The sequence below is a fragment of the Eretmochelys imbricata genome, chromosome 11 (assembly GCF_965152235.1).
Source record: "Eretmochelys imbricata isolate rEreImb1 chromosome 11, rEreImb1.hap1, whole genome shotgun sequence".
NCBI lineage: Eukaryota > Metazoa > Chordata > Testudines > Cheloniidae > Eretmochelys > Eretmochelys imbricata.
This window is the reverse complement of record NC_135582.1, coordinates 72597366-72669454: the sequence shown is the minus strand read 5'-3', so window position 1 is coordinate 72669454 and position 72089 is coordinate 72597366. Positions and strand designations below refer to the sequence as shown.

The following is a 72089-nucleotide window of genomic DNA, read 5'->3' as shown; positions in this document are numbered from 1 at the left end:
GGTTGAAAAGGAATTTAAGGATTACTGGAACAGCGCATTCTGTAATACCCTCCTAGCAAACACTGCATCAGCATGAGTTGGGATATCAATAAAAGGCCCTGTAGTATCAAGCTGTGACCTAGGGACCCCTTGGTGCCAACTGACAAAGGGCACAGCTTAGGGTTTTACATGGAATACCCTGGGTCAAATATATACTTAATAGTTCAGTGGCATGTGAACTCTCTACCAAGAGCCAGTAGCCCTCTGTTTGTCATAATCATTGTGAAATGTATGTAAAAATAATTTTCAGTATAGATACATGATTCCTTAAATGTTATGTTGTCAAGGTGTTGGAGATAAAGCAAGTCACTAGAAGATGGCAGGGCAGCCTGGGCCCTGCCACTCCACCGGGCTCTAGCCCAGAGCCCAGTGAGAAGCAACAGCGTCCGACGCCCCAAGGTGCTTTAAGGTAGCCTTCCTGGGCCACTTCCTACCCTCCAAAGTCTTAAAGTTTGACACAGTAACAAAAGAAAACGGGAATAACAACCTTCAGCCCCTCTGGGTGCAGCAGGCAAACTGTTTCTTCCCAGGAAACGCTTCTGTAGTTTCTTTCCTCAGGCACTCTCAGGGTAGGTTTCTCTCCTTGCATTGTCAGCCCTCTTCAGAGCTCTCTGGCTCCTTTTGAATCTCCATATCTATCTGGAGTATGTTCTGCAGGTGGGGTTGGGTGGCCTGCCTTGTCTCAGAGATGCTCCTTAAGCCCTTCGGTACCACAGTGGGGTTTATACACCCCATCACACCTCAGACACTCCTTTTCACATGGCTTTCCACATTCCCCCAAACTCCTTCCCCAGCCCCTGCCTAGGAAGAATGGGAGTTAGGTATCAGGTCTCATTGGGGTGGTGCTGCACTGGCTTAAAACTCATAAGCAAAAACAAACATGGATTGTCTTACGAGGTCTTCACCCTAAGAGGATAAAGTGCTGCTAAGACTCCTTGTCTGGAGTCCGATGGACAATTCTACTGCCTCTCAGTAGCCTGACCGGAAATTGTTCTTCAGTCTCCCGGGTTGCTGCTCTCTGCTGGACTGACACATGTCAATGGCCTAGTAGCCACCAACAAAGTTCAAATTTCCCTTTTACCTCTCCTAGGATAAAATCTCTGACTCAGCTCTTTGGCTAGTGAGTCTCATGTGTGGATACAAACCAAGAACTGTGCTGGCTAAGGGATACATGGGAACGCTATGCTTTGAATGATTCCTTCTAGCCCTGAAAAATTAGAAACTTGGCCACCTCTCTCACGCAAAATAGGATCCATCCATGAAAATAAGAAAATAGTTCACCTCACGTGAGACACTTTTTCTAAGGACAAAGACCAGGTGTTCCTCTTCCCAAGAATAGAAACTAAAATGGATAAATGAAAGTTTTGTTAATCACCTTGGCATGAATCTCTCATATTTTCCTTCCCATCCTATCTAAAAAGAACTTAAAGTTGCCAAGTCAGGGTCAGACCCTGCTTTCCTATGCAAATTACACACGGAGTGGACAGAGATATGTGGTGAAGGTGAAAGTCAATCAAACTAGAAATATGGAAGTAAGGTTGAAGGTCAACTTGGGCTAAATGCCAGTTTTCCCAGGAAACCCAAACCATGTTTTCACCGCAACGAACAAGAGGCTGCTCGGCACCTCTCCAACGCGAGTTTCTACAAGCCATTACCCTATGATCCCACTGAGAGTTACCAAAAGCAACTACAGCATATGCTCAAGAAACTTCCTGAAAAAGCACAAGATCAAATCCGCACAGACACACCCCTGGAACCCCGACCTGGGATATTCTATCTACTACCCAAGATCCATAAACCTGGAACTCCTGGGCGCCCCATCATTTCAGGCATTGGCACCCTGACAGCAGGATTGTCTGGCTATGTAGACTCCCTCCTCAGGCCCTACGCTACCAGCACTCCCAGCTACCTTCGAGACACCACTGACTTCCTGAGGAAACTTCAATCCATCGGTGATCTTCCTGATAACACCATCCTGGCCACTATGGATGTAGAAGCCCTCTACACCAACATTCCACACAAAGATGGACTACAAGCCGTCAGGAACACTATCCCCGATAATGTCACGGCTAACCTGGTGGCTGAACTTTGTGACTTTGTCCTTACCCATAACTATTTCACATTTGGGGACAATGTATACCTTCAGATCAGCGGCACTGCTATGGGTACCCGCATAGCCCCACAGTATGCCAATATTTTTATGGCTGATTTAGAACAACGCTTCCTCAGCTCTCGTCCCCTAAAGCCCCTACTCTACTTGCGCTATATTGATGACATCTTCATCATCTGGACCCATGGAAAAGAAGCCCTTGAGGAATTCCACCATGATTTCAACAATTTCCATCCCACCATCAACCTCAGCCTGGTCCAGTCCACACAAGAGATCCACTTCCTGGACACTACAGTCCTAATAGACAATGGTCACATAAACACCACCCTATACCGGAAAACTACTGACCGCTATTCCTACATGCATGCCTCCGGCTTTCACCCTGACCACACCACACGATCCATCGTCTACAGCCAAGCTCTGCGATACAACCGCATTTGCTCCAACCCCTCAGACAGAGACAAACACCTACAAGATCTCTGTCAAGTTTCTTACAACTACAATACCCACCTGCGGAAGTAAAGAAACAGATTGATAGAGCCAGAAGAGTTCCCAGAAGTTACCTACTGCAGGACAGGCCTAACAAAGAAAATAACAGAACGCCACTAGCCGTCACCTTCAGCCCCCAACTAAAACCCCTCCAACGCATTATTAAGGATCTACAACCTATCCTAAAGGATGACCCAACACTCTCACAAATCTTGGGAGACAGGCCAGTCCTTGCCTACAGACAGCCCCGCAAACTGAAGCAAATACTCACCAACAACCACATACCACACAACAGAACCACTAACCCAGGAACTTATCCTTGCAACAAAGTCCGTTGCCAATTGTGCCCACATATCTATTCAGGGGACACCATCACAGGGCCTAATAACATCAGCCACACTATCAGAGGCTCGTTCACCTGCACATCCACCAATGTGATTTATGCCATCATGTGCCCCTCTGCCATGTACATTGGTCAAACTGGACAGTCTCTACGTAAAAGAATAAATGGACACAAATCAGATGTCAAGAATTATAACATTCATAAACCAGTCGGAGAACACTTCAATCTCTCTGGTCACACAATCACAGACATGAAGGTCGCTATCTTAAAACAAAAAAACTTCAAATCCAGACTCCAGCGAGAAACTGCTGAATTGGAATTCATTTGCAAATTGGATACTATTAATTTAGGCTTAAATAGAGACTGGGAGTGGCTAAGTCATTATGCAAGGTAGCCTATTTCCTCTTGTTTTTTCCTCCCCCCCCCCCCCAGATGTTCTGGTTTAACTTGGATTTAAACTTGGAGAGTGGTCAGTTTGGACGAGCTATTACCAGCAGGAGAGTGAGTCTGTGTGTGTATGGGGGTGGGTTTTTGGAGGGGGGTGAGGGAGTGAGAGAACCTGGATTTGTGCAGGAAATGGCCTAACTTCATTGTCATGCACATTGTGTAAAGAGTTGTCACTTTGGATGGGCTATCACCAGCAGGAGAGTGAATTTGTGTGGGGGGGTGGAGGGTGAGAAAACCTGGATTTGTGCTGGAAATGGCCTAACCTGAAGATTACTTTAGATAAGCTATTACCAGCAGGACAGTGGGGTGGGAGGAGGTATTGTTTCATATTCTCTGTGTATATATAAAGTCTGCTGCAGTTTCCACGGTATGTATCTGATGAAGTGAGCTGTAGCTCACGAAAGCTCATGCCAAAATAAATTGGTTAGTCACTAAGGTGCCACAAGTACTCCTTTTCTTTTTGCGAATACAGACTAACACGGCTGTTACTCTGAAACTTGTAAATCAAGTATACCACGGATAATCTTTAACCCAAAATTAGAAGCTTCACATTTCTTTGCCTTGAGTCAGACCTACATCTGAATGATGTCTCGTTCTTTGTAAGTCTTAAATAAATGTGAAATGCTTATGTACAATCAAAAAAATGTATGGCGTATGTCCTCCAAATTTAGGCAATAAGGATTTTGTTGCTTTTTATTGGAAGTAATTGTTGCAGTCTAGAAGAGATAGGAATTGTCTGGCCTAAGGAGGAAGAAATATAAAAAAATGAACATGGGGATAGCGTTGGGATATTTAGAGAAATTGCTTAAAAGGGAGGATCCCAATTGCTATGAGGGGCCAATAATTAATTACAGTCCTTGAAATAAGAAAAGGAGTACTTGTGGCATCCGATGAAGTACTCTCTTGCACGATGCTCTAATTCTGCAGGAAGAGACCCCCCTGCTATTAGTAGTAGTGGCTTGTGCTCATGAAAAATATCATTCAATAGTGTCACTCTATTAGAATTCGTTTCAGGGTGGATTCTGCATTAGGTTATCCATCTTTCTCCACACAAGGGAACTCCCAAGGATTGGGTTCCTCCACCACAGGCTAGGGAGAGGAGGGGAGCTTACTGGCTCCTGGTTGCCATGGCAGCGTAGTGCTGTAGTGATCCATTCTAGGGGAGGGGGGGTGTGGCCTGTGTCTGGGAGGTAGGGGAGCTCTACGCTGGACTCTAGCTGGAGCTTCCAAGACCTGGGAAGAATTTAACTAACAGTGCAGTGGGAGGGTGCAGTTCAAACTCCATGCTGGCCAAGAATGTGAAGAGAAGGTTTGTTTTCCATAAAACCTTCTTGACTGGCGTTACTTTTAGTCACATCCTTCCATTCTTTATCCACTGAATAGTTCTCTCAGCTTCTTCTATCAGCTTTTCCATTATTTTGCTCACGACTGATGTCAGGTTAACTGGCCGATAGTTAACTGGGGCCTCCTGCTTGCTCTTTTTGAATATTGCCACATTAGCACTCTTTTGGCATTTAACAGTATTCCAAGGTGTATTAACAGTTAACATGGGAGGAGAGGCAGAAACCGCCACACAGGTCTTTTAGGACTCTGATATGCACGTTATCCAGGCCTGCTGATTTAAATAAATTTATCTTTACTAGATCTTATATGCTATCCTTCTTAGTTACGAATGCACTATAACGGAATTCCTCATCCTAAATACAGAACTGGGGGTCAAACAGAAAAATCCAAAAAAAACCCCAAACCCTGTGATTTTACATTTACCCCAAACTACATTTTTTCAGTTTTTCTTGCTCACAAGTCAAACCAAAAAATTGGTGAGGTTAGAAGGGAGCAGTGAGTATAGTGATCTTACCTGTGTATATGGAGTTTGTGAGATGACACTGGACTACTGCCACACAGTTGTGGGGGGGGTCCACATTTTTAAAAGGGTGTTTGAAATGTCTACAAACATGATCTGAGGGCTCAAGAAAATTCCTTATGGTGAGAGAATTAAAGAGTTCAATCTGTTTATCTTATAAGAAAGAAGATTGAGAAGTGACTTCATTATAATGTGTGAATACCTTCATGGAGAGAAAATAGTAGGTACTAATGGGCTCTCTAATCTAGTGGTGAGAAGCAGAACATGAACAAAGGCCTGGAAAGCAAAGAGAGACAAATTAAATTAGGCCACACAGTCAAAAACTCCCAAGTGGTGCTTGGTGAATTCTCCATGTCTTGATATCTCTAAATCAATTCAGGATGCATGTTGGGAAAGTATGCTTTAGTCAAACACATGCTACTAGGCGTGGTAAAGGGGTGATTTTTAATGGCCTGTGTGATAAAGGAGCTCAGACTAGAGGGGAGGGATAGCTCAATGGGTTGAGCATTGGCCTGCTAAACCCAGGTATGTGAGTTCAATTGTTGAGGAGGTCATTTAGGGATCTGGGGCAAAAATTGGGGATTGGTCCTGCTTTGAGCAGGGGTTTGCACTAGATGACCTCCTAAGGTCCCTTTCAACCCTGATATTCTATGATCTAATCGCCCCTTCTGGCCTTAAAAGCCAGCCATGAATCTGTAAAACTCAGTGTGGCATGGGGAGCAGCATCTGTTTGTTTATTGTGTAGCCTGCTTGATCTCTAGAATCCTGACATCTGCTGTGAAGGACAGGGGGAATCTGGGAGATGCCTGTGGCCTAGCTGCAGCAAATCTCCTTCTCAGGTTTCTTGTTGGAGAATTTGAGGATTCGTATGTGAGCACAAGGAAAGAACCTCTATTGACTATGATAGAAAACAGACTTCTCCTGTTTGGCAGGCACGAGTCTCCTCGAAAACAGTCCTCTCCTGTTTGGTCTGCTCCATCTATCAGTGGAATATTTGCCTTGTAAAAAGATAAACAAAAGAAAAAGCATTTTTTCGTTCACCTAATACAACTACTGTAGTGCAATCTCTTTATTGTGAAAGTGAAACTTACAAATGTTGCGACAGACCCAGACCAGTGGGGAACAGGAGTCTGGTAGAAGGCAAATATACTGGCCACTGGATGAATAGTTTTCTGTTCCCTGAGTGACCAGACCAAAGGTTTCCCTAGAGCAATCAGAAACTGCTAGAAACAATTAAGACAGGCGTGTAAATAGCTGGGAGTGAGAGGACATGTTGCTGGAGAACTGAGGAGTACAACTGTTAACAGATATCAGGAGGAAGGTCCTGTAGTGAGGACAAAGAAGGTGTTGGGAGGAGGCCATGGGGAAGTAGCCCAGGGAATTGTAGCTGTGGTGCAGCTCTTCCAGAAGGCACTCTAGACAGCTGCAGACGACAGGACCCTGGGCTGGAACTAGTAGAAGAGGGCGGGCCCCGGTTCCCCCAAACCTCCCAACTCCTGATCAGACACAGGAGTTGTCCTGGACTGTGCGTTCCACCAGAGGGGAGCTCTCTGGGCTGTTTTCCGATCTACATGGTGGATCAGAACAGACTGCGAGGGTTCTTCTTCGCTTTTTCCCCATGCTGGCAGGTGATGATGTTATATGAGCGAACAGCAGATTTGAGCCATGAAAGTGGCCAAACTGAGGGCTGCTGTAAATCTCTGAGGTGAGCAAATCCGCCAATAAGCGCAGGACCCACCAAGGTAGACCAGGAACTTTGTCACAATGTAGAACAATTTTTTTCACATAAATTCACTCAAAAACAAAACAGGCTTTACAGCCTACAACTCCAGTCAGTCCTACTTCTTGTTCAGCCTATCACTAAGACAAACAAGAGGAAAACAAACTTTCCTGCTTTTTCACCGCCCTGTTAGGTTTTTATTTGAATGACCGAGTTATTGAACTGAACTAGCTGAATAAACCAAAATAAAGAAAATATTCTCTCTGTGCCTGTGGAAGAGATAACTGCTGACAAAAAACTGTTTTAGCACTTCAAAAACTCTAATTCAGGTGCTTAGCCATGATTTCCACCAGTTCAGTGGTTTGACTTCCTTTGAAATTTTGCAACAAAATACCACATTACTGTGTAATTTTTTGTAACTAATTTGAATGTCTATATAGAATTAGACTTCAACATAGATTATCACACTTTAAGCTATAAGTATGACCTTTGACCCCCCCCAGGCTCCTAACCCCAGGCGTAGGCAGTGCTGGCTCCAACAGGCTATGGGATCTGCAGCTGCAGGGGCTGTAGGCTGGGCTGGGCACTGTGGGGATGCAGTCAGACCTGGGAATCAGATACAATAGAGGCAACTCCTCTTCTCCTGGGTAAGCGGTGCCCCCTGGGTCTTTAGAGGACTGTGCTCCACAGCTGCTCCAGCCTGCTTGTGCCTGGCCTTGGGCTCTTCTTGTCATCCTGGAGCAGCTGGGGAAATGAGTCCTCATGCAGAGCCCTGCCCTCTGCTCCAGGTTCCCTTTGAAGGCAGAGGGAATTAGGGCTCTAGCTCCTCTCCTATGTGCCCCTGCACAGGGCATGGGAGGAGAGAGACTCCTGGCCCAGAAGAGACTGGGAGCTGAAGGTGAAAGGCTCATGGATTCCCCTCTCCTCTTCCTTCCACTAGAACGATCCGAGTTCCCCTGGATGTGGCGCCTCACGGCGCAGCTGGGTCTCTACATCATGGACCCAGCAAAGGATATCAGCCAGCAGGCCAGGGATGAGATCTACTGGCTGTAGCAGCTGCTGCTGCCCTGGAACAACAAGCCATCCCAGCGGTGCATTGGGATGTTATAGACATGAGCCCCCCCATCTGAGACTGACCCAAGCTAGATGATGAGTTCATCTCTTCCCTCTGCATTAGGAGCGAATGTGAGGAAAAGTGCTAATGAAAACAAGTCTCTTAACCCGGAGCCCAGCTCTGTCACCCACCCTGGTGATATGACCCCCCCCTTGGGTCTGCCAGCTGGGCAGGGCACAGGAGAGGAGCTGCTGGGAGACATGGAGGGAAAGGAGCCAAAGTGAAGGGAGGGGGCAGTAGCATGGGCCACAGGGTAGGGACATCAGACTGGGGGTGGTGCAAGTGGTACCGAGGGCCAGAGCCTGATCCCGGTGGGAGTGGCAGGGTTCAGCATTTGGCCCCATCTTTATAGGGAACCAATCCCAGAGCCTAAAGACTGTAGGGGTCACATGATTCCTGTGATGGACCCCCTGGATACTCCACCCCTGGAAGGAGCCCTGCTTTTCCATTGGGCCACAGATGCCGCAAAGGACTCGATCACTGCACTGCCACCAATGGGAATGGAAGGAAACAGGCATCAAAACTGGAATGACAAGTTGGACCCATGTCTCTCTGTCCCCGAGGGCTGAGCATCCAAGAGGCCAGAGAGCTGTGGAGCCAGGACAGGCCCCAGGAGTGCTGGCTCCTGACCTATGTGAACACAGCCAAGGTGGGGCAGCTGAGGGCACTTAGCCAGGGAATTGCATGAGCTCAGCACAGGAGCTCCCTGCAGCAGCTGCATCCTAGATCCAGGACGGAGTCTGCTACTTATTCCCAACTTGTGTAGTTCCTCCTTCAGCTCTGGAGGGAGGCTGGTACGGAGGGGCCCAGGTTGCAGTCTCGCTAACGGCTGAGGTTTGTGTGGTGCATGGGTTCACTGCTGCTAGGTAGGCGTAAAAAGAATCCCTGGGAGGGTGAGTTAATGCAGGATCGTATCTCTAGCGTCTTGGGTTTTTGTGCAGTCTCCATGATTGATATGTGAGTGTCTGAGAAGGGTGCCATTACTGCTCCATAGGCTGGGTTGGCCTTAGGGGTGGGCAATGTGGGAACCTGGGTGTGGAGGGGCAGGGGGAGACGCCATGTGCAGCGCAGAGGTGTCTGCTGCCGGCAGGCAGGGGAGAGCCTGGCACTATGAGTGACAGCAGTGAGTACTGCATAGAGGCAGTGCTGGGGGACATGGGGCCATTGCCCCCCCTAAAGTCACAGAGGCAATACATGGGGGACATCCAGATATTCCCTGCTTCCTGCCTGTGGAGGAATAGTCAGTGACGGGGGAGGTGAGGGTTAAAAACACAGAGAACCAAGTGCTCTGCGCATCCCACAGTCACTTTCCCCACCTGGGCTGTGCTGCTCTCCTGCTCTCCCCTTATGCAGCCAACCTGGAGAAACTGACCTGGATGTAGAGGAGTATCCGGAATTCCTGCTTGATCCTCCCCTCCCAGCCCCTTTGAGGGCACGGAGGAATGTTCGACGGCAGCTGAGCAGCAACGCCGGGTGCTCGGCGTGTCAGTTCACTTTCCCCACGTGGGCACAGACTGGGGTGCAGAAGGGATTGGTAGAGAAGGGGCACCAGGAAGGGTTTGGGAGACGGGCCCAGTGATTCAGAGCATTTTTCTGGTGCTCTCTCTATGCTGAAAGCGCTGTTCAGCACTTGGTGCTGTCCAGTATCAGTGTCGCTGATCTGTCACCATGAGCCGATGCAGGGAGAGATCGAGATTTGGGCTTATGTAAATTAGTGAAATTGGAGTGGTGACAGTGAAATAGCATGATAAGGTGCTTATAAATATGTAATATGTTTGGTAATTAGAAAGATGTTAATAGTTTATATAATTTTATGCGGTTATAGAGTTAGGGAAAACAAAATGATGGCTGTAAGGAATCAGAGCTGTGAAAACCAAAATGGAGGCCTTAGAATGGTTTGACCAATGGCAATCGGGTAGACTGGGGTGAAATAAAGATCACTCCAACACCTGAAGGGAGGGGGTCAGTCAGGTGGAACACAGGTCTTCAAATAGATACAGCTCTAAAGGCGCAGTTTTTCAACGGGGTCCAGATTCTAAAAGGCTTGAAGCTGATTAGTGGGTTAGCTATATATATAAGGCAGAGAGCTGACAGGCTTCAGACTGTCCATGTCACACAAGTGGAGGGCTCTGGAGTGAGTGAGAAGAACAGCAGAGGAATCGTTGGAAGAGAAGATTAAGAAGAAGAAGAATATCTAAAAGAGCTAAAACACTTGAAGCAGCAAAGCTGATACCAGCTGCAGGAGGCCGAACAGAAAGACCTAGACAGAGCAAAGGGAAAGAAGCCATCAGAGAAAGTAAGCATGATGATTTTAGTAGAAGACTGCAATTCAAAGAGGTATTTGTATCAGACTTCGTAAAGCTGAATCACACAATAAGAGAGTTGGAAGGGACCTCTGGAGGCCATCTAGTCCAACCCCCTGCCGAAAGCACGACCAATCCCAACTAAATCATCCCAGCCAGGGCTTTGTCAAGCTTGACCTTAAAAACTTCTCAGAAAGGGGATTCCACCACCTCCATAGGTAACGCATTCCAGTGTTTCACCACCCTCCTAGTGAAAAAGTTTTTCCTAATATCCAACCTAAATCTCTCCCACTGCAACTTGAGACCATTACTCCTTGTTCTGTCATCTGCTACCACTGAGAACAGTCTAGATCCATACTCTTTGGATCCACCTCTCAGGTAGTTGAAAGCAGCTATCAAGTCCCCAGTCATTCGTCTCTTCCATACACTAAACAATCCTAGCTTCTCCTCATAAGTCATGTGTGCCCTTCGCTGGACTCTCTCCAATTTCTCCACATCCTTCTTGTAGTGTGGGGCCCAAAACTGGACACAGTACTCCAGATGAGGCCTCACCAGTGTCGAATAGAAGGGAATGATCATGTCCTTCGATCCGCTGGCAATGCCCCTATTTATACATCCCAAAATGCCATTGGCCTTCTTGGCAACAAGGGCACACTGCTGACTCATATCCAGCTTCTCGTCCACTGTCAGCCCTAGGTCCTTTTCTGCAGAACTGCTGCCTAGCCAATCGTTCCCTAACCTGTAGCGGTGCATTGGATTCTTCCGTCCTAAGTGCAGGACTCTGCACTTGTCCTTGTTGAACCTCATCAGATTTCTCTTGGCCCAATACTCCAATTTGTCTAGGTCCCTCTATATCCTATCCCTACCCTCCAGCGTATCTACCTCTCCTCCCAGTTTAGTGTCATCTGCAAACTTGCTGAGGGTGCAATCCACACCATCCTCGAGATCATTTATGAAGATATTGAACAAAACCGGCCCCAGGACCGACACTTGGGGCACTCCGCTAGATACCGGCTGCCAACTAGACATGGAGCCATTGATCACTACCCGTGGAGTCCGACAATGTAGCCAACTTTCTACCCACTTGTAGTGCATCCATCCAGCCCATACTTCTTTAACTTGCTGACAAGGATACTGTGGGAGACCGTGTCAAAAGCTTTGCTAAAGTCGAGGAACAACATGGCCACTGCTTTCCCTTCATCCACAGAACCGGTTGTTTCATCATAGAAGGCATTTAGATTAGTCAGGCAAGACTTTTCCTTGGTTAATCCATGCTGACTGTTCCTGAAAACTTTCTTCTCGTCTAAGTGCTTGAGAATTGATTCCTTGAGGACATGCTCCATGATTTTTCCGGGGACTGAGGTGAGGCTGACCGGCCTGTAGTTCTCAGGATCCTCCTTCTTCCCTTTTTTAACGATTGGCACTACATTAGCCTTTTTCCAGTCTTCTGGGATTTCCCCCTATCGCCATGATTTTTCAAAGATAATGGCCAATGGCTCTGCAATCACATCCGCCAATTCCTTTAGCACTCTCGGATGGAACGCATCCGGCCCCATGGACTTGTGCACGTCCAGCTTCTCTAAATAGTCTCTAACCAGGTATTTCTCCAGCGGGCTGGTCGCCTCCTCCCCATGCTGTGCTGCCCAGTGCAGTAGTCTGGGAGCTGACCTTGTTAGTGAAGACAGAGGCAAAAAAGCATTGAGTACATTAGCTTTTTCCACATCCCCTGTCACTAGGTTGCCTCCCTCATTCAGGAAGCTGCCTACACTTTCCTTGGCTTTCTTCTTATTGTCAACATACCTGAAGAAACCCTTCTTGTTACGCTTAACATCCCTCGCTAGCTGCAACTCCAGGTGTGATTTAGCCTTCCTGATTTCATTCCTACATGCCCAAGCAATATTTATATACTCATCCCTGGTCATTTGTCCAATCTTCCACTTCTTGTAAGCTTCTTTTTTGTGTTTAAGATCAGCAAGGCTTTCACTGTTAAGCCAAAGCTGGTCGCCTGCCATATTTACTATTCTTTCTACACATCGGGATGGTTTGTCCCTGTAACCTCCATAAGGATTCTTTAAAATACAGCCAGCTCTCCTGGACTCCTTCCCCGCTCATGTTATTCTCCCAGGGGATCTTGCCCATCAGTTCCCGGAGGGAGTCAAAGTCTGCTTTTCTGAAGTCCAGGGTCCGTATTCTGCTGCTTTCCTTTCTTCCTTGTGTCAGGATCCTGAACTCGACCATCTCATGGTCACTGCCTCCCAGGTTCCCATCCACTTTTGCTTCCCCTACTAATTCTTCCTGGTTTGTGTGCAGCAGGTTAAGAAGAACTCCGCTCCTAGTTGGTTTCTCCAGCACTTGCACCAGGAAATTGTCCCCTACAGTTTCCAAAAACTTCCTGGATTGTCTGTGCACCGCTATATTGCTCTCCCAGCAGATATCAGGATGATTGAAGTCGCCCATGAGAACCAGGGCGTGTGATCTAGTAGCTTCTGCGAGTTGCCGGAAGAAAGCCTCGTCCAGCTCTATAGCAAACTCCCACCACGACATCACCCTTGTTGCTCAGGCTTCTAAACTTAATCCAGAGACTCTCAGGTTTTCTGCCGTTTCATACTTGAGCTCTGAGCAGTCATACTGCTCCCTTACGTACAGTGCAACTCCCCCACCTTTCCTCGCCTCCCTGTCCTTCCTGAATAGTTTATACCAATCCATGACAGTACTCCTATCATGTGCGTTATCCCACCAAGTCTCTGTTATTCCAATCACATCATAATTCCCTGACTTTGCCAGGACCTCCAGCTCTCCCTGCTTGTTTCCCAGGCTTTGTGCATTTGTGTATAGGCACTTGAGATAACCCGCTGATCGCCCCTCGTTCTCAGTATGAGGCAGGAGCCCTCCCCTCTCACACGCTCCGGCTCGTGCTTCCTCCCGGTATCCCGCTTCCCCACTTACCTCAGGGCTTTGGTCTCCATCCCCCGGTAAACCTAGTTTAAAGCCCTCCTCACTAGGTTAGCCAGCCAGCTCGCAAAGATGCTCTTCCCCCTCTTCGTAAGATGGAGCCCGTCTCTGCCTAGCACTCCTTCTTGGAACACCATCCCATGGTTGAAGAATCCAAAGCCTTCTCTCCGGCACCACCTGCGTAGCCATTCATTGACTTCCACGATTCGACAATCCCAACCCCGGCCTTTTCCTTCCACGGGGGGATGGACGAGAACACCACTTGTGCCTCATACTCCTTTATCCTCCTTCCCAGAGCCACGTAGTCCGCAGTGATCTGCTCAAGGTCATTCTTGGCGGTATCATTGGTGCCCACGTGAAGAAGCAGGAAGGGGTAGCGATCCTAGGGTTTGATGAGTCTCGGCAGACTCTCCGTCACATCGCGAATCTTAGCCCCTGGCAAGCACCAGATTTCTCTGTTTTCCCAGCCAGGGCGACAGATAGATGACTCAGTCCCCCTGAGGAGAGAGCCCCCGACCACCACCACCCGCCTCCTTTTCTTGGGAGCGGTGGTTGTGGAACCCCCAACCTTAGGACAGTCCATCTCATGCCTTTCAACTAGTGGAGTCTCCTTCTGCTCCCTTCCCCCAGACATATCATCTGGGCCACTCCCCGCAATGGTACCTGTGGCGAGAACATGAAAACGGTTACTTACCTATATCTGCGTTGCTGGTACATGGACGTTTCCCCTTCTTCTTCTGGAGGTCACCTGTTGCCAAATTTCTTCACCATCCTCCTGTCCCCACTGCGCAGCCTGCTCTGAATCTTCAGAACCTTGTGCCTGTAGAAGTCTCTGTGTGTTCATTGTTTATTATGTTTTATTATGTTTATGTTTATTATGTTTTATTATGTATTTTGTTTTATTATGTTTTAAAGCACTGCTGTCAGCATTCTGCATCTGACTGGCCATTGCATGCAGAGTGTAATAAATTAAAACTGTGTTTAATTGTATAGTAGCATAATAGTAGGTATTTGGATATGCATATAGGCTATAAGAATTTGTTTGTATTCTAATATATGCTTGTTACGTGAAAAAGGTTTATGGTTTATTCTTTTAGTATATGCATTAGACTTCTTATGTTAATTTATTTAATACAAAATATTCCCTATTTTGTTTTCAAAGAAATTACTGCCTGTGTGCTGTATCCATGTTCTCCCAAGGGTTAACAGAGCTAGTCTGTTATGGGGAGTCCTCTGCAGGTCAGAGACAAACTCCCTGGTAAAAGTCAGGGCTTGATGAGTCTCGGCAGACTCTCCGTCACATCGCGAATCTTAGCCTGTATGGTAGAATATAGAATTATTCTTTATTCCTCATGACAGCAGTAAAACAAAATCGACACAAATATAGTGCTGCTCCAAAACTTTAAATTGCTGAGCTACAGCAGGACCTGGGGACAGATCCTGCAACCCTCATGAGTTCAATAGGATTAAGTGTCTGAGTAAGGACTCCTTGGTGTGTAAAGGTTTCAGGATCAAACCTTTGGCTCCTGCTGATAGGTTTCTGCATGCTCCCAAGAATAAAGTAAAGGAAGGCGAGAACCCAGGCAGATGGAGTGGGAGATAGACCCATATCAAACTAGTGCAGAGAAGCTGAGAGATGGTAGGCGCTGTTGAGCATGATTTCAGGCGTCTAATCTGAGATGTATGTGCAATTATTTGTAAAATACACAACAATAAAAATGAATAACCCCTGCTGCACCTCTTCTCCACAACGCCTCCTGCTGTTACCCCACAATTCAGCCATACGGCACCCCACAAGGGCCTTCCTAGCCTAATAACCTAATTGTACACAGTTTTGTTCGTTTTGTTATGTAACAGGAGGTGGCCTGCCCTAGAGGAATTGCCTGACTTTTACCTGTCCCCCCCACCCTGGGGAAATGACCCCCCCTTGGGTCTGCCAGCTGGGCAGGGCACAGGAGAGGAGCTGCTGGGAGACATGGAGGGAAAGGAGCCAAAGTGAAGGGAGGGGGCAGTAGCTTGGGCCACAGGGTAGGGACATCAGACTGGGGGTGGTGCAAGTGGTACCGAGGGCCAGAGCCTGATCCCGGTGGGAGTGGCAGGGTTCAGCATTTGGCCCCATCTTTATAGGGAACCAATCCCAGAGCCTAAAGACTGTAGGGGTCACATGATTCCTGTGATGGACCCCCTGGATACTCCACCCCTGGAAGGAGCCCTGCTTTTCCATTGGGCCACAGATGCCGCAAAGGACTCGATCACTGCACTGCCACCAATGGGAATGGAAGGAAACAGGCATCAAAACTGGAATGACAAGTTGGACCCATGTCTCTCTGTCCCCGAGGGCTGAGCATCCAAGAGGCCAGAGAGCTGTGGAGCCAGGACAGGCCCCAGGAGTGCTGGCTCCTGACCTATGTGAACACAGCCAAGGTGGGGCAGCTGAGGGCACTTAGCCAGGGAATTGCATGAGCTCAGCACAGGAACTCCCTGCAGCAGCTGCATCCTAGATCCAGGACGGAGTCTGCTACTTATTCCCAACTTGTGTAGTTCCTCCTTCAGCTCTGGAGGGAGGCTGGTACGGAGGGGCCCAGGTTGCAGTCTCGCTAACGGCTGAGGTTTGTGTGGTGCATGGGTTCACTGCTGCTAGGTAGGCGTAAAAAGAATCCCTGGGAGGGTGAGTTAATGCAGGATCGTATCTCTAGGGTCTTGGGTCCTTGTGCAGTCTCCATGACTGATATGTGACTGTCTGAGAAGGGTGCCATTACTGCTCCATAGGCTGGGTTGGCCTTAGGGGTGGGCAGTATGAGCAACTGCCCAGGGAATCTGGCTGTGGCGGGGCAGGGGGAGACGCCATGTGCAGTGTAGAGGTGTCTGCTGCCGGCAGGCAGGGGAGAGGTGTTCTAGCGGCCAGAGTGTCCATTGATTTCCTATTTTTATTCAGATATCAGGCATCATTTCAGGAGCACTGACTATAAATCTGTTAGGCATACCAGGTGGTTTAATTTTCGAAACTTCTTGGTGAATTTCCCAATTTTACATGCATCCTTTCCATGGACCCAGCAGGATTCGGTATGTGGAAGCCCACATCCCTCCAACCGGCCCGTATGCTTGGAAGGAACACTGCGAACGACTGCATTTTCACCCAGGGAATCTTTAAGTATGTCTTCCTGACCACAGATCAGATGGTACTCCCGAGATGGATGTAAGGGCAGAGGGCCACAACTGATGTTCAAGATCCATCTGAATGGCCGTGATCTGGTCATTCAGAAAATCCTGAAGCTTTGAACAAGCCTGATTCCCAGTGCAATGCCTGTCCAGCCCCAGTGATACTAAGCACCATATCTGTTACAAGCTTCTGGGTCAATTGTGCTCCAGTAATAAAGTCTGTGGCTTTTTCTAAGTGTCCCAATTTTTTTTCTCATGTTCTTGACTTTTATGGATATCCCAGATTGCCGCTACGCTATTTGCAACATTTCATAGGTGTTAAGACAAATCCCTTTTCTTTCTAGGGGAAACTTAGGCCCTTTGCTGTGCTAACCTGATGGTAGCCCCTTTAGAGCAATTTGGATATGTAGAGGTATCTTAAAAACTAGATAAGGGTAGTGTAAATTTTACAGTTTTTGGTGTAGCATTAACTCCAGTCCATTGAAACTTTAACCCATCTCTTCTTGATGAAGTATTGTACCACATTTGATGGCTAAACACCTTCACAAAAAGGTGGAGAGGCATCAGCATCAAGGCATAAGAAGGGGCATATTACAATAGGATACAGGTAAAATGATCAGTTCCTGGGATAATTTTAGTACAGGCAAAATTTCTTGTGGCAGAACTAATTTTTTGGGTATATGTTTGGTTATTTACTAGTGAGGCTACTGATTGGTTAAGATCTAGAAATATTACTTTTCCATTCCCACCCTAAGTTTGTTAAGAAGGAAAGGCTGAGGAATATTAAAAGTTTTATTTTTAGGTAGTTTTTGGCTAGCTTTTGCAAGCTATTTTTTAAGATTTTGTAGTCTTAATTCACGTAGGTATCCGGCAATGAGGCAGCAAGGGAGAGGTTACTAGCACAATTACCTTGCTTGGTTGGAGGCTTTATTATGTCCTCAGGTGGAGAGGTTGTTTTCTTCAGGTGGAGAGGTTGTGCCTTTAAAGGCATGGTGGGTCTGTCAGCAGACAAAGGAGAGGTTACCGGCTTTTTACCTTGTCCTTCACTACTGGTGTCCAGAAGGAGCAACACCGCCAGAAGGAAAGATAGACTGATCATCAGTTGGAGAGCCATTACAGTGAGAAACATGGGCAAGTAATCAATTCTTGGCACTTCACAGCGGTGTTGATAATTAACAGGAGTTGATAAGGGTCTTTCAGCATGGGGCCAGGGCGGTTTCTTGCTGATGGACCTTTATGTAGATCCAGTCTTCTGGTTTCAGTGAGTGGCAGGGCTGCTGTATATAAAAAGACCTAACACATTTTGTTAGTGCCTGACAATGATTAAGCATTGTGTCATCCATTAAATGACTGTCCATTTGAGCCAGGGCCAGTGGGGGTGCAGCCAGTAGTCGCATTGGGTGCCCTGTTAGAATTTCATGATGGCCAAGTCCAGTCTTCCAATTGGGAGTGGCCCTTATATTCATTAATGCTAATGGAAGGGCATTTGGCCACTTTAAATTTGTTTTAGCACAGATCTTGGCCAGTTTATTTTTTTAAATTTAATTTTGACATTTTACCAGCCTGGCACGTGGTGGGGGCAGTGGAGATTTTGTTGGATTTGTAAAGCTTCACATAACTTGTTATAATTTGTCCAATAACATTAGGTCCACTATTACTGTTGCTACTCACAGGTATGCCAAATTGTGGTACAAAATCCTTAAACAAAGTTTTACAACAGTTTTGGCATCTGCCTTTTTACAGGGAAAGGCTTTAACCCAGTTGGAAAATACATCAACTAAAACTAACACACTTATAATTACTACATTTAGACATTTAAATAAAATTAAATTTGAATATTTACAAAAGGTCCCCAGGAAGGGGGATGTCATGCCTATCTAACCTTGACAGCTTTACCGACACTATGTTACTGGCAGATTACACACTGTTGGCAGTATTGCTTAAAATATTCCTTTCTTTACAAATACCCTGGCTGATTGCATGCAAAACTGAGGAATTACTCCCCATATTTTCCTGTATTTTATAGGCAGGTCAGGTTTTAATGGCTTCTATCTTTATTATTTAGGTGATTTGCATTAACACAGACATTCTTGGCTTGCTTTTGGATTCAAAGTTATCAGCCGCTTAGAGACTTTGTCTTAAAAGGACACAATTAATTTCTAACTTCTAACTTTTGCTTTTAATCACACATTGATTTGAAAAGGAAAACACAACCTATTTTGGCTTCCCTTTGGCAAAGTGACCGTTGATTACCCAGAGCCATCTTAAGACTTAGTGTGGGGCACTGATTACAGCTTTTATTTGCTATTTGTTATCAAAACAGATTTAAAAAAAAAATTATTTTTTTTATTTTCCTGACTTTGACTGTCCTGCTGCAGCCACAACTTTGGTCTTTATTTAAAAACATTTTAAATCTTGTAAAGCATTAAATCACCTTAAGGATTAAATGCTAACTACCAAAATTAAACAACACTCGTTTCTTTTGTTTGGCAAAAGTATGTTTTTGGTTTTACAATTTTAAAACAACACCAATTTATTTTAAACTTATAAAACAAAGATTGTACACACAAGGAGTGTTGTTTTTAGCAAATTATTATTTACAGAAATTTTTCCAGAGAAATGAGCCCTTTCTTCAGAGGAATGGCTGCAAAGAAACCAAGGTGTTTCTTTTCATAACACCTTCTTTTAACATTTGTACAGAGTTTCACTGCTTAATTTTCTCCAGTAACTACACAGTTAACCTCTCACTTTCTTTTCTTTTAACTTTTTCAAACTGCGGTTGCTGGCTTGTATGGGCCCGATCCTTTTTTTTTTTTGGTTGCATTATTTTTTCATGGGCACAGGTATTGTTTTACTACTAATTTAGCAAGGAGGGTGGGCTTTTTTGACTAACCCTCCTTTTATTTATTTATACACACCTATTTAATACACACACACATTTATTTTTTTATATTTAGATGCATCTTATTTAACAATAACCTTAATCCTTTTATGTTTGGACTTAATACAATCTTTTTCTTATTTGAGGCGGTAACAACCCCTCAGCACCGGTGCTTTGCAGGAAAGGATAGTAGCAGGACTAGGTACAATGGGAAAGGCAGGGAGTACAGCAGCATTAATAGCACAGTAAAATGGGGGAGTTACACTCAGTGATCGTAGGAATAATGACTCCTTGCTGAATGCAGGAGGTAAGAACAGGTTGGATTTTTTCTTGGCCTGTTTTGATAGAGGGTAGTGCTGCACCTCAGGAAGGGGTCTTGCTGAGTTTAGGTGAATCTTAATGGGCTTACAAGGAGGGAGAGACCTTAGCCAGAAGTTCCTATTGCAATGAAGAAGGGCTGGGGTTGGTCTTCTCCTGTAAACTACCAGGACCTTATTGTAAGCGGGATCAGGCACATCCAAATACACACCATTTGGGGTACAGCAGATTATACAATTTAATTTACACAGCAAGTCTTTTTCCAAAAGGACTGAGAAGGAAAACATGATGGTCAAACAAAGGACTGATAGAAACGGACAGAGGTGAAGAGATGTGGTGGGGAATAAGATCCTGGGGGATCGCTTTTGGATCGACCAGGGCGGTAGGGACACTTACTGTACCCAATGGCCCATTTGCTTGCAATAGTAACATGCGCCATCACTGGGTTCCTAGGTGAGGTGGACGGTGGGGCCTAGGTTTGGCCTTCCCCTTCTCCCCCTGCAATGGGTGGCTATTACAGGGTCCTTGTATATTCCATTAAGGTCATTTAACATAGTTTTAATGTGGCGGTGAGAGTATTGGATTTTATTCAAATTCATATTTTTACTTTGTTTACAGGTGCTAATTTTTGCTCCAGTCAGCTTTCTTTGGGTAGGCTGTGAGAATTTTATTTAACAGCTTTTTCTGATTTTAATTTTTTTTTTTTTTGGTTATGGCCTGGATTTTGCTTGGGCCACTGAGCTTTTTTACAAAGGCGACTCAGTGTTTCCCTGGCATGACCCCTCATAGAAACTGGTTTAAATTTGCCCATGTAGGGTTATAACAGTTTGTAACAATTTGCAATTTCTCTTATTTTTGGAAAATTTTTAAGTAAATTATACAATTTTGTAGGAGACCAAGGTGCATGTGCAGACACTAAGGTCTTACAACCAGAAGCACCAATGCCTGGGAATTGGCACAAGGGGAACATTTCTTCAGTACAGGGAGTCACTGTCTGAGGGGTGAATGTAAGGGGCTTCTGTTGCTTAATATTTCTTGCTGGCTTAGTTGGATTTAAATTCTTTGCCAATTTTCTTTTTATCTCTTTTAATTGTGTTTAAGTTTCTCCTGGGAGTCCTTGAGACTCCTTATTTGAGATTCATGGCACCGTTGTTTGTTTGTTTGTTTTCTTTATGGCAGTAGAAATATGCCTCACATTGACATTGGCACTTCTGAGGTGCACAATCCTGTCAAGGTCGAAACTTTCCCCCAACAGAAACCATAACTTTAAATTATCCCTATCCTTGGTATACCAATTCCAATTTTTCCAGAAACTTGCAAGTGAACTAGTGTGTGCCTTTTGGCGGGACAGTGATCCTTCTTGACGCACCGGCCCCTGTCTTTTGCTGGCGAGTGCAGGAATTGCTTTTGGACCCCGTGGCTCCTAGAATCCCTATGGATGTTTTACTTGTCACACTCACACAGGGAAGGTTTTTGTTTAGGGCCTCCACGACTGTCTTACAGCCCCCTTCAGCAAAGAGTGTCGGTTGGCGCTGCTTACTCTGTTGCTTCAGGAGAGGTGATCAGACCAGTCAGTGGCTTGCCAAACCACCTTCAGGCAGAAACCAGAGACAGGGGAGGAAAGAGGATATGGAAACAGACCGTCTGAGGATGGAAAGGATGGGATCACACACTCCTAGACCTAGACAAGCCCCTCGCTGGTCATGCCATGCAGAGGGAAACTGCCGAGGTCAGGGCCTAGGAGGCAGGGATCCCTTTGGACCCTCCGGCCCCCAGTACCCGACTCAATTCACACTGGTCTATCAACCTTCACTTTCACACTGGCACATGGAACCAGATCTATCCACGACCTGCCCAGGCACACTCAGTGGCTCTTCCTGGGGAAACCAAACTTGGATGGGACTCTGACCCACCTCAAGGGCATCAGGCATGTCTGGCAGCAAAAGTCCAGATAGACCGTACAACTTACCCAAGCCCAGAGTCTACAGGCGGTCCTCCACCAGAAACCCAATACAGAGATTTCAAAAGGTCTCTTACCTTTTCGAATGGGCCCAGGGTCTAGTGGGGAACAACTCGCGGTCCTCTGGCTCTCAGAGTCGCCGTCTATCCGAGTCACCGGCACCAGGATTTGTGGTGGAAAAATCAACCACGCTTTGTGTTTGGATCAGAACCAAGCCTGAGGCGCCTTTATTTATTACAAGCGCAAGGGGGTAACAGCTCTAAGTAGCTGCTCCCCGCTGCAAAGCGCACACAGCTTTTTAAAGCTTAAAACCACAGACAAATTACACATACTTTCGTCTTCATTACCTTATTTGGAATATAACAAAACAAGCTTTTCCTGTTATTGACAGGTGTTCTTTTGCGGTTAACGTTTCTTAAGCTGTGCTGCTGCCATTGCCTTACAATGGAATTTTCCACACTCTTTTCTTATTCTTCATATATACAGTTAGCTTGACCAAAGTTTACTACTTTGGGAAGTTTAGGCCTACTTGGGTCCACTGAATTTTTCCTCCACAACACTAACATGGCTACCACTCTGAAACCATAGTCTTTGTATCCTGAAGTAAAATCACATATGACAGACTCCTCTTGGCTATATATAGCACATGTTGTGAGAGAGAGAGAGAACCTATTTTCTTGCTGATTCTGAGACAGACATTGCAGATGTGTAATGTTGTTAAAGCTAAAATGTATGGGTTTGCACAGGAGGAATTTCCCTATAAATTAATTCCTAAGAGATATTTTCTTCAGCATAAGCACTGGAATCAACTTTTGCAATATTGATTAGCCTAATCAAATTATTATTTTGTGTAGACTGTTTAATAGCAGATAATGTATGTCCAAGTCCAAAATGTATACCCTTTATGCCATAGTTTTTGCACTTGTTTATATATTATTGCTTTTTATTTTTAGTGAACATAGAATTTGCTAACAGGGCCAGCCCTGGACCAAATGGCACCCTACCGGAGGAGTATTTTTGGCACCACCCCCTCCATTTCTTAAATCTTTTGAATACCTTATTTTTTTATTACATTTGTAGCCCATTTCACAACTTTGATGAACAATTTGCATGCATAATTGCTGTGACTGGCAGCGTGAGCAGAACCTTCAAAGCTATCCATACACTGGAAAAGCGTCCTTCAGCTCTGCATCATGAATGAATTGGAGATCTTGGAGTGGAGAGTGCTTCCTGTGTTGCAAAATGTGATGGATTTTGTCCAATTTGACATTGAGGTCTTTATCATTGACGGCCGAACATTCCCCATGTGTCAGCGTCCCGTGAAAGTCCATACTATTTTTCAAGAGCGTTTTCCTGTCTGCCAGAAGTTTACTAAGGTAATACAAAAACAGTATTTCTTTTATATTGTTGCGTAGATAGAGGTTTGATAGATATCTCTGGCGTCTCATTAGATATGTCCTTTATTAGTCAATACTTACAGTCTTCAAGTCTTAAAACACAAGTACACTTTCACAATTTCACAATAAAACAAGGTTCACAATATCACAGCTGGGCTCACTTCACTTCGTTCTTATATCTCACCGACTGACCTGTGACATCCCACCCCTTATATAACTGCAATGGCATGGCTGACAACATTCTAGGAGGTTCAAGGAAAATATAGTTCTCAGAAAGTTTGCAAGGTTCCATGAGATTCTACAAAGGTCCAAAAATTCTAGGTTAGTGAAAAATGAATCCACAGATAGAATACCTGAAACATTTTACTTCAAACATTCTATTTTCCCGTTTGTGGCAACAAAAAAAGGACGCTGAGCCTGGCGTCCCAGGTGCTTGCCTGCCCCCAACCCTGGTTGTTAAGTTATGCAATTATAACAACAGAATCCTGGCGAAGCAAGCACTATGTGTTCTGTATTCTATTTGACAGGTTACTGTAAATGTTTTTTAAGCCTTAATTTCTTGAAACTCTATTTCCACAGCTATGCATTATGGCATTCCTGTAGTAGATGATGCAGTATCCCTCTTATTTTACTGGAATGTGTGAAAGAGACTACTTATCCCCTACTTTTTTAAAAAAATTACAAATACAAACACAAAATCGGTAAACTAAGTCTGTATCCTGTTTGTTTGAAAATATTAATGCTGCACTAACAGACCAGCATGAAGGAAGGCTGATCTATAAATGATCTTTTCTCATGGCATTGTATTAAACCAGTCAGACTGAGCAGATGTTAAGAGACAAGGTCTAGGAAATGGCGTCTTTTATGACGTACAGACAGCATTTGGGAGTGTGTTTTCTTTTTTTCTGGGCCCAACTCACATATTGTGACAAATTCCCTCTCCAGTGCATCATCAAAGATCTACAACCTATCCTGACAGACGATCCCTCACTCTCACAGATCTTTGGAGACAAACCAGTCCTCGCTTACAGCCAGCCCCCCAAACTGAAGCAAATACTCACCAGCAACCACACACCAAAAACACTAACACAGGAACCTATGCTTGCAACAAAGCCCGATGCCCACTCTGTCCACATATCTATTCAAGTGACACCATCATAGGACCTAATCACATCAGCCACGCCATCAGGGGGTCGTTCACCGGCACATCTACCAATGTGATACATGCCATCATGTGCCAGCAATGCCCCTCTGCCATGTACATTGGCCAAACCGGACAGTCTCTACGCAAAAGAATAAATGAACACAAATCTGACATCAGGAATCATAACATTCCAAAAACCAGTATGAGAACACTTCAACCTCTCTGGTCACTCAGTAACAGACTTAAAGGTGGCAATTTTGCAACTGAAAAGCTTCAAAAACAGACTCCAATGAGAAACTGCTGAACTGGAATTAATTTGCAACCTAGATAACCCATTAACTTGGGCTTGAATAGAGACTGGGAATGGCTGGGTCATTACATAAATTGAATCTATTTCCCCATGTTAAGTATCCTGACACCTTCTTGCCAACTGTCCAAAAAGTGCCATCTTGATTATCACTACAAAAGTTTTTTTTTCCTCCTGCTGGTAATAGCTCATCTTATAATTAGCCTCTGAGAGTTGGTGTGCAACTTCCACCTTTCCATGTTCTCTGTATGTATATATATCTTCTTACTATATGTTCCCTTCTATGCATCCGATGAAGTGAGCTGTAGCCCACGAAAGCTCATGCTCAAATAAATTGGTTAGTCTCTAAGGTGCCACGAGCCCTCCCGTCGTCTTTGTAACTTAGTGGGTCTCTATTTTCTGCCTGGAGGGCGGGGCGGCTGGAGAGCAGCGGTGCTACACGGTGTGCTGCCCCCCTGCGGACAGTGCTGCCCTCAGAGCGGGGCCCCCCAGCCAGGACTTCACCCGCAGGGGGCACCGCTTTCCCTACACACTAGGCACGCAGGCAGGCAGCGTGGCCCGCGCCGACCAGGAGACTGGGGGGCCCCATGGGGGCCGCTCTCCTTAGCCTATGCGGCACCGACCAGCCGCCTTGGCAGGGAGCCGGCCCCCCGGAGACCCCGCCGCCGCAGGACGGCTCCACCCCGCCCCGGCCGCCTCCCCTAGGGCGCACGCGCGCCTGGCTGCCAGGCCACGCCGCAGGGAGGGCTCCAACAGCGCGCATGCCCAGTTGAACAGGAAGCGGGGTGTGCGCTGTCTGGCTCCGGACGCCGGCGCTGGGTGAGCGCGTTTCCGGCCCGTGCCTGGCTGTGCCGGGAATGTCTGACCAGGGCCTGGCCGGTGGCGGGGTGGACTCGGGGCTCGATGCGGCCCTGAGCAAAGTGGGGGCCTCGGTGCGGTCCCGGCGGAAGCTGCCCACGGCGGAGGAGGCGGAGCTGTTCGAGCTGGCGCAGGCGGCGGGGATCGGCCTCGACCCGGAAGTGTTCAGGTGGGGGGGCGGGCGCGCGCGCGCGGGGGAGGGGTGGCGGCGGCCGCGGCCGCGCAGGCTGAGCGAGCTGCTGACGCTGCGCCCTCCCCGCAGGCTCCTGCTGGACCTGCTGCGGATGAACGTGGCACCGCTGGCCGTGTTCCAGATGCTGAAGTCCATGTGCGCCGGGCAGAGACTGGCTCCCAGCGGCCCCGCCGAGACCGGCCCCGAGACGAGAGGTCAGGAGCCGCGGCTTATTAGGGGCCCCCTCCCGCTGGGCTCGTCTTACGTCCCTCTCCCTGCAGGGAGGTGCCCGGGCTTAGGCCCGTGGCTGCCGCTTTCTGCTGGGGCAAGGCGGCGAGAAAGGGCGGTATGCAGACAAGCAGGCAAATCCCTGCCGTTTAGGAATCTCGGGCCTGCCACGGCTAGTTTTGCTGCAGGACTAGAGGGACGGAGGAGGTGTCTGTTGCTGGGAGCTTTCATTTATACAAGATGCCAGTTAGACATTCACGTTGTATGTTAGCAAAAGAAAAGGATTTTTAAACAGAATAAAAATCTTGCCCTCTTCCTAGCTCATTTGACACTCTCTTGTTGCCTATCATGTCATCACTTAAGCCTGAATTTAAGCCACTTTAGCCATACTAGCATATTGAAAATGTCAAAACCAAACAACCTAAACTGAGTGTGGTCTCATATACCTGTACCTACGCTATAGCTCTAACTAGTATAGTTTTGTTGGCCAAAAAAACCCCAACAAAAAATCACAAACCTGAGAACGCAGTGCCAGTAAAACTTTTAAGTGTAGATCAGGTCTTACTCCTACTCTCCAGTTCTCATCACCATCATACTAGACCGTCTAATTTCTAACACTGTTAGAAGTAGGAAGAGACCTTTTTTGATAAAAACATCAGGCTCTAGTTTTTCACAAAGAAGCAAAAGGCACCAGACCTATTTTTCTTTTAAAAAAAGGAGCAACAGAATGTACATATATCTTCCTTTCCATTCTTTTTTGGAAGTATATTATTGTATCTCAGTTTCCCCTGTCTCAGGTGGAGGTGACATTCTTTCCTGCTCAGGAGGGCTGGATGCATCTTCCTCTGTATCTAGTGAATGTTCTTTCCATTAGTCCTACCATGCTTTCAGCAGGCACTCAGGTTATAGTGATAAGTGTGGTATAGATACTGTGACAAGCAGAAGGAGCATGTTAGAGAGGATTCAGAGTAGCAGCCGTGTTAGTCTGTATTCGCAAAAAGAAAAGGAGGACTTGTGGCATCGTAGAGACTAACCAATTTATTTGAGCATAAGCTTTCGTATGCACAAATAAATTGGTTAGTCTCTAAGGTGCCACAAGTACTCCTTTTCTTTTTGCAGATACAGACTAACACGGCTGCTACTCTGAAACCAGTTAATATTAGTTACTCCACTGTAAATGCAAGCAAATGTTCGTACCTGTTTATGGTTATCTGGGACCAAAAACTGTACTCTAGGTGCAGGGCCTTATGGTGTGCAATTTTCATCCTCTGCTTTTTAGTGTTTCTCCCCTTCTTTCCTTGGTTTTCCTTCTGTCGTATCCCTCTTGATCATACCCGCAGTATCACTAGCAAAGCAGTCTGGCCTTGCTAGGGAAGAGCGGCTGAGCCTCCCTTGCATTGCTTCTGAAGGATTACAAAAACTGAGCATGCCAAATTTAAACTGGTTCAGAAGTAGCTGTCTGGAAGTCTTTAATATTGGAAACAAATTATATTAAATCATAGGAAAACAAAATTGCAGTGGATGCTGAAAGTGAAAATGAGAGCTGTTTATCATGCAAATGATACAGACTTGTATGTTTCTGGCAATGCCTTTATTCTTACTCTGAATTGTTAGCAGTTAAAAGTTCTGTGTAAGTGGCTTGCTTAGTTTGGGATGGGATGTGACACCTGATCAAAACTAAAGGATGCCAAAGTACAATTCCAGTTCACCCCACCTGGCTGCAGTGAGCGGCTGTGGGTGATTGTATAAAGGAGACACAATTGTGGTGTGGCTCCGCAGGACTCCACATTGCTTGGCTTTGGCCAAAATGGAAATGAATATGAAGAGAATGAATATGAATATGAAAATGAATATTCAGTACCAGAATAAAGGATCACATTTTAGCTGTTTAAAACAACAGTAAAACAGACTTTTAGGTATTTAAAGTAACTTTTTTTTCATCTTTGATGCGTACTTCCTTCAAAGAAAAGAAAAGCATCACAGTTACTTTTAGATACTACCTAGGAAATGATGTACACTTGTACATTTATTTACAACATTTGTTTAATGTTGGGGTTTATTAATTCAAAATACCAATTAAGTACTTCAGGAAAATGCACTGTATGCTTAAAAGACTTGTTTTACTGGATTAATGGCTGGCAAGCAATGTGGAAAGTGCAATTATGAAATTATATTTGAAAACATTTGAGAAAAATATTGGTACATTTATTACTATGAAATGATTTTTGTTTAACAGTAGTTTAATGTAATAACTATTCAAGTCTAAGCTGTTCATCTAGAGACTTCAGAATTTTAGAGGGGAAACATAAAAGTAGACTGTTAAGATGACAAGATTATGAAATTGATGTATTTAACAAAGCATGTGAGATATGTTACCATTGTTCAAGAGACAACTTTTCTTCTTTCTCTAAGGGTATTGAACATTCATATTCACTACTCTGTTCTTTTTTTCAATAGACATATGGTGTTTTTAATGTGTTTCTATGTCTCTCTTTGAATTAGAGGTCTCATTTCTCTCTGCCAAGAACAGTAAAATCCCTGCACCACTCTCCTTTTCCTCTGCCCTTCGATCTCCAAGACTAACAGCCCCTAAGATTGTGGTCTACAGTCCTGCTGATGCTTGCTCGCCTTTCTCTCAAGGTCCCCCTCGTTCCTTCCAGTTTTCTTGCTGCCTGTTCTCTCCTTTTGCAGGTTGTGTTTATTAGTTTACCTACTGGGGTTGGTGCAGTCTGTTAGGACATTAAGAATCACACTTGCATTGTGAGTCCTTTAAGTTTAGACTAAACGAACTGGTGTACCCTCTAAACAATACATACTAATGTTAACAAACGGTCAGGAATGGGTAATTTTAAAAATAATTAAAACTTACAGGTTAAAAATAAAATGTAAATCTTACTTTAAAAACGAAAACTGATTCACTTTGCTGTTGAATTAAGAGACTGAAATCTATTGTGAAAAATTCTTCCTCTGTCTTAGACTAAATGCCATACGCATAAACAACCAAGAGAAGTAAGTTTAGGAATTACATATTGTGGCCCAGAACCTGCAGACCATTGCGTGAGGGTGGGCTGCTTTGCCCACTCAGAGCTTCCCTGAAGGCTGTCCATTCTTAATGAATTGGAACCTAAGAACTTCCTGTGAATGGTGGATATTTTTGTCAAGGTTTTTTATCAGTGACTTTTTATAAGCTCAAACTGGTGCGTGCACTCTACAGGAGAGCTTGTGTGGAGATGACTCACTACAAAGACAAATAATGCTCAAATTTATATCGCTCATATGCATTGGCCATTAGGCTTAAGGCTTGCAAACCCCTGTTTCCATTTAAGGCCTGTGTTTTCTGATTTCTATGTGCGTTTCAGAAAGTTATCTTTTTGGGTTGAAGTTTTCCATTCTTCTGTTTCTAGTAAATTGTCTTTGGAAGCTTGAGTAAAATCCCTTTAGCTGTTTTTGAGTGGGGATGGGGTGAGTTCTGTCACTCTGTCTTAAAAACTAAACTTTAAAGATTGTGGCTGAGGTAGGGAAGCCAACACACTTAAATATGGCATGTGCACAAACCTCTATAGCCATTGTGTGATTTTTGTACATTTAAAATCCATTTCCAAACAAGTTGTATTGTAGCCATTTCAGTATATGCTGCTGTGCATACATGGGTGAGAAATGCCTGCTTGCTTTTGAGCTGGGATATCTTGGACGAAAAACATGATCACAATAAACCTTTAGAGCTTAAAACTCTCACAGACCAATTTCATTTTAAACATGCACATCTTGAAAATTGCTACAGAACAGCATAGGGTTGAGATTTCTGTCTTCCATAGTTCTTAAAATTATGTAAGCAGAAACTTCCTGAATGAAGCCCTGGTGCTACAGGTCCCAGAGATAATGTCCAGTTCCACTTTTTAAAAGTACATTACAAGAATGTTAACTTTTTAAAAATGCACTCAAGTCAGGAACTGCCAGAGTGAAGGTATCCCATTCAACCTTAATTCTGCTCCTCTGTGTATGTGTTACAGTAGTCTCCAATTTCATGCTGTCATACCTTTTTCCCCACGTGTCACCTGCCTCCATCAGTGCACAAGATGGATGGCATTCTAGGGAATGGGGCAGTTCAATACTCCTTTTATCCTCATCGTTCTGTGTCTGGCCCCAAAATATTTGGGGTGGTGGGGGAGATGGCTGATGGAGTCTCATGTTGCCCATATCTCAGATGCATTTTGTAGCTCTGTGTGGACCCTGCAGAATACTGCAGGAGGCTCACTGAGGCCCAGTGCAAGCAACTGAAAACAATGTTATAATGGAAAGTGCTTGGCAACTTTAATGCAATGGACACTTCCAGCTATAATACACCATATAACTGTGTACAATCTTAGATACACAGGTAATGTGTTGTTGTACTGTGGCAAAGTTATAAATAGTACGCAACTTGAGTGATATGAGCAGTATTCAATACAATTTAAACAATAGAGCACAGAAGCAGTATAGTAAAATTGAGTAATAGCAGAAGGCAACTCCAGGTTTCATATGCAATGTTTAGTTACACAGAACAAAACTGCATGACTATCAGATTTGTCTGAGTACATCTTACTGTTCCCCCTACTGGTATGTCACGTATATACTACAGCCATTTGCCAAATGGGGATGGTGGCAAGTCACTTGGAGTTAAACTTGTGCAGTTAAAAACATAAGGCATAATAAACCAATTGCATCAAGTACTTCATGAAAATATTTGAACTCAAAATAGCTTGAGAATAGCTGAGTCTCAGATGAACAGTACAAACAAAATCTGAAACATCTGAATACACTCTGTTGTATAAGTATTTCTTGGGGAAAGTTTGTGAACTAAAGCAGTAACCTGAACACACATACACCTGAAAGGTGCTTTTTTCTTTTTTAAAAAACCCCGAAGATCTAGGAAACAAATGCAAGACCTAGAGCACTGAAAAGTCATGTGGTTTTTTAGCATTACAGTAGTATAGAAAAAGTGGTAGAGATGGGAGTGTTGAAAAAGCAGCCAAATGGGGTAGCAAAGTTGGGCATCCCTGTTGGAAAGCAGGGGACACATGATGATATGCATCTGAGGTGGAGACCTGGGGCAGTGTTGCAGGGTTTTGAAGCTGAAACTTGATGGGATGGACAGGACAAGTGGGGGAGCCAGTTGAAGGATTCAAGGCAAAGAATGATATGGTCAGATTGGTTATCAAAGGTAGTTTTAGACAAACTGGAAGATGAACAATGTGGGGGTCTGGAAGGTCAGAGGTGATTCTTAGGGCATGGATGTTTTTGTTAGCTGTTGGGACAAACTGGGTTGGATTTTCAAGAAATTGTGGAGGATTAAACTGCAAGTTTTGATCAGTGTATGACTATTGTACTTCAGAAAGCTGTGTAATTATGGAAAGGGGGTAGTCACACCCTAGCTAAGATTGCAGCCAGGATTGCATTATAAAGACAAATTGAAATTTATAACTTACCAAAAAAAAGTAACTCAGACTGAAATAGATTCGCACCCCCCCGCCCTTGTGAGAATTGCATGGAATTGAGCAGCGCTTCTCTAGTTGAAAGATCAAAAAAATTACTCTTACTTGAAACTTTTGTGAAGTCTCTGTTTCTCTTTGAGTTTTTAAAAAACAAAATGATGCTGCAGGAGTCAGTTAATAAATAGCTTCCATGATAACATTGTACCCATCCTAGTTTACAAGCATTTTTCAAAATCTATCAAAATACCTCATTACCCTACTTTCAAAAGTCTGGTAGTGTGGAGTTATGGTTGGATGCACTCAACACTGTCTTGTCCTCATCAGTACAGGAATTTTCAAAACAGTGGAAAATCTGAAAACTCAGTTAAGAACATCTGCCCCCTACAGGAGTGCTAGCATTAAAATAAAAAGACTGTAGGAATGGGGAAAGCAGAACTATGTTGATTCCAATCTGGCTGTAACACATTCCCTGTAGAGATGACAAGAGGAACTGGAAACATTATAGCACTTAACCCCTCCTGTGATCTGTCATTGAGCAGCAAAGGCTCCCAAGGACAGTGAGGATCCTACTGACATATATCAAGAGGAGTCCTGATTTGGAGTTGCAGTGTGCACTGAAGGAAAGGGTATAAGGTATGAAGATTCTGGTCTTGGATGGAGGGGTCACTGTGCTGATGGAGATTTGATGACACTGGCTAGCTTTCTGGGAAGAGGAATTATCTTCCCTAGGGCATGGAAGATGGCAGTTTTCATCTCTATTCTGCATAATCCACTAGACTACAGGATGGGCCGGATCTGTGGACCTTATTACCTGAAAAAAAGGCAATTTTCAGATAAGTATGGATAAGTTTTCCTATTCTTGGAGCCATTAAAATGATTTTTTGTGTCAATGTGCTTCAAGAGTGGGAAGCAAAATTATTCTTTAAATATGGATATCCCGCATGGAGAAAAACTCTGCCAAAAGGTAAAAAAAAAAAAAAAAAAAAAATGACGCTGGCTAAGACTGGATGACCAGTTTTCAGAATTTGGTGAACAAATGGCCATCTAGCAGATCTCAATACAAGAGAAACTACTACTCTGCCCTGAGATTGTCAGTGTGCTCCTAAAGACTGGACTTCAATGCTGAACAGAAGAAATATTTATTGGATTTATTTAAGGAATAAATGTTATGATAGTTGTGAGGACCACCTATCTGAATTAAAAGTACAATACGGGGCCTCATTAGAGAGAGCTCCCAATTTCAAATTAAAAAAAAAATCAGAATGAAAATTGTAGCCCTTGAAAGGCCTACTCCATTGGATAGAGAACCTAACGGCTCCTGCAGGGGTTCAACCTAGGTAATGCTGTAAAGAGCAGAATGAGGTTCCAAGGACATGTCTATTCCCTGGGACTGGAATAAGGTTGATGATCAAGAAAGCATTTGATGTTGGCGTTTGTACAAAAAACTTCCTTTTCTTGAACATGCTAAGAACTTTTTACTATAGAGACTTGATCTTTTTGCTTGGACACTGTTATATACCCATAACCAAGCCTTCCTGGGCTGGGGTCACTCAAGGATATGTTTCACTGTCTTAACATGGTAGTTAAACCATGGACTTTGCACCAGCCAATAGAATAAGTTCTATATGTTGATTTCTCTGTTGGGCTCCATGAGGGTAATCACCACTTCATCCAAGTATCCATTTTAAACCTCGCTGGTCCTGAAATAGCAGAGCTCTGTAAGACAGGCATCTGAAGATCCAGGGCTGAGCTAATCAAGCCGGAGTATCATAGTCTCAACATCCAAAAAGGCATAAGCTGTATCTCATTCTGATGTTTTGTATTGTCCTGTGGAGCAGTGGAAAAGGTGAGAAGATGTAGCAGGGACCTTGCCCAGCTTTGCAAGATGCCATTCACTGCCTAAGATCCTGAGCCCTGACGCATAGAAAGGCCCCAGGGCACATTATTTTCTGTTTCTAGTTGCAAAGGAGTTGATCACCAGCCCATCGAATTACTTATTGTGAGTGAGATATTTCTGGGTGCAGAAGTCACCCCGTTACTCCAACTTGTGACATGTAGATTTTGATGCTGTTTGTCTCCCCCTTGCACAATGGCTGGGGCAGAAGCAGCTGGGCCGGTACTTTTCACCGGGCTGGGGTCAAAGGCAGGAGTCAAGACTAGTGATCAAGGTGAGGCAGGAGATGAATACCAACGTCAAGCTAAGCTGGGATCAGAAGTCAGGAGTGAGATAGGGCAAAGATGAGGTATGTAGCAAGAAAGAGTCTTCATTCCTGCTTGGACAGCTCTTGGGGACAATGTCCTAATTTAAATAGTTGGCGTGGACTAACCAGGGGGCTGCAGGATTCTGTGTCTCTGGCCTCTTCAGGCAGTATTTCCTGCAGTTCCTAACCCTCTTCAGGCAAAAAGAAAAGGAGTACTTGTGGCACCTTAGAGACTAACAACAGTATTTCTTGCAGTGCCTAACACTCCAATAATTGTTGGGTGCTGCTTCCTTGGTGGCTCAGGACCCTGCAACAATGAAGCACTGGAATGGGTTACCTAGGGAAATAGCGGAATCTCCTTCCTTAGAGGTTTTTAAGGTCAGGCTTGACAAAGCCCTGGCTGGGATGATTTAGTTGGAGATTGGTCCTGCTTTGAGCAGGGGGTTGGACTAGATGACCTTCTGAGGTCCCTTTCAACCCTGATTTCTATGATTCTATGGAAGACAGTGGGGCAGCCCTTGAGCAGGAGGAGATGCGGGGTTGGAGGCAGGGGAAAAAGGAGGCTTGTGCTAGGAATGGAGGGGGGAATGCCATAAAGGATGTCTGCCTGTCAGCTACCTCCCCATTCAATACCCATGCTTCCTCACTGCCTCCAATGGCATGGAGGAGAGAGGAGAGCCATACCTTCCCACCCTCCAGTTCTATAATTTCCTCTGTACCTGGTGAAGAAGCTTATCATAGAATATCAGGGTGGGAAGAGACCTCAGGAGGTCATCTAGTCCAACCCCCTGCTCGAAGCAGGACCAATTCCCAGTTAAATCATCCCAGCCAGGGCTTTGTCAAGCCTGACCTCAAAAACCTCTAAGGAAGGAGATTCCACCACCTCCCTAGGTAACGCATTCCAGTGTTTCACCACCCTCCTAGTGAAAAAGTTTTTCCTAATATCCAACCTAAATCTCCCCCACTGCAACTTGAGACCATTACTCCTTGTTCTGTCATCTGCTACCACTGAGAACAGTCTAGATCCATCCTCTTTGGAACCCCCTTTCAGGTAGTTGAAAGCAGCTATCAAATCCCCCCTCATTCTTCTCTTCTGCAGACTAAACAATCCCAGTTCCTTCAGCCTCTCCTCATAAGCTGCTCCTAGGTACTAGCACTGCCAAGCTGATGCGTCCTCTTGGCTGTCAGACCAATATTTACCATGCTTGCAATCCAAAGGTTGATCACCCTGAAGCTTTCTAGGAAGTAGAGCCCTCAGTAAAGCTACACTCACCTTGGTCAAAATAACTTCAGATTTTCTCCACAAACTCCACTGTGGCCCCAGACTTACCTGTTTGCATGCTGATCTGACTTTTTTTGGTAGGTTTTGGAGAGGAAGCAAAATTCAGCTTTAAATAGAAACTTAGCCGCAACACCAATAGCAGAAGAGAGAGACACTGAAAACTCTTCTACCTGTTGCTGTAATCCTACCTCCTCATCTTTGGGGCCTCAAATGTGATGGTATGCTTTAGAGCCACAACCCAGTTTTAGACAGTTTGTTTCCCATTCCCCCTGTTTTTGGTCTCCAGTATCCTTTACTTATCACTTCTAGACTGCTTTGGAGTTGTTCATGTCTTCGTTTCAGTACCTGAGCTCCCTATCAAAACTATTTGAGATTCTGCATAGCATCAACTATTTCCAGTACACAAGGAATTACCTTTTGGTCTGTTGATTTCACTTCAAGTCACAGGATTTTCTGGACTGGATCAGACTCAAGGGTGTAAGTGGCCAGCACTAGATGCTACAAGGAAGGTGTAAGAAACCCCATGGTAAGGATAAGCTGTCCCCAAGATTGGTTTAAGCCCTGAAGCATGAGGTTACTCTTTGAGATGGCCTTTGCATATTCCCACACATCTGCACCACGAGCTTCCAGAATCTTTCTTTTGCCCTTTGTCCTTTCTTTTGCCCTAGTTAAATTGCCTTCTGGATCCATCCAGGTCAGTGTTGCTGCATCCCTGAAACAGTGTGTCTCCAGTCCCAGGGTAGTCTCAAGTCATATGCCCACCATCTCTGCTTGAGAGAAGCATGTCTGTTGGACACATGCGATGTCTATTGGGCTTTCGCTCCCAGAGCCTGCAAGGATCAAGTGGCCTCTTGCTGGAGGCAACGGCAGCCAGACTACAGTTCTACTTGTGCAGTTTCTCCATCTGAAGCTGCTCCTGACACTCCCTGACCTTCTCTCTTGCACTGATGCTGCTGCTCTTGGTCTGCTCTCTTTTGCTTCTGGTCCCCAAGGTGCTGAATTTCCAGATACTCTCTGCCTTTCCTGCCAGGCTGTCTGCCGCTCCTGTTACAGTGGTGTGCTGGTCAGGACAGAACATAGTTGTTTCCTCTGTCAGTCTGTCTGTTCTCTATTTCTCTCCAGGGTGGTGGACCTTTTGCCAGCAAGCTGGAGGTTTTCTGCAAACCTGGACCATCATTCCTTGACTGGTCATTTAGAATAATGCAGGTCTACTAGCTGTCATTTTGTCTGTTCAGTGTTAAGCTGCCTTTCTCTGCATACCTCAACCAGCTGATTTTTCTTCAGCTGTTCATAATTCATTTTTCTCTGTCTCTCTCATCACTATTCCTTTCCCAAAAAGACTATTGAGACTTTTTGCTCTGTGGTTTTCCCTTCTAGGTAACTTGCTTTCACTGCTGTTGATACTTATGCAGTTCACACTGCTGCAGATCCCACCGATGCCACCATAAATGTCACGGGTCAGGGCAACTGTCCCTGTATTTCCTCTCAGTGGTCTAGCAAAAACACCAATTCTCAGGCTTCCAGCTACCCAGCCATTGCCTTTTTGGGTGCAGACCTGCGTTTCTCTCCTTTCAGACTGGTGTATTTCCAGGCTGCACAGTTCCCTGCCTTCCTTGTGTTATTCCCAGAAGAGACAGGCTGCCCAAGTGGATCTGCTTGCTTTCTCTTCAGCAGCTGATGAGTGATTGTCAACAGAAGTAAACTACCAAACAGTTCTTTCTATGCAAGCCAATTTTATTCTTTAGGTTAAAACACTACAGAAAAAAAACACATTTAAAGCAATAAAATAACCTATATGCATGCTAATAAGTTTACCAGGGTTCATCTCAACTTCAACATGGATTCTGCAGGAACAATCCTTCAGATTCTCACCCATGAGGGTTCCTTGGGGTTACAAGTTAATCACAGATTCAGTTCAGAAGAAAAATGTAGTCTTGTGGGGCTTCAGCAGGTCCAGTCCTTCCAACACTACTTTAAAGATTGGGGCCTTCTATGGACCACGGCTCCTGTCTGTTTGCTGGTTCAGGAAGAAGGCCCCGAGCCAGTTTAAAACCAGGCTATATATTCAAGAAATCTTGTTTATCTTGTGGTGCCTGGAGAATCCAGTTTGAACTAGTATATGGGCACCTCTCCAGGGGATGGCTTCAAAGGGTGGTAACAGAGAAAGTACATTAACATCCCCGTCCTACTAGAGAAGGTTCATACAATTCCACAATACCACATACACAATTGCATTTTTAATACAAGTGACACACACATTCCCCAAAGGATTCATTCCAGTTCAGTAAGGTTTAACTTAATTCAGTAAACTTCTTTCAGGGTATTGCAGGAAATTGTCAGGCTGTCACAAGTACGTCATACGTATTCTCCAGCTTGGAACTGAGTGAACATGAAAAAGTCTAATTTTAAGCCTGACACAAAAGAGAGAATTTTGGGGGGCTCTATTGATTCCACGGCTTGAGCATATTTGCAGCAAATCAGATTTGACAGCATGCTAGCATTGGTGAATCAATTGCAAAACAATCCATGTACTACAGCAAGAACCATGTCTCTGGCTTTTTGGTCATGGGCTTCATATACTCTGGTGACCCCATTTGCCAGACTGCCGTCTTCTGCAGGGGAGGCTACAGATGGTCTATTGCCCTGCTGTTCACAGGATGGACCGGCTGGGCACTAAGGAGCAGTATTCTCCCTCCTCAGCATTTCTTCTCCTCCTTCCTGGATTGATTAATCCTTCAGAGGTTTAACCCTCCCTGAACCTTTGCTGCAGCATCTCCCTGCCAGCTCCTTTGCCTTACAGAGCAGAGCAGCCAAAAAAAGCACTGGGTTCAATCCAAGCGATGCTTTATATATGTGTATGAGGTAGCCTTCCCAGGCTTGGCAGAGGGTGAGTTGTATCCAGCTAACCAATCCTAGCCTCAGTACCTAATGGAATTAGAAGTCAGGCAGGTAGAGTCCCCTACCCACGGAGGCAGCGGTGACTCCAACGGAAAAAATGGACCAGGAGCCACAGTGCAGAGCAGGAAGAGGCTCCAGAAACAAAGTGGACCCTGACCACTCAACTCCAGTGGTAAGTTTCCAGGGGCCCCTGCAGAACAAAGAAGGCTTGTGGGACAACAGGTACTCTTCCTCCCCTCCAAATCTTAAAGTGGATCTCAAGTGCCCTGGGGAAGGAAACAGGGCTTCTGATCAACACCCCTTTCCTCCCAAGTCAACCAGGAGGGCTCTGACAATGAGCCCCCACTTCCCAGAGGAAATAGGACCTAGAGATCTGAGACAGATCTCTCGAGAGCCTTAAGGAAGGCAAGGTGCAAAAGGCCTCACCAGAGCCTCAGCAGATTTGCTGTGCTCTCAAAGTGCACAAAAAAGGTTAAAAAATCTAAAAAAGGAAAGAAAAAGCACAAAAAATCCAGGAGATACAAGTCCTCTAACTCCTCATCCTCCTCTCTCTCCTCCACTGAGGGAGGCAAGCTGTTTGGCTCTGAAACCTGAGCAGGCTCCTTTGAATAAGCCTTGGAGTAAATTTCTCCCTTTAAAATCCTCCCTTGAAGCTCTGATACCCCTTCATGCCTCTTTCGAGAAAGTGATTTATTACTCAATGGAACAAGTCCTTTAAACGCAAGCATTGCAACAAGAGTGACCTCAGGCTCTGTAAATAGTCAAGGACCAAAAAGCTCTGTTGCTGATATACCGAAGGTTGGTGCCACTCTAGCATCCCTCGCCAGGGATATGGTAGAGTTCTACCCTAAGGACTCTATGGAAAGATGGAGGCCACTCTCAAAAAGATCTTTGAAGACTCCTCCAGCACCTTCTGAGCATCCCTGGTAGCTGCCTTCTTTGCAGGAGCATCTCTTTCCTGGCTGGAAAATCTCAAAGCGTTTAAGCACAGAGATCATGCTGACTTTGGCTCCACTTTAAAGAGAGGTTTCAGAGTAGCAGCCGTATTAGTCTGTATTCGCAAAAAGAAAAGGAATACTTGTGGCACCTTAGAGACTAACCAATTTATTTGAGCATAAGCTTTCGTGAGCTACAGCTCACTTCATCGGATGAGCTGTAGCTCACGAAAGCTTATGTTCAAATAAATTGGTTAGTCTCTAAGGTGCTACAAGTACTCCTTTTCTTTTTACTTTAAAGAAAGTCTCCCTAACATTAGTGTTTGTAGCTGATGCGTCAATGGATGTGATGAGATTCTTAGCCTGAGCCATAGCTTCCAGCTCAGTAGCCAGACACCACGTGTGGTTCCAACTCTGGAAGGTGGATCTTCATTCTAAGCAGGCCTTGTGCTTGGTCAAGTTTACAGGTGCTCTCCTCTGTAGAGAACACTTGAATAAGGCAGTGGCTGGTAAGGTGGCAAATGCAAACAGTCTATCCCTTCTCCACTGAGTGCCCTTGGAAGAGAATATAGACTGGATGTCAGACAGAGGTGCTTCTTTCACTCCCTGTTGCCACGGAGATACCAGCGAAGGGGCAACAGATTGCTCAAGAGAACACAGTGGAATTGAGGTCCAGGAAGAAAATCCAGAGTGACCTCTCCCCCCCCCCTCCCCACCCAATCCACTTTATGACAAAGATTGCATAGGCCTCTGTCCAGAGCTGAAGATATGGAGCAGAATTTCCCATTTCCTAGAAGAATGGTTTTCATCAACCACAGACAAGTGGGTCAGGGAAATAGTGAGCTAGGGATATTTGCTTGACCTGCAGGCTCCACCCTGTCCATTCTTCATCCAAAAAGAAAAGGAGTACTTGTGGCACCTTAGAGACTAACCAATTTATTTGAGCATGAGCTTTCGAAGTACTCCTTTTCTTTTTGCAAAGACAGACTAACACGGCTGTTACTCTGAAACCATTCTTCATCCAGTCATCCAGCTCCAGTGACCCTATAAAATGCAATCTGATCCAGAAATCTTGTCTTCCAGATATGGGAGTGATAATGTTCCTTCAGAAAAAAAGGTTCTTCGGGTTCGATTCCATGTTCTTGATTGTACGGAAGTACACCGGGGCTATCAAAGCCATTCTCAGCCTTCAAAGGCTCAATAAACTTTGAAGAAAACAAAGTTTGAGGGAGACCCCGGTCTCTATGGTGTTATCCCTGTCCCAGGGGAACTTCTTGACTTCAGTAGATCTAGCAGATCTATATCTCTATATCCTTATCAGACCAAGCCACTGCGGACTTCTGAGGTTTGCTTATGGCAGGAAACATCACTACCGAACACTCCCGTACAGCCTGTCCTAAGCCCCCAGTGTTTTTAAAAGATGGTGGTGGTAATGGCCAGATAATAGCCAGACTTGGGTTGCAGGGAGCTCACCTGTATCCCTTCCTGGACAACATTCTGGTCAGAGTACTATCACAGTCAGCAGCACACATGACCATGTCTCAGACATTGAATCTCCTCCGGGCATATGGCATCAGTGCCAAGAAGAGTTTTTTCTGATTCCATCCAGGAATTTATTTTCTTGCTGCAGAGCCACAGGAGGTCTACCATAGCACTGTGCCTCCAACTTCCAGGATTCCTGTTGTCATGCATAGGGATCAGTCCATGGACATCCGATGAAGTGAGCTGTAGCTCACGAAAGCTTATGCTCAAATAAATTGGTTAGTCTCTAAGGTGCCACAAGTACTCCTTTTCTTTTTGCGAATACAGACTAACATGGCTGTTACTCTGAAACCAGTCTATGGGCACAATCACCTGTTTTCAAGTCTTCACACTAAAGGTGTGGGACACTCCTGGAACGTATGAAAGATCAAGTATAGTTTCTAACTAGGGCTGCCAACCCTCCAGGATTGGCCTGGAGTCCCCAGGAATTAAAGATTAATATTTAATTAAAGGTTATGTTGTGATGAAATCTCCAGGAATACATCCAACCACAATTGGCAACCCTAGTTCTAACACAGGTGTTCAGCTCCTTACAGTGGTGGTCAGTCCACAACAATGACAACAAAGGCATATCCATCGATCTTCCAGATCCTTTAGTCCTTGCGACTGATGGCATCCTGGAGAGCTGGGGCGCTCACTTGGAGACCCAAACAACCCAGTGCCTCTGGAGCCAGGAGGGAAAAGGCTTACAGCATAAACCTCCTAGAGCTGAATGTGATCAAGCTTGCTCTGTGAAGGTTCCAGCCCACCTTAAGGGGAGAACCAATCAGACAGTATGATTACGGTCACATATTTAAACAACCAAGGGGGAACAAGGAGTCTTCAATTCTCCACACAGAAGCAATGGAAATAAGAGTTGGGGGGAACAGTTGCTCTTTTCCCTCAGAGCAATCCCTATCAATGGGTACCTGAGCCAAACGGCAGACTTCCTCTGCAGGCACAGGGGTGGTCAACAGCTCCAAGTGGCACCTAATCAGGAGGTTTTCAACCTCATTATTCAGAGGTTCGGTCTCCCTTCAACTGACCTGTTTAATGCAAAGAGGCAAAAATATGTCACAAGGGAGGCAGAACCCAGATCCATGAGGACAGATGCCTTATCACACTGTTGGCCACAGGGCCTACTTTTTACATTTCCACTACTGGGGAAGGTGGTCTAGAAAATAAAATGAGAACAGACAATGATGATACCAAATGTCTGAGAAGACCTTGGTTTTCAGACCTGATAGAGCTGACACTGGAGTCACTGCTCCAGTTTCTGTGGAGACGGGACATCCTTTTACAAGGTCATCTTTTGTCTGTACACGAGGTGACTCCAACTGACAGCCTGCTTATTGAGAGGGAGGCACTAGAAGGTTTTAGTTTGTACTTCAGAGTGATTGCTTTTATCTAGGAGAGTATCGACACTAAAAGCATACTCCTCTATCTGGTCCAGATTCAACAACTAGTGCCAAGAGCACAACGCAGATCCGAGAAATCCTGAAATGCTAATCATTTTGGACTTTCTCCAAGAAGGCATAGACAGAGGCCTTTAATCCATTATCATATGTCAGGTGTCCACTCTTAGTAGCATGCTATTCTCAGGATCCTCAGGTTCCCTGGCAGACAACCCATAGGTAGCCAGTTTCCTTCAGGCAGTCCGATTAGCCAGACCAATCATCAGGCCTCTGTTCCGAAAATGGGACTTTCTGCTAGTTTTCATGGCTCTGAAAAGCTATCCCTTTGAGATTCTGATTCCAGCGTTGGCCTTTTATTCATCTGTTAAGACTTGTTTCTTAGTAGCTGTTGGGGCCACCAGGTGAGTTTTAGAACTGGCAGCCTTATCTATATTGGAGCCTTACTGCCTGTTCCACAAGGGCAAAGTCATGCTCGGGACACTAGAATCCTTACTTCCTAAGGTAGATTTGTCCTTCCACGCTTCCCAAGAAGCTGTACTTCCTTTGTTCTGTCCAAAACAACAATATCCAGCTCACCGCATCTTAGATTGTCATTGCTCGCCTGACACCTATCTCAAGCAGACAGAATCCATGAGAAGGTTGGGCTCCCTATTTGTGTTCATCCACCTGAAATGCAAGGGGCTCAGATTTTCTAAATCCTCCATCTTTAGATGGATTAGATTATGCATTGTGGAAGACTATAAATCGTCAGAGCCTTCTGTCCCAGAAGGGATTAAGGCGCATCGTGTGAGATCCTGAGCAACGTCTTGGGCTGAACAAGTGTGTCCACTTTGGAAATTTGCAAAGTGGCCTATTGGTCTACAGCTAACCCCTTCATTAAGCACTACAAGATGGAACTTTTATCTTCTGCAGAGGCCTCCTTTGGAAGGAAGTTGCTGCAGGCAATGGCCCAGTAATAATACAAAGGCGGATAATTCTTTCCTACAGAACTTTTGTTCCATAACCCTCCCTACGTCTGTTAGCTGTTTACTACTTCCCAGATGTCCAGAATTGTGGGAGACACTGGGCTGCAGAACAGAACATTTCTTAACAATAACTTCCTTTCTGCTAGCAGCGTCTTCTTCAGTTCTACCCACCCTGCATGGCTTATGACTCAAGGTCAGATATTAAATGGAATCATACCATATGTCCATCTTCTCTGGTCTAACGTACATAGTTATGTTATCTCTGGAATATTTGTTAATAATGTTATGCAAATTTTACAGCTTGGGAATAGTTTATCGGGCAGCAAGTAGGAGCAGAGGGGACATGGCCAGACCATGTAGAGTCAAAACACTGATCTGCCCTCACAAGCAGCAGAGAGGAGAGCAGCCCACACATTCAGAATTGTGGGAGACGTGAGGTGAAAGGAAATTATTGGTAGGAAATTTTCTGTCCTACCTCATTTCAAAGATCAGAGTATACAGATAAGAACCAACAGTGCCACACAGTGTTTTATGTAAATAAACAGGGAGGAACCAGATCAATGCAATTGTGCAGGGAAGCAGTCTTTGCATGGAATTGGCGTATCCAGCCCAATGTAACTAACTGCAATTCACCTGCCTATACAACACTCTGGCAGACCATCTAAGCAGATGTTTTTCTCAGAATAAACTGGTTCACAAAAATCAGAACTCTCACTGACCTTTCCGATATCTCTACATCTTCTACCAGACTTAATTCCTCAGAACAACGGGACAATGTATCATCTGGATTTGTTGTCACTACACCTCACAGCATGGAAACTGTCTGGCTAACAGATTTGGAGAAGAATGGTTCTGTTGATGTACAGAAGAAAGGAAAGTTACTTATCTATAGTAAATGGAGTTCTTTGAGGTGTGTTTTTATGTGTTCCGTGCCCCACCCTCTCTTCCTCACTATTGCCAAGTCTAATGACCTGGACTTGATAGTGGTGCAGGAACTGGGGTTCAGTTGGTCACTCTGCCTCTTTTATGGCCTCTAAGGGAGGAGGATCTCTGCTCCCCAGTGAACTTGGTGCTACAACATACACTGTTGGCTAAAGCGTTCTGATCTCCAGCACATAGGGCACGTTCACACCAGAAGTAGAACACACAAAAACAACATATCTTGAACTCCCAATTATTAAAGATAAATAATTTCTTTTCATATGCAAAACAGTTGTTTCACAGAGTACGGCGCTAAGAAAGGTGCTTCTCTGTACAGCTCTGGCACTACGTTACCAGAAATATATTAACATATCAGAGAGAGAGAGTTTGAAATTATTAGCAGAAATTATTAGGGGACTGGAGAGACTGACTTTTTACAAAAGATAAAAGGAGGTAAGTGTGTCTAGCTTAAGTAAATGTCAATTTAGGAAAGGTTCATAGATTCCAAGGCCAAAAGGGACCATTGTGATCATCTAGTCTGAACTCCTGTCTGACGCAGGCCATAGAACTGCCCCCAAAATAATTCCTAGAGCAGATCTTTTTAGAAATACTTCCAGTTTTGATTTAAAAATTGTCAGTGATGGAGAACCCATCTTGACCCTTGGTAAATTGTTCTAATGGTTAATTACTCTCATTGTTATAAATTTTATGTCTTATTTCCAGTCTGAATTTGTCTAGCTTCATCTTCCAGCTATCAGATCGTGTTATATCTTTCTCTGCTACGTTGAGTAGCCTATTATTAAATAATTTGTTCCCCATCCGGATACTTGTAGACTGTAAAGTCACCCCTTAGCCTTCACTTTTTGAAGCTAGATACATTGAGCTCTTTGAGCATATCACTACAAGATGTGATTAAAAAAAAAAATCATGATTAATCGCAGTTAAACAATAGAATACCAATTGAAATTTATTACAGATTTTTTGATGTTTTTCTACATTTTCAAATATATTGATTTCTATTACAACACAGAATACGAAGTGTATAGTGCTCACTTTATATTATTTTTATTACAAATGTTTGCATTGTAAAATGATAAAAGAAATAGTATTTTTCAGTTCACCTCATGCAAGTACTGTAGTGCAATCTCTTTATCGTGACAATATAACTTACAAATGTAGATTTTTTTTTGTTTTTGTTTTTGAGTGCAGTTATGTAACTAACAATGTAAAACTTTAGAGCCTACAAGTCCACTCAGTCCTACTTCGTGTTCAGCCAATCGCTAAGACAAACAAATTTGTTTATATTTACGTGAGATACTGCTGCCTGCTTCTTGTTTACAATGTCACCTGAAAGTGAGAACAGGCATTCACATGGCACTTTTGTAGCCGGTGTTGCAAGGTATTTACGTGCCAGATATGCGGAACATTCATATGCCCCTTCATGCTTCATCCACCGTTCCAGAGGATATGCTTCCATGCTGCTGATGCTTGTTAAAAAAAATAATGCGTTAATTAAATTTGTGACTGAACTCCTTGGGGAAAATTGTATGTCTCCTGTTCTGTTTTACCCCCATTCTGCCATATATTTTATGTTATAGCAGTCTCAGATGATGACCAAACACATGTTCGTTTTAAGAACACTTTCACTGCAGATTTGACAAAACACAAAGAAGGTACCAATGTGAGATTTCTAAAAATAGCTACAGCAATTTACAGCAATCGACCCAAGGTTTAAGAATTTGAAGTGCCGTCCAAAATCTGAGAGGGACGAGGTGTGGGGCATGCTTTTAGAAGTCTTAAAAGAGCAATACTCCGATGCGGAAACTACAGAACCCGAACCACCAAAAACGAAAATCAGCCTTCTGCTGGTGGCATCTGACTCAGATGATGAAAATGAACATGCGTCGGTCCGCTCTGCTTTGCATGCGTCGGTCTGCTCCGTTATCGAGCAGAACATGTCATCAGCATGGACGGATGTCCTCTGGAATGGTGGTTGAAGCATGAATGGACATATGAATCTTTAGCGCATCTGGCATGTAAATATCTTACGACGCCGGCTACAACAGTGCCAGGCGAACACCTGTTCTCACTTTCAGGTGACACTGTAAACAAGGAGTGGGCAGTATCATCTCCTGCAAATTGTAACCAAACTTGTTTGTCTGAGCGATTGGCTGAGGTAGGACTGAGTGGACTTGTAGGCTCTAAAGTTTTACATTGTTTTATTTTTGAATGCTGTTATTTTTTTGTACATAATTCCACATTTGTAAGTTTAACTTTCATGATAAAGAGATTGCACTACAGTACTTGTATTAGGTGAATTGAAATATACTATTTCTTTTGTTTTTTTACAGTGTACATATTTGTAATCAAATATAAATATGAAGTGAGCACTGTACAATTTGTATTTTGTTGTAATTGAAATCAATATATTTGAAAATGTAGAAAACATCCAAGAATATTTTAAAAAATAGTATTCTATTATTATTTAACAGTGCGATTAAGCATGTTTAATTTTTTTAATCGTGCAATGAATCGCAATTAATTTTTTTAATCACTTAACAGCCCGAGTTATAACCATTGATTTTAGCATTCAAGTAGTGCAAATCTTCCTCCCAGATTTCAGTAATACCAACTATATTGAATTTACACTCATAAATGAGCAATTCCAATTCCTCTTGGTGTTAACCATGCTCTTAGCATTGGTGTATAGGCAATTCAGGAATTTCTTCTCTTCGTATCCTTTGATTCCTTGATTTAATTGTGTTCTCAACCTCTCATTTTTTGTGCTTAATGCTCATTTCTTCCCTCCCTTTACCCTCCCCTTTTAAAAATAGTTTATCCCCCCCAATAATTCTAGCCAGCCTGTCCCCAAGGAGATTGGTTCCCCTTCTACTGTGCTGGAGGCCATCCAAACTATACAGCCTCCTTTTCTCCCAGAATTTGGACCAGTGTTCCACAGACTCAAACCCCTCCTCCACTTACCTAGTCAGTCATTCACTTCCACAATCTTCTGCCTTCCTTTACTTGTAAACCAGGAATGATCTCAGAGATTGTTTGGACATTCTTCCTTAGCACATCTGAATTTCCTGAAGTCATCTGTTATTTGTTAGTTATTCAGTGATGCAGTGTCAGTAGTGCTGATATGAATCATCATTTAGTGGTCGACTTCAGAAGCCTATCAAATGGTAGAGCTGATCATGATCTCTCACATAGAAAGCATTACTCGTAACTATTGCTAACATCTCCAGTTGTCTAGGAGACACTGTCCCATCCTGGCAGCAATGATCTGGCCTCAGATACTACTGATGCCTTTGTCACCTCTCAGTCAAATTGCAGCAATGCAATACACCTGGGCATGAAAACTTCAGCTCTTAGGAAACTCTAGCTATTACAGAATGCTGCAGTATATTTCCTCAGCAACACAGGAAGTCTGACCTAGGTCTGTTTCTATTCAGTATCTTCATAAATGATTTGGATAATTGCTTGGAGAGTACACTTATGAAGTTTGTGGATGGTACCAGCCTGGGAGGGGTTGCAAGCACTTCGGAGGACAAGATTAAAATTCAGAATGATTTTTACAAAGTCGAGAAATGGTCTGAATTAAACAGGATGAACTTCAATAAGAACAAATGCAAAGTACTGCGCTTCAGAAGGAATAATCAGTTGCACAAATACAAAATGGGAAATGACTGGAAGGAGTATGGCAAAAAAGGATCTGGGAGTTATAGTGGATCACAAACTAAATATGAGTTGTCAATATAGTGCTGTTGCAAAAAAAGGAAACATAATTCTGGGATGTATTAGTAGAAGTGTTGAAAGCAAGACCAGAAATAATTCTGCTCTACTCTGCACTGTTAAGGTCTCTCTGCCAGAGTTCTATGTCCAGTTCTGGACACCCCACTTTATTACAGATGTGGACAAATTGGAGAAAGTCCAGAGGAGAGCATTAAAAATGATTAAAGGTCTAAAAAACATGACCTATGATGAAAGATTGAAAAAATTGGGTTTGTTTAGTCTGGAGAAGAGAAGACTGGGGTCACATAACAGCCTTCAAGTACATAAAAGGTACATGAAGAGAAGGGTAATAAATTGTTCTGCTTATCCACTGAGGGCAAGACAAGAAGTAATGGGCTTAAAATACACCACAGGAGATTTAGGTTGGACATTAGGAAAAAGTTCCTAATGGTAAGGGCTGTTAAGCACTGGACCAAATTACCTGGGGAGGTTGTGTAATCTCTGTCGCTGGAGGTTTTTAAGAGCAGGTTAGACAAACACCTGTCAGTGATGATCAAGGTAATACTTAGTTCTACCTTGAGTGTAGGGGACTGGACTAGGGGATCCGTTGAGGTCCCTTACAGTCCTACGATTCTATGATTCTTTTCATGCTACTGTTAAAAACACTCATGTCAGTACACCCTGTGTCAGCTGACAGGGTGGTTTGTTGGAGTGCTCTCTGACCTCTTATGAGTCATTGAGTTAAGGAAAGGAGGTAAAGGAGAGCTGGATCTTTCCCACTCCCTCCCTCTCTGTTACCCAGCCACTTCCCTTTCAGGGCTTCTCTACATAGGCACAAGTACTCCACCAGGGGTTGCACTGCACAAGGGTCAGGGCTAGAGGCATGTGTTCCCAGTTAAGGAGCCTAGGATGAGTTTTGCCACAGCTGTGCGTGGAGTGGGCTGTAAAGCATCTACTGGAAGAGAAAGTCAGGGGAGCAGAACAGCAGAGCCTTAGTAGTCTGCTTGTGGGGCCAGGGACAGGAGGGGAACTCAGCCCTCGGTGCTTTTCAGCCAGGCCACAGGAATTAAACTCTTTGCTTAAGACACGTTTGATTTTTCAAAACCTGCCAATGATTCAAGCAAGGTTTGTACTAATTTCCTTTCTGTGCATGAATTATAAGGAGCTGCTAACTGGAGCAACCTTTTTACGTTAACATGTAGATTGCATAAAGGGTACACCATCCCTGTGAAATCACCCACTACATCTTATTGTTACCAGGAAGAACAAATATTATAACTGAAAGAAGGGAATAAAAAAATGGCTTCTGCATCTCTGCCGGGCCTGTGCGTAGAGTCAGTGTTACTGTTCTCCCACTAAGGCCAGTCTGTTGCTTTCCCCGGTTATTTGTCTGGGTCTCACAAAACAAAAGAGAGGAAAAAAAATTAAAAATAGGGGTGTGTGTGTGTACACCCCCTTGATCCTTGCAGGGGCTCAGGACTGGGCAGCAGCTGTGAGCTTTTAAGTCTGGTTTTCAAATTGACTAGTTTCTCCCAGTTCTCATGTCCACTTCCTGACTGGAGCCTGGTTCGAAGCACTGCCCTCACTGTGTTACAAACAGAAATAGTAAGAGCAGTTGGGGGCTTAAAGGCAGGGTCTGAGCCTTGGGTCTCTCCCTGTGGGAAGAAAACACTGCTCCATTGGGGATGGGGAACCTCCACGGTCCTTTCTGCTACTGAGGAACGAAGGGGGCAGCAACATCAGTCTGGGCAGAGAGCAGGCAAAGAGAACAGTGCTGTAGGTGGCTACTTTTAAAAACACCTGAGGACTACAGGAAGCATTCCCTGAGGTCTGATTCACCTTTGTGACCCTGCTTCTATGCCACTGCAGCATCCTGTCTGCTGCCAGTGTGCACTCCGTAGTGGCACCATGCAGCCTTTCCTGCCTCCTGAATACATCTATCTATTGAACCACCTAGGTTTTAAACCCATCTCAGTATTATTTGAAGGGAAGAATGAACATCACAAGCTGGTGTATGTATCCTTGCATGTAGTTGTAGGCACCTGGTCTTATGAACGTACCTCAGCCCATTTGTAGGACACATACTTGACTGCTCCTACTGCCGTCATCGTCTCTGGTCTTTTGAGGTCAAATGAAGCCTGATCTATCACGTGGAGTATCACTTGTATTTGTATCGTGTTGCATCTTTACAGAACACTGGGTCTCTCTGAAAAACAACCAAGTATGCACCTCAAAATAACAGGACATCATGTGTCAATTCAATTAAGTGGGGGAGCCTTTTGTTAGCATCAGTATCAGTTTCTTTACTGTATGGGAAAGTCTCTTGAAATCCAGTCCTTTCATGGGTTGCACTAATATGTGTTGATTTCCCTAATGTTCAGTATTGTTTAATACAAGTGTTGAGGCAGAAGTGCACACAGCATACCCACTCTGATTGTTGGGCCTTGTGGTGTTGCTTCCAAACACGTGGTCTGACCCTACCCTATTGAAATCAATGGGAGCTTTGCCATTGATCAAAATGGGAGGACTGACATCATACCTTTATTTATATAAACATAAAATGGTCTTTAGAGTGTTCATTCTTTTTTTCTGAGGAGTTTAATATAGTTTAGAGGATTCATAGATACTAAGGTCAGAAGGGACCATTATGACCATCTAGTCCGACCTCCTGCACAACGCAGGCCACAGAATCTCACCCACCCACTCCTGCGAAAAACCTCTCACCTATATCTGAGCTATTGAAGTCCTCAAATTGTGGTTTAAAGACTTCAAGGAGCAGAGAATCCTCCAGCAAGTGGCTCATGCCCCATGCTACAGAGGAAGGCGAAAAACCTCCAGGTCCTCTTCCAGTCTGCCCTGGAGGAAAATTTCTTCCTGACCCCAAATATGGCGATCAGCTAAACCCTGAGCATATGGGCAAGATTCACCAGCCAGATACCCAGGAAAGAATTTTCTGTAGTAACTCAGATCCCACCCAATCTAACATCCCATCACAGGCCATTGGGCCTATTTACCATGAATAGTTAAAGATCAATTTATTACCAAAATCATGTTATCCCATTATACCATCTCCTCCATAAACTTATCGAGTTTAATCTTAAAGCCAGATAGGTCTTTTGCCCCCACTGCTTCCCTTGGAAGGCTATTCCAAAACTTCACTCCTCTGATGGTTAGAAACCTTCGTCTAATTTCAAGTCTAAACTTCATGATGGCCAGATTATATCCATTTGTTCTTGTGTCCACATTGGTACTGAGCTTAAATAATTCCTTTCCCTCTCCGGTATTTATCCCTCTGATATATTTAGAGAGAGTTATCATATCTCTCCTCAACCTTCTTTTAGTTAGGCTAAACAAGCCAAGCTCCTTGAGTCTCCTTTCATAAGACAGGTTTTCCATTCCTCGGATCATTTAGAGGATAAAGGGCCAGATGTCCAGTAGCCAGATAGTTGGGCATTTGTGTGCCTATCCTGTGGGCCCAGAGCCCCTTTTTGTGAGAAAGACATACGTTACTTTGTGCCCACACAAATGGAGGATTTGCACTGTAACTGGACATGTGCATTCAAGAGAGGAAGGTATTTACATGCGCAAACATGCACCTGCTTGCTTGCTAAAAAAATCAGATAATCTTTGGGGATGATTTTGTTGCCGTCTTTGATGACGTACAGTTAAATTTCTCCTTTCTGTGCGCTTTCATTGACAGCACTTTCATTAGTAAAGTTGCTTGAGTGATTCTGAGCTTCAGCAAAGGAGAATTGGAAAGCTGGCTGGCTGGCTTTGGGCTGACAGATGAGAAATCTACAGTAGTAGATTTTTCTTAAAGAGCAACTGACATGTCTGAGGCAAATGAATTCATTTGCTGTTTATTGCTTGAGTTTGTCAAACTATTTACAGATGCAAATGAACCACTTACATTTTTATTCTTTGGAAGCCATTTGAGTGTTTCTCTAGTGCACTAAGCTGTAAATTTGTGCTGTTGGCAGTAGTGGCTTTCAGGGGGCAGGAATGGCACTACATAGGAATGACTCTTGGGTAAGTAATGCAGAAGGTAGGAATGAGCGACAGGGGATGGATCGCTTGATGATGACCTGTTCTGTTCATTCCCTCTGGGGCACCTGGCACTGGCCACTGTCGGAAGACAGGATACTGGGTGAGATGGACCTTTGATCTGACCCAGTAGGGTCATTCTTATGTTCTAATAATGGAATAAAGTTTCTACAGCTCACTCTTCTATTGGCCAAGGAAATTGCAGAGATGATGGATTCTAAACAACATAAGTGGGATGCTACTAATTATTGTATAGCCATCAGTCAGTTGTCTTACAAAATATCTCAACATCCTAATCAGGTAATTAATGTAACTAATTTGTGCAGAAAAATTATTTAAATTAGTGATCAAATGCCTGCCTTTTGCTCTGATCTCTTTATGGTGTGTGTATTTCTAAAACTCTTTAAAGCATTGGAGCCTGTTTGTTTGTTAGCTCCGTCCTTCTCATCCTTTTCTAAGGTAGATTGTTCTCCCTTTTTTTTTTTTTTGACCTTTCACTTGTGTAATTTTTTCCTTACCCTTTTTCTTCACCCTACATGATGTGCCTCCTCTAAGACAGCTCTCTCCCAATGCAGGGAGGTGTGTCAGGCCCTGCTCTTCACACACCTCACTTGGTCTCTTTCTCCCCTCACCTGCCCTGCCTGAAGCAAGTCTCAGTTTGTCCCCTTTCTCCTGCTGAACGTGGAAGGGGTCCCCTCGAGGTCTCTTGCTAGCTGTGTGTACCACACTTCCTGCCCTCTCCCCCTCCAGCTTGCATAGTGCTACCCAGTGCTTTGTCCTGCGGCTGTGTTGAATCATAGACGCAGCTAGCAGTGGTAGGATAAGAGCAAGATGGCTCAGGAGGAGTATTCTATCTCCCTTGTGAACCCAGCAAGGCAATCTGTGAGTGGCAGCTTCTGTGTAGAATCCAAATGCTTTCCAGAAAACTCCAGAGCATGACAAGAATACCCAGGAGAGTTGAGAGGTCTGTTAGTCTGACAAAGTGACAAACAGGAGTGGCTCTGCAGGGTTGGACCCTGTCACTGTGGCTTGTGAGGGGCATAGACTCTGGAACATTGGTTCACTTGTCCTAGCCTTGACATGTTAGATGCTCTTTAAATTTTTCCTTAGTTGCAATTTCTGGTTCTGGTGTTCCTATGCTAAATGAAAGTAATCACATAATGTGTTCACACATTTAAAAAACAAAAAGAAAAAGAAGTACTTGTGGCACCTTAGAGACTAACAAATTTATTTGAGTATAAGCTTTCGTGAGCTACAGCTCACTTCTTATGCTCAAATAAATTTGTTAGTCTCTAAGGTGCCACAAGTACTCCTTTTCTTTTTGCAAATACAGACTAACACGGCTGCTACTCTGAAACCTGTTAAAAAACAAAGTGATTTATGCTATTTGATTTAGCTAAGGAACAAATTGTGATGAATATGATTAGTTCTACTACTGCAGTTTGTTTGGGATTTATGCTACTTGACATCTGTTAAATTACAGTTCATGAGTTTTGTGTCTATATTGGATGCTGGTAAAATTTCATCTAATAAAACCCTACCTATAACATGAATTCTCGAGGAACACTAGCAGCTTGGGTGCAGTTATGATGTCAGATTAGAACTTTAAAGTTAACATATTTATCTGTCCATCCAGGGAGAAATAAAACCAATTCTGCCGTCAGCGGGACCCAAGGCCTGGCAGAACGTTGCAGCCGGGAAGGATCGGTCCAAAGAATGCCCCGGCAGCCAAGCACTAGCAGGCTCCAGAAGACTGGAACTTCTGGAAAGAGCAGTGGAGGAAGCAGTACATAGAGAGTCAAAATAGAGCACTGAGGACCTTTGTACATTCTCCATTAAAATAAGTGCAATGCAGCACAACATGTAAAAATGCAAATGATCCAAGATTGTGAACCTGCTCCAGTGTTTTGTATTTATGAATGCTATAGAATATCACAGGTGAAGTATGCAAAGGGTCAGTTACTGTTTTCCTTTCCTACATTTCTTTTGGATACATCTGTTAATAAAGAACATGAATTCTTCGGGAATAGCTTTTAATTAGAATTCTGTTTAAAGCATTGCACTAAATTAGTGAGATGTTATTCTTCATTCTTATTCATAGTGTCTGGCCAGCTCTACGCCTTATGAGTAGTCTAGCTCGTGCAAGGGTGCAATCTCTCTTAGCTCACCATCTAGAGATACCCCTAGAAATATCGAGCTGTCCTGCAATGGCTCAAGAACATGAGTACCAACCTCAGGGCAGATTGTGACGAGCTAGGGCACCAACCATAAATTGGAGTTTTATATGTACATTGATTGTTGAAATTATCATGTGTAAGCTCCTCAGCGCTATAACAGCCTTAACTTGGAGTCATTAGGCCCTCCCGTTTGGTACCGTGATCTGTCTTGCCACCCAGGTGGGCTTTCCTTTGTGATAGATGGTGCCTTACACTAAGGATCATGGCAATATTTGGGTTACTCCCACTACCAAAGGATCAGTCACTTACCTCGGGTCAGTTGCACCTTAGTGGGAGTGTGTGCACGTTATGGGCATTTTGAACATTACTCAAAGAGCGTAGAGTTACATTTGCATGGGTGTATCTGAACTCGGCCGTTCCTGGTTTTCTGAAGTTTGAGTTTTGCTGAACTCAGTGTTCTGGAAGGGCACAACTATCACCAGACAACCCTAACTCTGCATTATGAAGCATTTTGCCTTTTAATTTCCTAGTTTTTTAAAACAAAATAGGAACATTTGTTGGTAGTTAATTAAGTAATTTAAGCAGTTGTAGACCTCACCTAGGTTTGCAATTGATGTGCTACTGTGATTAGGTAATAATCCAAATAGCTAGCTTTTATATAGTGCTTTTCATTAGTAGCGTTCAAAGAACATAACATCATTATCCCCATTTTATATATGAGAAACAGAGGCACAAAGATAAGTGAAGTGACTTGTCCAACATCACCCAGCAGACCCGTGGCAGAGCTAGAAATAGTCCCTGTCCAGTGGCCTTTCCACTAGGTCACCTGCTTGCTATGTGATTCTTCAGAGCTCCTCTCCCCTCCTGAATATTTTGGTCTAGTGGATGGGGATAATGGTTGTGCTTTGAAGTGTTTGCAATGTTTAGTTGCTAACAGCCAGTGAGAGACATCTCATCCATGGTCTTTGTCCCAAAACCATGACAGAATTACATGGTGGTTACAGTAACTTTAAGCGTGTGAGAGAAGACTGGTGTTTCTCTTCTTCTCCAGCCTCTGCCACACCATTTCCCAGGACTTGTAGCCCCTTTCTAATCCCCCTCCCCACATCAACAATTCCAGCTCCTCTCCCATTCCTGGCTGATTAAGCTATTATTCTGTACTGTAAAACCCATTAATATGTAAGAAGTTGCTCCTTGATGTCTCCTTCATAATGATGCTGTGTACACAGATAACAGGCAGGAGTTAACTGGAAGACCACACATGGCTTTGTTCATGTAGCCCAAGTTGTATGCTAAGCTATGCCCCCTCCCTCTCCCAGCTGGGACTCCATGCCCCAGTCCAGTCAACCTCCCCCTCCGAACAAGGCACTTCCCCCTCCACACGTTCCAACCCCCTACACAGGCGATGTGTATCGTAACTTCATTTTCTGGATTTCTGATGTTTACATTTGTGTTATCTTCATTTCCTCCAAACTAGATTCCAGCTAACATGGAGGGGCAGGGCTAGTGGCTCAGTTACCCTGAGAGTAGCAGTGTCCCCCAGATCCCAGAACACACAGGGAGAGGGGCTCAGACCCCTTGTAATCTTTGATTTAACTATTCCTATTAATATGTTTAAATGCAAAATTTAAAAAGATAAGATAAGCCTGAGGTTCGGTCCATAATTTGGTTCCAGATACTTTATTTAATTCAGTCTAAGAACCTGAAGTGATACAATCGGTGGTGAAATTCAGAATTTTAATATGATAGCACTAAAGCAAGCATGCATAAAACAATCAGAGTATAGCCACTTAACTCTACATTTATACTCCTGTTCTTAAGATGAAATAATATCAAAGGGTGATTAGTCCCTTGATGCCAGAATGATGATGGGTCCTTCTTTGAAGTTGTGTATGGTGGTGCATAGAACTTTCCCTCATTTGGGAAAAACAACAAGGAGTCTGGTGGCACCTTAAAGACCAACAGATTTATTTGGGCATAAGCTTTCATGGGTAAAAATCCCACTTCTTCAGATGCATGGAGTGAAAATTACAGATACAAGCATAAATATACTGGTACATGAAGAGAAGGGAGTTACCTTACAAGTGGAGAACCAGTGTTGACAGGGCCAATTCAATCAGGCTGGATGTGGTCCACTCCCAGTAATTGAGAAGGAGGTGTCAATACGAAGAGAGTATGTACATTGGCCAAATCGGACAGTCTGTACATAAAAGAATAAATGACCAATCAGACGTCAGGAATGGTAACATACAAAAGCCAGTAGGAGAACACTTCAGTCTCCCTGAATGTTCTATAACAGATTTAAAAGTAGCCATACTTCAACAAAAAAACTTCAAAAACAGACATCAAAGAGAAACTGCAGAGCTACAATTCATTTGCAAATGTAACACCATTAATTTGGGCTTGAATAGGGACTGGGTGGCTGGCTCACTACAAAAGCAATTTTCCCTCTATTGGTATTGACACTACCTCATCAATTACTGGGAGTGGACCACATCCACCCTGATTGAATTGGCCCTATTAGCACTGGTTCTCCACTTGTAAGGTAAATCCCTTCTCTTCATGTGTCAGTATATTAATGCCTGCATCTGTAATTTCACTCCATGCATCTGAAGAAATGGGATTTTTACCAACGAAAGCTTATGCCCAAATAAATCTGTTAGTCTTTAAGGTGCCACTGGACTCCTCGTTATTTTTGTGGATACAGACTAATACAGCTACCTCTCTGATCCTCAGTTGGGAGTTATCCAATTTATAGTAAGTTATGATTAACATTAAATCCATTTTTTTACCATATCTATTCTGCTACCATACTTAGTCTTCTGTACCCCCAAACATTTACTTTTTAATTGGCTATTAATAACAAATATTATTCTAATTGCCATTTGTGTTAATGCAAATTCTGCAGTTATCAGTATTACAAAACATCCAAAAATTCCCCTACCACTCTTGCTAAAACCAGTTAAAACAAAAATGTTTAGCTAACAACCCAAGTTTTTGCCTTGAGTCACTTCTATTAATAATGCTTATTCATTCATGCAGAGGGGTAGGGCTCCCCCAGATCCCAGAGTGCACATGTGCGTGCACACACACACACACAACCCGCGCTGACTGCACCAACCCAAACCCCCAGCTTCGAGTACTGCCCCTCACATTCTATAATCCCTCCTGTCTTCTTCCCTCCCACTTCCCCTAAACCCTACCCCTACCATTTAACTGAGCTCCCCAATCCTTCGGCCCCTGCTACCCATTCCCCATCCCCGTAATACTCCCAGCCCGGGCTGCAGATCCAAGCCCCTCTTCCTACTCTTGCATGCCAATCACTTCTCCTCCCAGTGAGCATTTGCATGTGTAATTTGTTTACTTTTTTCAAAATAGTTTCAGTGCCTTCTCAGATTACATTTCTTTAAAAGAAAATTTGCCCAAATTAAGATTTTCACCAAATGTTTACACTTAATTCTCAGATTTCTGCCCAGGGTGGGTTTCAAACTTCAGGGTTGCTAGAATCTGAATTTAATGAAATGCTTTTTTTTCTGAGAGTTGTATCTCGGGAACCCTTTGCTCAAATGACCGCACAGTTGGATTACTGAGGGTATGTCTACATGTAAAACACTACAGCACTGCCACTGTAGCGCTTCAGTGTAGACACCACCTATGCCGACGAAGATAGGGTATAGTTAATCCATTTTACCGAGAGGCAGTAGCTAAGTCAATGTCTACATGGGGATTTAGGTTGGCTTAACTATGCTGCTCAGGAGGTGTGGATAGTTATGCCAGCCTAATTTTCTAGACCAGGTTTTACCCTATCCTACATTCCCTAGAGCATAGCAAACGTTAAGACAATCCATATAAGCACTTAAATTTTAGATCACTAAGAGTCCTCGTCCTTTCAACAGGAAAGGCTTCCGAACCTTAGAGCAGAACTGGCACTTATAATATTGTATGAAATTAGAGGGAGAGTGGAGCAGAGGAAAGGTTTACACCTCCATCATCAGCAGAGAGGTGTAAAGTGGCCCATTCATCTCAGTGAGGTGTTCTCAGCTGAAAGAGCATACCCAAGGGAGCTGTATACAGCCCAAACCAATAGCTTTGAGATGAGTGAACAGTTCCATTCATATCAATGGATATTCTCCTCTGAAGAGTTTCTCATTTGTCAACATACTGGTTTTCAGCTCATCACAGAGTGTATTCTTAGTACGTGCTTTAAGCATGCCTGTTCTAAGCTCCCCACCCAGAGGGTCAGGGCTTTCCCAGACCCTGGTAAACACACGGGCTAGGGATTGGGGCTCAGATGCTCTCAGCAAGTCAAGGTCCCTTCCAGAACCTGGCTCACACAAGAAGGGGCATGGAAGGGAGGTCACACCACTGTAGATGGGCTGGGGCCCCCCTAAATTGTGGCATACACCAGAGAGGAAATGTGGGGCTGACAGTCTGACCCAGGGGAAAATTCCTTCCTGACCTCGAATATGAAGATCAGTTAGACCTTGAGCATGTCCCAGCCAGACACTTGGGAAAGAATAACTCAGAGCCCTCCACATTTAATGTCTCAGCGAGATAATTGCTGCTCCCAGTCGCAGGTTGGCTACATGCCATTGTAGGCTTTCCCCTACCCCACTGCTCCCTTGCATTTGCCCAATGGCAAATGCAGCTCCATCCAAAGAAGTGATGGATGTAAGTGAAAGAGGAAAGCTGGACATGTGGGGAGCGGCTGCAGTCGAGGGATTGCAGCCAGAAGAGAGAAGATGGGAAACTCTCTCAGGTGGCTGGGAACATTGCTGAGAAAAATAAATTTGGCAGCTAGATCATTAGAAATAAGTATGAAATTAATCAGGAGGCTTTCTCCAGTGTGGTGATGTTTATAAAACATGTTGCTTGATTGTCAAACTAAACTTGAAAATATCCTACTCTAATTTCAGGATGGGTCTGGGAAGGTAATCACTCACTGTAGGAATTTAAGTGTCAGAATCAATCCCCAAGCACATGGTTCTACATCTGAACTCAACCATACAGTTTCTTTCCATGGCAGCAGTAGCAGGCGTCACAGTTCAGGGAAGTGGCATCTGCTCTGTTTCTGGCTCCCTAGTCGTTGCCTTTCTTGGGCGGAGACCTGCGTCTCTCTCTCTCTCTCCCTCCTGACCAGGTTTTTTTCAGGCTGAACAGGTCCCTGCCTTCACTGTTATTCCCAGCAAAACACAGCCTACCTAATCTGGCCTGCTTGCTTTCTCTTCTGAGACAGTGTAACTGCCCACAGTTCTAGGTTACCACACAGCTCTTCCTGAGCAAGCCTAGTTTATTCTGAACAGGAAAGCATTAGGGAGAACATATTAAAAATAATAAAAGAACCTACATGCCTGGTAATAAGTTTCCCAAAGGGCTCTGGGCGGTGTCATTCCTTCCCTACAGATTTGGGCCCTGTGTGGACTGGAGGTGCTCTCTGTTTAGTGGATCAGAACGATGGCCCAAAGTCAGCTTAAACTCAGGCTATTGATTCCAAAATCCTTTCTTTGTCAGTTGGTCCCTGGTGATTCCAGTTTGGATCTTTGAACTGTCCTCTTGTAACAGAGGATCAGCAGCCAAGGCGAAGCTTGAAAGGCTGAGTCTGCAGGTGCATGAGTGGGAATCCTGTCCTCCCAAGTACTTCCACTTCCCACATACTGTCCCAAAAGATTAGGCGTATCTACCACATTGTTCCACAGAGTCTTTTCAAATTCACAGTGTTTCCCAGATAGTGGAATAATCCTGGCTTCTTCCTACACCGATTGAATACAATCCCACAATAGTACCTAAACATTTACATTTTTAATACATTGGGCTCCTAAAATACTGAAACAATGCAATTAAGTTTAAATTAATTCAATGAGATTTGTCCAGAATATTGCAGGAAATTGCCGTCTGCCCCGTCTCCCCCTCTGAGAGAGTGTATAAACCACTCACTGGACAGCAGGGGGTTAAGGAGCAACTCTGGGTTAAGGAAGCCTCGCCCCTCTGCCTATGCTGAGCATGCTCAGGTTGAAGATGGGATTTAAAAGGCAGACAGAGGTTTCAGGGGCTGGTAGGCCAGGGAGAAGGACATGTGCAGAGTCCATAGCAAGCCCAAGAACAGGGAGAACCACAGTACTTGTAAATTAGGACCAGGGCTGGCAACCCGGAAGGCAGCACTCTCCAGGGATGGCTGGCAGCTGCCTAGGATGCAGAGGGAGGTAGGAAGTGACCCAGGGAATCTGACTTGAGGCTGATGCAAGGCACCACTGGGTGAGCAAGACCAGCTCCCAGGGACCTGAGTCGGAACCTGGTGGAGTGGGAGGGCCTGGATTCCTGCGCCCTGCCTGGGAGCGGTACCCATCACATGGGGCTGCTGCTCAATAGCTGTGCTCACTAGGTGAGGCTGTCACCAGAGATGAACCACTGGGGGTGATTGCTGCCTTGGGCCCTAACCACTAGGTGGGCGATGCCACCTCTCATCCACAGATCCCTAAAAAAGTGGGTATATCTCAGGTGCTGACTGGCACCTTAGGGAAACACTTTGACTTATTGCCTGGACAGGTTTATTCTGTCAATGGTGGTTCTTACATTACCTTTTATATTGTCACATTTCACCTGTTCAAATAGCAAACTTTCTGCTAGCAGCCAGTGTATGTACTTCAAAAATCCATGCAGAGGTGTTTATCAACCTTCCTGTATAATTTTTCTCTTTAGACCCTCTGCAGCTGAGGTCTCACATGCCTTTTCTTACCCCAAAACCAGCAACTTGAGACCTGGTCCTCCCATTCCCACCTGTATGTCACAGGTCAGGGCAACGGCACCTGGATTTCCTCTCAGTGGTCCAGCAAGGGCACCTGCTCTCAGCCTTCCGGCTCCCAGCTGTTACCTCCCACCCACCTCTGTGTTCAGCCCAGTGTTCCTTTCAAGGAGGTCCCTCTTCTCCCAGTGAGGGGGAGAGGGGTCCTGATTTGTGGTCAGCTTTGTACCATCTCCCTTGTCCCAGGCTGACTATCTGCATATTGATTGGCCCATTTCCAAACTGGTCACATCACATGGGCTTTTGTATAGATACCAAGATTTCAGGTGGGGGGAGCAGAGTTTATAGACTTGCTCTACACCTGTTAACTTGTAAGTCTCATCCGCCATGGGAACCACCCACCCAGTTCTCCATTTCCTTAGATAACCCTTAAATGGCCACGTTGTTCCACAAAGTCTTGAGGGCCACAATACTTCTCATATACTGCATTTCATCTTCTTCCTAATGCTGCATACAATCCCACAATAGGATATAAAATCGGCATTTTTAATGCAGGTGGCTCCTCAAATATTTAAAGTGACTGCAATAAACTTTCTCCCTGATATTGCAGGAAATTGCCCTCTGCCACAGTAGGCTCTTCCCCCTCAGCGTACTGGCTTCCAGAGAGGAATACAATCCGTGAGGCCAAGGATTTAGAGACGTGAGAGTCACCTCGCAGAGTTGTTTTTTAATGCTGCCTCTGATAGGAAAGCACCTCAGGAGTTCTGTTAACTAGGCAGGAGCCACATGCCTCCAAACCTGGACATCATGAGGCTCCAGAGAATTCTGTTCCCAATGTCTGTCAGGTTTTAGAGCCTCACCTTACACCTATGTTGGGAATGCATGCAACCAAAGTGCCTGGGATGTAATGCTACCCTATCTGTTTGCTTAAAGGGAGTTATCCTGAGAGGCCACAATTGATCTCCTGTATGGCAGAAAGGTCCCCTGGATCTCATCAGCTTAAGTGTCACACTCCCAGAAGTCCCTAAAGGGAAACCAGTGGCTGAAGATGTACTAAATTTTTGGAAAGATTTAGTCTATGATGGAAATGGGCCAGCTGAACCTCCTGAAAACTCAAGCTGCCCAGGAAACTTAGTATAACCATAATGCTTTTGACTAGTCATTTGCTGAAGTCACTCCCTGAGAAAGGCGCAAGATGCAGAACTCATGGGAGGGGCCAGAGGAGGCAGTGGAAAGAGTTATGATATTTCTTAAAGTATGCAGAGGCCCTGTGGCAAGGTTACTCCACAGACTTTGCATGTGAACATGCTGAAAGCCAATCACAGCAGAGAAGCTGTGACGAGAATTTTGTCTCAGTTGCCTTATCAAGCTCTGAATGGGAAAATCTGCTGAAAAAGCTTGGGAGGGATTTAAAATCACGAAGTTGTAATTCTCTTAATTGAACATAAAATGAGTGGTGATAGTGTCAGAACCCTTTAACATGCTTACATCAGTAATTAATTTTAAAAACAAGGCTTTAATTAAATACAAATTAAGAATAGTTTAAATTAGAAAATCCAGTAATAGCAGTTATAGGGTGATGTAATAGAATGGGAGATTCCATCTCTAGGGATCAATTGCGTATGATGTAATAAGTTTACTCTTTATGATGCAATGGTAAATTCCATCAGCTGAGCAAAAACCATAGGCTAAAGATAGCATCTAAAAATAGGAGCCCCTCTGTGCTAAAAATACCTTTTAAAGATAGCATCAGGAGGGTGGAGCTAGCAGGCTAAAAATACTTTCTAAAGATAGCATCTAGGGGAGGGGCAGAAAGCTGAAAGCTGATTGGCTAAACTTGGGTGACCAAACAGTATATAAGACCGGCAGCCAGCATGCTAAATCTCTGTGGGGATAGGGACCAGCAAGAGAGTGGAAAGCTGCCAGACACCTACAAGAAGACACCTGTGCAAGAGAAGCCACCTGAGAAGCTGCACTGAAGAGGTGCTTAAAAGCTAGAGCAGCAGCAGCCCACCCCAAGGCTCCAGGATTGACTTGGCAATGGCTGTTCCTGGCACCCAGACAGCAGGAGGCCATGGCAGCAGCATGACAGCAGTGACCAATGGGCTTCTGTCTCTTACCTGAGGAGCTGGCAGTGGGCAACCCAACAGCTAACCTCTGAACAACGCTCCCCAGACACCACTCTCAAAAAGACTTGACAGAGCAGAAGGACCATTTGTGACAATTCAGAGGGAATTTAAAGAAGCTTCTGTAATTCAAAATCTCTAACATCCTGAGGCATATGGGTTTCAAATGTAAACAAAGCTGGATGCCTATGGTTTGAGTGAGACTCTCCCTACCCGTTCAGTAACTGTAAGGCCAGCGCTTATTGGACAACGGTCACAAATTTTGACAGAGTGGACGGACCAAAGATGGTCTGAGAGTGGTTTTAAGAAAGCCTTTGTAAGTTTAATCTTCTTTGATTTACCATCCGAAAGCATGTGGGTGTTGATAGGAAATAAAACTGGGTGTCTGTGGTCTGAGTGAGATCTCCCTCTACCCATCTAGTAACCACCCAGCCAGCGCTTACTGGATGTTTAGCTTTAAGTGTTTAGTACTGAATGTTTAATTGTTATATCTTATAGAATATTAAGTGAATGATTATATTGTTATATGGTATAGTGTCTGCATCTTCTATTTTTTGTGCCGCTTCATTCCTGTAACTTTAATTGTATTTGTTCCTACTTCTATGTATTTTTATTCTTTTATTGTAACTCCTCACTTCTAAATAAATATCATTTTTGTTTTTGAAGATTTACTGCTTGCTTGTCTATTCTTGATCGGATAACTGTATCGGTGTCTTTTCAAGGCCAGCTTGCTTCCCTGGCAATTCCTTTAGAGCAGGCCACAACCTTGGTTACTGGTTTAGATTATTATAAAGTAGGTTTTAAATTAAAGCAGTGTTCTTAGGCAACATCACTGGTATAGTATAACTGGACACAAATCTTCCAGTAACACTAGAGAGCACTGAGCCAAGTAAAGAGTTAACCCCAGCTAAAAAGGCAGATTTACAAGTGTGTTGCAGTCTCACCAGCAGGCATTTTTCAGCAAGTGAGGTTTGACTCATAAAACTGTAACTTTGGCAAAATAGGGCCCCAGCCCACCCCTGGCAGACCTTGGGGGGAAAATGCAGGAGCAAATTTGTAAGGCAATACAATATTGGAAATGGGGACTCAGTTCCTGGGCCTCACTAGTTATGATTCTTAAGAAGCAGGGGTCTGTGATGGCTTGTCCACCCCATACAAGGACCAGGCAGTTAAATTATGCTAATTAACCTGATCAGCTGCACCTGTTCTCTTTTTAACCCTGTTATAGTCTTGGCCTTCACAGCATCTTCTGGCAAAGCATTCCACAGGTTGACTGTGCATTTTGTGGAGAAAAACAAACCAACTTCCTTTTGATTGTTTTAAACCTGCTGCCTATTAATTTCATTCGGTGACATGATTCACCAAACTGGTCAAACAGACCTGTTCTGAGCAAAGGAATGTGTTTGCCTGAACTTGCATTTAAGCAGTAAACCGAGTCATCAAGTAGGAAGGGGATGGGGGGGGGGGCGGGGAAGGAAGCTTGAACAGGTTAAAAAGAAACAGTAGGGAACATCCTTCCACGCAGACTTTGTCTCCTACTTCCCAGCTGGAAATATTTTTCACAAGGGGGACTAAAACTATAAAAAGAAGGGGCAAACACCTCCAAGAGACACCCCTGCCTCTCTGTCAGACTCTAGCATCTCACCTAAGACAAAGAAACAGCTGTTGGACTTTGGGAAGGGGGTCCTGACATGAAGAACTTAGTCAGAAAGCCTTTGACAAGGTCCCTCACCAAAGGCTCTTAAGCAAAGTAAGCAGTTATGGGATAAGAGGGAAGGTTCTCTTAGGGATAGGAAACAAAGGGTAGGAATAAATGGTCAGTTCTCAGAATGGAGAGAGGTAAATAATGGTGTCCCCCAGGGGTCTGTACTGGAAAAAGGGATAAACAGTGAGGGGGCAAAATTTGCAGATGATACAAAACTACTCAAGATAGTTAAGTCCCAGGCAGACTGTGAAGACCTACAAGAGGCTCTCTCAAAACTGGGTGACTGGGCAACAAAAGGGCAGATGAAATTCAATGTTGATAAATGCAAAGTAATGCACACTGGAAAACATAATGCCAACTCTCTATATAAAATGATGAGGTCTAAATTAGCTGTTACCATTCAAGAGAGAGATCTTGGAGTCATTGTGGATAGTTCTCTGAAAACATTCACTCAATGTGCAGCAGCAGCCAAAAAAGCGAACATAATATTGGTAACCATTAAGAAAGGGATAGACAAGCCAGAAAATATCATATTGCCTCTATATAAATCCATTGAATGCCCACATCTTGAATACTGCATGCAGATGTGGTCAACCCATCTCAAAAAAAGAGATTCTGAACTTGGAAAAGGTTCAGAAAAGGGCAACAAAAATGATTAAGGGTATGGAACGACTGCCATATGAGGAGAGATTAATAAGACTGGGACTTTTCAGGTTGGAAAAGAGACGACTAAGGGAGGATATGATAGAGGTCTATAAAATCATGACTTGTGTGGAGAAAGTAAATAAGGAAGTGTTTATTCCTTCTCATAACACAAGAAGTAGGGGCCACCAAATGAAATTAATAGGCTTCAGGTTTAAAACAAACAAACAAAAATTTTTTTTCACACAACACACAGTCAGCCTATGGAATCCTTTGCTAGAGGATATTGTGAAGGCCAAGACTATAGCAGGGTTCAAAAAAGATCTAGATAAATTCATGGAGGATAGGTCCATCAACAGCTATTAGCTAGGATGGGCAGGGATGGTGTCCCTAGCCTCTGTTTGCCAGAAGCTGGGAATGGACAACAGGGAGTGGATCACTGTTCTGTTCATTCCCTCTGGGGCACCTGGCACTGTTGAAAGACAGGATACTGGACTGGATGGACTTTTGGTCTGACCCAGTCTGGCCGTTCTTATGTGTTTTGAACATCATACAGGGAAATCTTATAACGTTACATACAATATTGCCACACACATATTTTACCAGGACAATACTGACCAGCAAATTATGAGTTTTCAAATACCTTACAAGGCATGCCTTGTATAAAGATCATTACAATAGCGTGTAGGGTGTGAATACAGGGGTGTTCACAGTAGGTTAAAAGAAGCAACAAAGCGTTACGAGAGACCTCTGAGTGGGGAAATGCATGGGGTTTCACGTTCTTTATTGCTTTACAATAAGGAAAGTTTCAAAGGAATGTAAACTGTATCTGGAGGGAGAAGAAATATATCTAAAGTTCCATCCTTAGAGGTAATATTTGAGACTAAACGACTTTGGAAAGATCATATAAACTATATTAAAGATAAATATACAGGAAGGATTAACCTGCTTAAAAGTCTTGAGGGGACTAATTAGGGGGCAGATAAGAAAACACTGCTGATGGTATACAGAATCCCTACTGATTTCCTGCTGGGCACATTCCAAAGCCAATAAGAACACATCTTTAGGTGTGGAATGAAGAGCAGTTTTCCCTCTGTAAATCTCACAGCCTTATATAATAGCAGGTAAGTATCAGATTCCCATTTTATAGCTGGAGGGAGACAGGTTCATTGGTGAGAGGCTACGTTGCCCTAGACTCACAGCTGCTGCCTGCTGCATTCCAGGATGGATGTGCTGAGGAGAATTCTCAGGAGGGAGGCTCTGCAGGTAGCCCTGGAGGCAGTTGCCGCATCCCCAGGCACAATGCGGTCCCTCTGTCCAAGCTCTCAGGCAGCCTAGGAGGTGGATATGCCCGACCTTCCTCATCAGGAGGAGACCAGCTCCCAGAGCAGGTGCCAAGGAGAGAGATGATACCAAGGTCGAGATGGAGGTGGCCCAAGTTCTGGCTGGCAGGTGGAATCCAGCTCAGGATGGGAGCTGGCAACATGTCTCTGGGGCTACTTCTGCTGGAAGGACAGCCCCCAGGAGCCCAGCCCTGTGGTCTAGCAGGAGGCATCACTCTGCCCACTCCCTGGAGACCTCCCCATCTCCCCAGAGCATGAGATGGGAGATTGCTGCTCAGCCAATGTCAGAGGGGACTGTTGCTATTCCCTGGAATCTTCTTAGGGCAGAAAGGCTGAGTGCTTCTTTGCTGCATGTGAGGAGACCCCCCTGGGCATGGAGAGGAGTAAGGGGCTGTTAACATCAACTGCTCCATCACTCTGTCAGTGTTACTGAGAGGATCACAGGCAAGGGGTCTGGCCTGAACAACACAAGCCCAATGACATCAGCTGGAGTTGCACAGCCATCCCCTGCAGCAGGGTATGGGGGGAGCTCCTTGCAAATGGATAGGCACCTCCCTGGGAGGAAAGGACAGTGAAGGGCCCTCTCTGCCATGGGGACCTTGGGACCAGCTAAGGTATGTCGGTGAGGGTTAGTGTAGGGCTCTCTGTTCCATGGGGCACTGGAGATGAGGGGTCTATGGGAAGGGTTAATATGGGGCTCTCTTTGCCATGGGGTCCTGAGGCTGAGGGGCCCTGTGGGAGGAGCAGTCCGGGGTGGACTTTGCCAGGGGAGGGGGAACCATTAAATCTTCTGTTCATGCCACACTTGTCCTTCTTTTTCCTCCCCCGATCAATAGCAGGAGTCACCCTCTACCCTTGTGTCCCTGATGCAGTGCCCCCCACTGACCAGTCGAAGGATGACTTTGCCACAATTGAGGAAGAGGAGGAGGAATACCTGGCCACAGAGAATGAGGAGGAGCAGGAAGAGGATGTCCTGGTTACAGAGAAGCAGGAGAAAGTCCTGGAAATGGAAAAGAAGGAAGACCTGGCCATGGAGGAGGACCTGTTTGTGGAAGAGGAGGGGACCTAACCACAGAGGAGGAGGAGGGCCAAGGAGAAGAACACAGAGGAGGTGGAGGACCTGGCCATGGAGGAGTAAGAGGTTGACCTTGAAATGGAGAAGGCAGACCTCACCATGGAGGAGGAGGAAGACCATAAGGACTTGGCCATAAAGGAGTAGGAGGACTTCACCATGGGGGAGAAGGAGAAGGACCTGACTGAGGAGGAGGTTGTGGAGCACTTGGACAGAGAGGATGTGGAGGACCTGGCACAGAAGAGGAAGAGGATGAAGCTCTGGCCCCAGAGGAGGACCTGGAACCAGAGGAGGACCTGACAATGGAGGAAGATAAAGAGGAGTAGCAGTGGCAGCGGCAGCAGGAGGAGAAGGACATAGCCATGGAAGAAGAAGACGTCATCATGGAGCATTTCCAGGGTGGAGACAAGGTACAAATATCGCCCAGCAGAGCAAGAAAAGCATCCATCCTCCTCCTTGTCTCACCCCAGCTCCCTGTGGGGCAGCTTGTCTGGGATGATCCACAGCCCCTAATGAGGACACTTATCCTCTTGGATTTTGGACCACACAGAAAGGGGCATTTTGTCCCAATCAGACTGGGGTCCCCTCCCACCACAGGCTCTGTCCCAGCTCCTGACCCTGCCTATGCTGGAGGAGTCGCTGGTTTCAGGAAAGAGGGGGCTTTTCTCAGCCTCTCCCATGGTTGGCTGAGTGAGAACTGAGCCTGTCCTGCCCCTTATCCTATCCCAGCTCCCTGTGGCGGAGTGGAGGGAGCTTGTCTCAGATGATCCATAGTCCCTAATGGGGATACTTCTTCCCTAGGATGTGGGATCTCTAGAAGGGGGTGTTTGTCCTACACAATCTGGGGGTCTCCTCTCACCACAGGCTCATTCCAGTTCCTGACCCTACCTGTGATGGAGGAGGTGTTCTTTATACTAAATGGTGGGGGGACAGACATTTTCTGTTCTACCACATGGTGGGTGTGAGCCCTGGAGTTGATTTGGATGACATGGGGTATCCCTGGCTGACAGGCTTTTTCTGTGCCCCTCTCAGCTCTCTGGGTTCAGGACATGGCTGAGCTGATCCAGTTTCTCTGTGCCACCGCCACCATGTGCTTCACTATACAGAAGAGAAGGCAGGACAACCTCTTCATAGTGGCTTTGGCAGAGAAGACTGTAGTGAGTGAGCTATGGTTCTGGGCACCTGGGGGAGGGTGGGAGACCTTGGACAAGGAGCACCCTCCCCTGGGCTGGGAGTCAGATTGGTGGGGCTCTAGGGGGAAGCAGAAGATAGGATTCATGGGGCTTAGGACTGGGCAGCAGAAAAAGGGAAATTCTGGTCCTAAGCGATAGGGAGAAAGTGAAGGATTTGAGGCTGGGGGTAGAGAGGTAGGGGGCAGCTGGGAGAGGCTGGAGGGTGGGACAAGTTTGAGAGGAAGGATGGGATCCAGCTGTGCTGCCTGAGGATCCTGCTGTTTGTCAGGGTGCTGGCAGCCTCTATGGGAAGTGCCCAGAGGTGTCAGTGGGGCCTGAATCTCATCTGCTCCTTTCCCTCCTTTGGGTCTCACCGGAGCTGATTGAGAAGCTGCCTCTGGTCTCTGCACCCAGCTCTGTCCTCTCCTGCTCTAGGTTCACCATGTGCAACATCTGGTACCGGAGTCTCCCATCCGGCTCCTCCAGCCCAGTGCTGCTCAGGCCCAGAGCCCCTGTCTCCTCTGTGGTCAATTTTTTCTCCACCTCCTAAACAGCCTGCAGTGATGGGTAAGGGCACCCGTGGCCACGCAGAGACACCATGGGCACGGGTGGTGATTGAATCCTGGCCTTTCACCACTAACAGCACAAGCCCAGTCAGGCTCCCATTCAGGAAACCATGCAAGGCTCTCTCTGCAGACACCCCCCTCTCCAATCCCACTGCCAGACTGTTGCCCGCGGTGACAATGAAAGGGTAGGAAAACGCCTGTGAGAGAACCCCAGGGCTGCACTGGGGTGTCATTGGAATGTCTCTGGGAGCCATTTACAGACTTTGGGTTAGAGAAGGAAAATGGCCTCAACACAGTGTTTCCCTGCTCCCAGATTCTCAGCTAGTGAGGCCACCCTGCAGAATATGGTCCAGCAATTTGTTGATGGGATTCAAGAGTCACCGCATAGGTGTGCGGCAGCTGTAGTGCCTGCATTGACCCTGGGCCAAAACCTGCAGCTCTGACAGCCCAGGATACCCTCCACGGACAGCAATAGGAGTGTAGCCTGGGTAAGTAGCTGCTGGGGCCAGGGCACATAGAGAGAGGACTCAGGTACAGCAAACCAATGGCGAACACAGCTCCACCCAAAGAAGTGAAGGATGTAAGGAAAGAGGAAAGCTAGGGGGCGCTGCTGCAGTCAAGGGATCCCAGCCAGAAGAGAGAAGATGCGAAACTCTCTCAGGTGGCTGGGAGCAGTGCTGAGAAAAAGCAGTTTGGCAGCTAGATCATTAGAAATAAATATGAATTAATCAGGAGGCTTTCTATGGTGTGATGACGTCTATAAAATGTCTCTTGACTGTCAAACTTGAAAATATCCTGCTCCAATTTCAGGATGAATCTAGAAACATTATCGCTCACTGTAGGAACTTAAGTCTCAGAATCAATCCTAAGTGGTTCTACATTTGAGCTCAACCAACCAGTTTCCTTCTGTGGCAGCTGTAGTGGGTGTCACAGTTCAGAGCAGCTGCCCCTGGATTTCCCCTTAGAGGTCCAGCCAGGGCATCTACTTTCAGTTTCTGGCTTCCTAGTCATTGCCTTTCTTGGGTGAGACCCTCGTCTTGGTCCCTCCTGACTGGGGTACTGCTAGGCTGAACAGTTCCGTGCCTTCACTGTGGTGTTCCCAGCCGAAACGGGCCTGCTTGCTTTCTCTGCAGAGACTAGGAACTGTAACGCTGCACAGTTCTAAGTTACCAAGCAGCTCTTCCTAAGCAAGCCTAGTTCATTCTGAATGGGAAAGCATTAGAGAGAACATATTAAAAATAATAAAAGAACTTACATGCCTGGTAATAAGCTTTCCAGATATGTTTGCCGCATATCTGAGTCCTCACCCCACCCCCCATCTCTACAAGGGGTCTGGTTGGTGTCAGTCCTTGCAACCCTTCCCTAAGGACTGGGGCCCTGTGTGAACCCGAGGCTGTCTGCTTATTGGACATCAGCCTACTGATTCCAAAGTCCTTTCTTTGTCCATTGGTCCCTGGTGACTCCAGTTTGGGTCTTTAAACTGTCCTCTTCTAACAGGGGATCAGCAGACAAAATGTTCCTCCTCAGGACGAAGTTTGAAAGGCTTAGTCCCTAGGTGGGGGTTAAACTGCCTGACCAGGACGGCAGGGTGCAGACACTGCATAAATGACAACGTCTGTGAAAACAAGAGCAGGCCTTTCTGCCAAGGAATGGGTCAACTCAGGCCAGCAGACAAAATGTTCCCCCCTCAAGGCAAAGCTTGAAGTTTGAATCCCCTCCTCCCTATACTTCCTAGGAATTCTGTTTCACACATACGGTCCCAAAAGATCATCCTTGTCTGCCACATTGTTCCACAGAGTCTTTTCAAGTTCACAATACTGCCCAGATATTGCACTAATCCTGGCTTTCTCTTACAGATGTTGGCTACAATCTCCCAATGATACTAAACATCTGCATTTTTAATACAATGGGTTCCTAAAATACTGAAAGGTAATGAAATAAGGTTTGTCCTCAATACTTCAGGAAATTGGCACGTGTCACAGGAGGCTCTGACCCTCTCTGTGTACTGCTTGTCAGAGTGGGATACAATGTATGTAGCCAAGGAACTAGAGGCAGTAGTATCACCTTGCAGAGTTGCCTTTTTAATGCTGTCCCCTCATGGGGAAGCACGGCAGGTTCTGTGGACGGGGCAGGAGCCACATACTGTAATGAGAGATTTTGCTTTGAATGTTCTGAGATACCTTGCAGCATCTTAACAGAGGCTTAACAGAAAAACCTCAGAGGCGTTTAAAAACACCATAAAATTTTACTTCTCCCAATTGACATAATTAAGGTGGTGATAGTATCAGGACACTTTGACTAGCATAAAACAGTAATTAGTTCTAAGTTTAAGGTTTTAAATAAATAAAAATTAATGATAGTTTAAAATTAGAAACTCTAACATGGTGGACCAAAATGGCTGATCATTTTCTGTAGTGGGGCAAGAAGCTGAACATCACTTGGCAGCTCTGTTTGGAGCAACATTAATTCCTCTCAGGAAATCCTCAGGAGCTGAGGGGAGGATTTGGTGGCCTACAGGTGTTCTTCTGCTCTTTGAATGATGCAGAACTGAGATGGGAGGCTCGAAGGTTCTGGGAGAGTAGGCTGCAGCTGCAGCTTCAGAGACATTGCCTTTCTCTCCCTACACCTTCCAATGGGGGTAAGAATCTGCACCTTGGATTGGAGTTTCTCCCTGGGTAACAGATAACTCATCCTACAAGTAACCCCTCTGGAGCTGGTGGTTCCTGACATATTGCACTAAGCCTGGAGGGCACTTGCCCCTGGGCTACAGCAGTGATGGCTGCAGAGCTCAGGATCCTGCTTCCCAGAAGGCCTGGAATGCAGGAGGGGGAGATAGAACATGCTGGAAACTATCACCAGAGCCAATCAGAAGCCAGGACTCAGAGACAAAGGGGTTGTCTTACATTTGGTTGTTGGCTGTTGATGGAGTGGAGCAGAGAGCGAAGCATCACAGCCTGGGAGGTCACCATTGGCCTTCCCACTCTTATACAAAAGGAGACTTTGAACCCTACTGGTGGCTACTGGGCCACATGTGTCAGCCCAGCAAAGACCAGCAACCTGGGGGCTGAGGAGCGATTCATGGTCAGGCTATCGAGACCTACTCGAATTGTCCATTGAACTTTAGAGCAGGGAGCCTCAAGACCATCTATTCCAGGGTGAAGACCTTGTAAGAATCCCCATGTTTGTTGTTTTTTGCCTGTGAGTTTTAAGCCAGACAATGAGTACAGTATAGTACCACCCCATAGAGACCTGTTACCCAACTCCCATTCTGCCTAGGCAGGGGCTGGGGAGAGCTGAGGGGGTTGGGCCCATGTAGGAGACTGTTCCCCAGGCTGGGAGTTTTGGGGTGGGGGG

General features: G+C 44.9%; 1 protein-coding gene across 1 annotated transcript; it reads left to right on the top strand.

Moving 5' to 3' along the window:
• The first annotated feature begins 25314 nt into the window (after positions 1-25314).
• Positions 25315-53220, top strand: LOC144272137 (mitotic-spindle organizing protein 2B-like). The gene is made up of 3 exons (XM_077830005.1): positions 25315-25574; positions 25668-25792; positions 52830-53220. The coding sequence occupies exons 1-3, from the start codon at positions 25405-25407 to the stop codon at positions 52985-52987; spliced, it is 453 nt and encodes a 150-aa protein (XP_077686131.1). The 5' UTR covers positions 25315-25404; the 3' UTR covers positions 52988-53220.
• The last annotated feature ends 18869 nt before the right edge of the window (positions 53221-72089 follow it).

Coding starts and splice junctions, on each gene's coding strand:
- LOC144272137 (XM_077830005.1), top strand. CDS start 25,405: ATGTCTGACCAGGGCCTGGCCGGTGGCGGGGTGGACTCGGGGCTCGAT. Junction 25,575..25,667: donor CTCGACCCGGAAGTGTTCAG/GTGGGGGGGCGG, acceptor CCCTCCCCGCAG/GCTCCTGCTGGACCTGCTGC. Junction 25,793..52,829: donor GACCGGCCCCGAGACGAGAG/GTCAGGAGCCGC, acceptor CTGTCCATCCAG/GGAGAAATAAAACCAATTCT.